At 43.9% G+C, this 72,089-nt stretch overlaps 1 gene segment (V, D, J or C); it reads left to right on the top strand.

The window, feature by feature from the left end:
* Window positions 1-34,902: 34,902 nt before the first annotated feature.
* LOC141056286 (T-cell receptor beta chain C region-like) lies at window positions 34,903-47,179 on the top strand. The segment is given in 6 exon segments: window positions 34,903-34,942; window positions 35,039-35,156; window positions 44,522-44,854; window positions 45,448-45,465; window positions 46,614-46,720; window positions 46,936-47,179. Coding segments are annotated over 6 exon segments (600 nt in total).
* The last annotated feature ends 24,910 nt before the right edge of the window (window positions 47,180-72,089 follow it).

Raw genomic sequence — 72,089 nt, 5'->3', positions numbered from 1 at the left:
AGTGGAGTATGAGCGGTATGTGTCCAGTATATAAGTGGAGTGTGAGCGGCATGTGTCCAATATATAAGTGGAGTATGAGCGGTATGTGTCCAGTATATAAATGGAGTGTGAGCGGCATGTGCCCAGTATATAAGTGGAGTATAAGCGGTATGTGTCCAATATATAAGTGTAGTATGAGCGGTAAGTGCCCAATATATAAGTGGAGTGTGAGCGGCATGTGTCCAATATATAAGTGGAGTGTGAGCGGCATGTGCCCAGTATATAAGTGGAGTGTGAGCGGCATGTGTCCAATATGTAAGTGGAGTATGAGCGGTATGTGTCAAGTATATAAGTGGAGTGTGAGCCTCATGTGTCCAATATGTAAGTGGAGTATGAGCGGCATGTGTCCAATTTTTAAGTGGAGTATGAGCGGTATGTGCCCAATATATAAGTGGAGTGTGAGCGGCATGTGTCCAAAATATAAGTGGAGTATGAGCGGCATGTGTCCAGCATATAAGTGGAGTGTGAGCGGCATGTGTCCAACATATAAGTGTAGTGTGAGCGGCATGTGCCCAATATATAAGTGGAGTATGAGCGGTATGTGTCCAATATATAAGTGGAGTGTGAGCAGTTTGTTTCCAGTATATAAGTGGAGTGTGAGCTGTATGTGTCCAATATGTAAGTGGAGTATGAGCGGTATGTGTCCAGTACATAAGTGAAGTGTGAGCGGCATGTGTCCAATATATAAGTGGAGTGTGAGTGGCATGTGTCCAGCATATAAGTGGAGTGTGAGCGGCATGTGTCCAGTATATAAGTGGAGTATGAGCGGTATGTGTCCAATATATAAGTGGAGTATGAGCGGTATGTGTCCAGTACATAAGTGGAGCGTGAGCAGTTTGTGTCCAGTATATAAGTGGAGTGTGAGCGGTATGTGTCCAATATATAAGTGGAGTATGAGCGGTATGTGTCCAGTACCTAAGTGGATTGTGAGCGGCATGTGTCCAATATGTAAGTGGAGTATGAGCTGTATGTGCCCAATATATGAGCGGAGTATGAGCGGCATGTGTCCAGCATATAAGTGGAGTGTGAGCGGCATGTGTCCAATATGTACGTGGAGTGTGAGCGGCATGTGTCCAGCATATAAGTGGAGTATGAGCGGCATGTGCCCAATATATAAGTGGAGTATGAGCGGTATGTGCCTAATATATAAGTGGAGTATGAGCGGTATGTGTCCAGTATGTAAGTGGAATATGAGCGGCATGTGCCCAATATATAAGTGGAGCATGAGCGGTATGTGTTCAATATATAAGTGGAGCATGAGCAGTTTGTGTCCAGTATATAAGTGGTGTGAGCGGCATGTGTCCAGTATATAAGTGGAGTATGAGCGGTATGTGCCCAATATTGAAGTGGAGCATGAGCGGTATGTGTCCAATATATAAGTGGAGCATGAGCAGTTTGTGTCCAGTATATAAGTGGAGTATGAGTGGCATGTGTCCAGTATATAAGTGGAGTATGAGCGGTATGTGTCCAATATATAAGTGAAGTATGAGCGGTATGTGTCCAATATATAAGTGGAGTATGAGCAGTTTGTGTCCAGTATATAAGTGGAGTATGAGTGGCATGTGTCCAGCATATAAGTGGAGTGTGAGCGGCATGTGTCCAGTATATAAGTGGAGTATGAGCGGCATGTGCCCAATATATAAGTGGAGTATGAGCGGTGTGTGCCTAATATATAAGTGGAGTATGAGCGGTATGTGTCCAGTATGTAAGTGGAGTATGAGCGTTATGTGCCCAATATATAAGTGGAGCATGAGCGGTATGTGTCCTGTTATGTTTGAGTCACCGTAGGAGGCAAAAACAGAAATGCTAGCTAAGTCCAGAAAACCAGAGAAGTTGGCAGCTATCGGATTGCAGACCCCTGAACCTATCAACACAACTAGCAGTAGCCGTGAGGGGTTCCTACGATGCCCTAGACCCCTCGATCACAGCCGAAGAATTAAATAGGCCTAAAGAAAGAAAGGGGAAATCTAAACTGCCCCAGAGCAGACCCCAAAGCAATTGGCAGCCCCCAACATATAATGACGGTGAAGCAAGAGGAAAACACTAACACAGGCAGAAAGATAGACTGAGCAAAGACGGGGCCCAAGCTAGCTAGATAGAAAAGGACAGGAAGGCTGCTGTCTGCAATCCGTAAAAAACCCTATGAAAATAAGAGCCAACAGACTGACAGTGAAAAAGGCCCTGAAGACGCTAGGCATCAAAAAAGCTATGTCAGTACTCAGGAATATTCTGAAGACAGAGCTACAGGCAAAAGGAGATTCAGCTCACCCCAGCAGGGAATGGCAGAATCCAGAAAAGCAAGGAAAACACAAACAAAACACAAATGCTAACAGGCAAAGCAGAAAACTTAGCCTTAGAGGAGCAGGAATCAGACTGGTGTCCTAGAAGTCCACAGAGAAATCACCCGCAGGGCAGAAGGGCGTCGGCAGCCTTATATCCAGTCCGTGGCTCCACTCAGCCAGTCATCCTCATTAGGCTCAGGTGCCTGATAATCAGGCTCACCTTCCTTTACCAGAATAGGGAGTTCACCAGACCTCAGTGACGAAGGGGAAAATGAACCCACAACAGTACCTCCCCCTTGCGGAGGGGTCACCGAACCCTCAGGGCGATCAGGGTGAGCCCGATGAAAGGCACGCACCAATCTTTTGGCATGAATAACAGAGGCAGAGACCCAGGAATTATCCTCCTGACCATAACCCTTCCACTTAACCAAATACTGGAGTCTTCGTCTAGCCAGACGGGAATCCAGTATTTTCTCTACCTCATATTCCATATTACCTTCAACCAATACAGGGTCTGGAGGTGCCACCCCAGGAACAACTGGTTCAACAAACCTCTTCAACAAGGACTTATGGAACACATTATGGATTTTAAATGTGACAGGAAGAGCCAAACGAAAAGAGACCGGATTAATAATCTCCAAAATCTTGTAAGGTCCAATAAATCTAGGCTTAAACTTAGGAGAAGCCACCTTCATAGCAATATTTTTTGATGATTACCACACCATATCACCAATCTTAAACTGGGGACCAATGGTCCTATGTCGATTGGAAAACCGCTGGGCCTTTTCCTGGGAGAGAGATAACTTATCCACCACTTGGTCCCAGATCTGGTGCATTCTCTCCACCACAGTGTCAACACCTGGGCAGGCAGAAGGCTCCACCTGCCCTGAAGAAAATCGAGGATGAAACCCAAAGTTACAAAAAAAAGGTGACATCAAAGTGGCAGAACTAGCTCTATTATTTAAAGCAAATTCGGCCAAGGGCAAAAATGAAACCCAATCATCCTGATCAGCGGAAATAAAACATCTCAAATACGACTCCAAGGTCTGGTTTGTTCTCTCTGTTCATTGGTCTGAGGGTGAACAGCAGAGGAGAAGGACAACTGAATTCCCAGCTTGGAACAGAAAGTCATCCAAAATCTAGACACAAACTGAACTCCTCTGTCAGATACAATGCTCTCAAGAATCCCGTGTAAGCGAACCACCTGTTGCAAAAACAGGGGAACCAACTCAGAGGAAGATGGCAACTTAGGGAGTGGTACAAGATGAACCATCTTAGAGAACCTATCACAAATCACCCAAATAACAGTCATTCTTTGAGAGACCGGCATATCAGAGATGAAATCCATTGAAATATGGGTCCATGGCCTCCTGGGGACCGGCAAAGGCATCAACAACCCACTAGAGCGAGAACAAGATTTAGACCGGGAGCAAGACCCACAGGACTGCACAAAATTCCTGACATCATGAGACAAGGTGGGCCACCAAAAAAAGCGACTCACCAGATCTCTAGTACCAAAAATACCTGAATGACCAGCCAATGCAGAGCAATGAACTTCAGACATCACTCTCTTCTTCCACTGGTCAGGAACATACAACTTTCCACTGGGACAACGCTCAGGTTTGTCCTCTTGGAACTCTTGCAGAGCAAGTCTCAAATTGGGCGAGATGGCAGAAAGAACTACCCCTTCGCCTAAGATGGTAGCAGGCTTGGTCACCACAGGAGAATCAGCAAAGAAACTCCTAGAGAGGGCATCTGCCTTGACATTCTTAGTTCCAGGAATAAAAGAGAGCACAAAATCAAAACGTGTAAAAAACAAGGCCCACCTAGCCTGTCTAGGGTTCAAGCGTTTAGCCGACTCTAGATAAATCAAATTCTTGTGGTCAGTGAGGACCACAACTTGATGTTTAGCTCCCTCCAACCAATGTCTCCACTCCTCAAATGCCCATTTCATGGCCAACAGTTCCCGATTCCCCACATCATAGTTACGTTCAGATGGAGAGAACTTTCGGGAAAAGAAAGCACAGGGATTCATTTTAGATGTTACAGGACCCTTTTGGGACAAAACAGCTCCTGCACCAATCTCAGAAGCATCCACCTCTACCTGGAACGGGAGTGAGACTTCAGGTTGCCGCAAAACCGGGGCGGAGGTAAATCTTTGCTTCAGCTCCTGAAAGGAAGCAACAGCCTCCGGAGACCAATTCAACACATCAGCACCCTTCTTAGTCAGATCGGTCAATGGCTTGGCAATACTAGAAAATTTTGCTATAAATTTCCGATAAAAATTAGCAAAACCCAAAAACTTCTGGAGGGCCTTCAAAGAAGTGGGCTGAACCCAATCATAAATGGCCTGTACTTTGGCCGGGTCCATTTCAATAGTTGACGGAGACAAAATAAATCCCAAAAATGAAATCCTCTGTACTCCAAAAAGGCATTTCGATCCTTTGACATACAGGGAATTCTCCCTCAAGATCCGGAACACAGTCTGAATATGTTCCACATGAGAATCCCAATCCTTGGAGAAGATCAAAATATCATCCAGATAGATAATCAAAAATTTATCCACAAAGTCTCAGAAAATGTCGTTCATGAAGCACTGGAAGACAGAAAGGGCATTAGTGAGCCCAAAAGGCATCACCAGGTACTCAAAATGTCCCTCCGGAGTATTAAACGCCGTCTTCCATTCATCCCCCTGCTTAATGCGGATAAGATTATACACCCCACTGAGGTCAAGCTTGGTAAACCAGCAAGCACCTCTAACTCTAGAGAATAGATCCGAAATCAGGGGTAACGGATACTGATATTTAATAGTAATTTTATTGAGGGCACGATAATCAATACAAGGCCTTAAAGAACCATCCTTTTTGGCCACAAAAAAAAACCGGCACCTAAGGGTGAAGAGGATGGTCTAATATGACCCTTCTCCAACGCCTCCTTAATATAGGACCGCATAGCCTCATGCTCGGGTACAGATAAATTGAAGAGCCGACCGTTGAGAAATTTACACCCCGGGCTTAGTTCAATTGCACAGTCATAACTCCTATGAGGAGGCAAGGACGCAGACTCATTCTCACTAAATACATCATAAAAGTCCGCCAAATAGTCAGGAACATCATGCGACTGAGGAGAGGTGGAAAAAACCGGAGCCTCACTAAAGGCACACCGACAACTCCAACTCACCACAGACACAGATTTCCAATCCAAAACTGGATTATGAATTTGCAACCAGGGAAACCCCAGAACAACAGTATCATGCAAATTATGCAACACCAAAAATCTGCAATTTTCTTGATGGTCTGGGGCGACCCGCATGACCACCTGGGTCCAAAACTGAGGTTTATTTTTAGCCAAAGGAGTAGCATCAATCCCCTCAAAGGGATAGGCGTCTGCAGAAGTGTCATCGGAAATCCACAACGTTTAGCAAAATCCAAGTCCATTAGGTTTAGCGCTGCTCCCGAATCCACAAAAGCCTTGGCGGAAAATGTGGACAGGGAGCAGATCAGAGTAATTGCCAGAAGAAACTTAGGTTGAACACCACCAACAGAAAACGTGTGTGCAAAGCGTTTCTCTCGTTTAGGACAAACAGAAATAATATGCGAGGCATCTCCACAGAGAAAACACAGCTTATTGCGCCTTTTGAACTTCTGACGTTGCGCCTTAGACAAAACTCTATCACATTGCACAGGTTCAGACGTCTGTTCAACCGGTGGCAACACCTCTCGTGCAATCCTGCGTTCACGTAAACGCCGATCAACCTGAATGGCTAATGACATAGAATCGTCCAGACCAGAGGGAACAGGAAATCCCACCATAGTATCTTTTACGGCTACTGACAAACCCTTCCGAAAGAGAGCAGCCAAGGCATTATCATTCCAGGTAGTAAGGACCGCCCACTTTCGGAACTTTTGACAGTACAACTCTGCAGAATCTCGACCCTGATTCAATGCCAACAGGGTCTTTTCAGCCTGATCAATAGCATTAGGTTCGTCATACAACAACCCCAAAGCTTGAAAGAATGCGTTCACATTAGTCAGAATAGGATCATCTGGTTTCAAAGAAAACGCCCAATCCTGGGGATCGCCACGCAGCAAAGAGATGACAATTTTAACCTGCTGCGCGGAGCTCCCTGACGAGTTAGGCTTCAAGGCAAAAAATACTTTACAATTATTTTTGAAACTCAAAAATTTAGATCGAGTGTGAGCGGCATGTGCCCAGTATATAAGTGGAGTATGAGCGGTATGTGTCCAATATATAAGTGGAGTATGAGCGGTATGTGTCCAATATGTAAGTGGAGTATGAGCGGTATGTGCCAAATATATAAGTGGAGTGTGAGCGGCATGTGTCCAATATATAAGTGGAGTATGAGCGGTATGTGTCCAATATATAAGTGGAGTATGAGCGGTATGTGTTTAGTATATTAGTGGAGTATGAGCGGTATATGTCCAGTATATAAGTGGAGTGTGAGCGGCATGTGCCCAGTATATAAGTGGAGTATGAGCGGTATGTGTCCAATATATAAGTGGAGTATGAGCGGTAAGTGTCCAATATATAAGTGGAGTGTTAACGGCATGTGTCCAATATATAAGTGGAGAGTGAGCAGCATGTGCCCAGTATATAAGTGGAGTGTGAGCGGTATGTGTCCAATATGTAAGTGGAGTATGAGCTGTATGTGTCCAGTATATAAGTGGAGTGTGAGCGGCATGTGTCCAATGTGTAAGTGGGGTATGAGCGGTAGGTGCCCAATATATAAGTGGAGTGTGAGCGGCATGTGTCCAATATATAAGAGGAGTATGAGCGGCATGTGTCCAGCATATATGTGGAGTGTGAGCGGCATGTGTCCAGTATATAAGTGGAGTATGAGCGGTATGTGTCCAATATATAAGTGGAGTGTGAGCAGTTTGTGTCCAGTATATAAGTGGAGTATGAGCGGTATGTGTCCAGTACATAAGTGGAGTGTGAGCGGCATGTGTCCAATATGTAAGTGGAGTATGAGCGGTATTTGCCCAATATATAAGTGGAGTGTGAGCGGCTTGTGTCCAATATATAAGTGGAGTATGAGCGGTATGTGTCCAATATATAAGTGGAGTATGAGCGGTAAGTGCCCAATATATAAGTGGAGTGTGAGCGGCATGTGTCCAATATATAAGTGGAGTGTGAGCGGCATGTGCCCAGTATATAAGTGGAGTATGAGCGGTATGTGTCCAGTATATAAGTGGAGTGTGAGCGGCATGTGTCCAATATGTAAGTGGGGTATGAGCGGTATGTGCCCAATATATAAGTGGAGTGTGAGCGGCATGTGTCCAATATATAAATGGAGTATGAGCGGCATGTGTCCAGCATATAAGTGGAGTGTGAGCGGCATGTGTCCAACATATAAGTGGAGTGTGAGCGGCATGTGTCCAGTATATAAGTGGAGAATGAGCGGTATGTGTCCAATATATAAGTGGAGTGTGAGCGGTATGTGTCCAATATGTAAGTGGAGTATGAGCAGTATGTGTCCAGTACATAAGTGGAGTGTGAGCGGCATGTGTCCAATATGTAAGTGGAGTATGAGCGGTATGTGCCCAATATATAAGTGGAGTGTGAGCGGCATGTGTCCAATATATAAGTGGAGTATGAGCGGCATGTGTCCAGCATATAAGTGGAGTGTGAGCGACATGTGTCCAATATGTAAGTGGAGTGTGAGCAGCATGTGTCCAGCATATAAGTGGAGTGTGAGCGGTATGCGTCCAATATATAAGTGGAGTATGAGCGGTATGTGCCCAATATATAAGTGGAGTGTCAGCGGCATGTGTCCAGTATATAAGTGGAATATGAGCGGTATGTGTCCAATATATAAGTAGAGTATGAGCGGTATGTGCCTAATATATAAGTGGAGTATGAGCGGTGTGTATCCAGTATAAAAGTGGAGTATGAGCGGTATGTGTCCAATTTATGAGTGGAGTATGAGCGCTATGTGTCCAATATATAAGTGGAGTATGAGCAGTTTGTGTCCAGTATATAAGTGGAGTATGAGTGGCATGTATCCAGCATATAAGTGGAGTGTGAAAGGCATGTGTCCAGTATATAAGTGGATTATGAGCGGCATGTGCCCATATATAAGTGGAGTATGAGTGGTATGTGTCCAATATATAAGTGGAGTATGAGTGGTAAGTGTCCAATATATAAGTGGAGTGTTAGCGGCATGTGTCCAACATATAAGTGGAATGTGAGCGGCATGTGCCCAGTATATAAGTGGAGTGTGAGCGGTATGTGTCCAGTATGTAAGTGGAGTGTGAGCGGCATGTGTCCAATATGTAAGTGGAATATGAGCGGTATGTGTCCAGTATATAAGTGGAGTGTGAGCGGCATGTGTCCAATATGTAAGTGGGGTATGAGCGGTATGTGTCCAATATATAAGTGGGGTGTGAGCGTCATGTGTCCAATATATAAGTGGAGTATGAGCGGCATGTGTCCAGCATATATGTGGAGTGTGAGCGGCATGTGTCCAGTATATAAGTGGAGTATGAGCGGTATGTGTCCAATATATAAGTGGAGTGTGAGAAGTTTGTGTCCAGTATATGAGTGGAGTGTGAGCGGTATGTGTCCAATATGTAAGTGGAGTATGAGCGGTATGTGTCCAGTACATAAGTGGAGTGTGAGCGGCATGTGTCCAATATGTAAGTGGAGTATGAGCGGTATGTGCCCAATATATAAGTGGAGTGTGAGCGGCTTGTGTCCAATATATAAGTGGAGTATGAGCGGTATGTGTCCAATATATAAGTGGAGTATGAGAGGTAAGTGCCCAATATATAAGTGGAGTGTGAGCGGCATGTGTCCAATATATAAGTGGAGTGTGAGCGGCATGTGCCCAGTATATAAGTGGAGTATGAGCGGTATGTGTCCAGTATACAAGTGGAGTGTGAGCGGCATGTGTCCAATATGTAAGTGGGGTATGAGCGGTATGTGCCCAATATATAAGTGGAGTGTGAGCGGCATGTGTCCAATATATAAGTGGAGTATGAGCGGCATGTGTCCATCATATAAGTGGAGTGTGAGCGGCATGTGTCCAACATATAAGTGGAGTGTGAGCGGCATGTGTCCAGTATATAAGTGGAGTATGATCGGTATGTGTCCAATATATAAGTGGAGTGTGAGCATTTTGTGTCCAGTATATAAGTGGAGTGTGAGCGGTATGTGTCCAATATGTAAGTGGAGTATGAGCGGTATGTGTCCAGTACATAAGTGGAGTGTGAGCGGCATGTGTCCAATATGTAAGTGGAGTATGAGCGGTATGTGCCCAATATATAAGTGGAGTGTGAGCGGCATGTGTCCAATATATAAGTGCAGTATGAGCGGCATGTGTCCAGCATATAAGTGGAGTGTGAGCGGCATGTGTCCAATATGTAAGTGGAGTGTGAGCAGCATGTGTCCAGCATATAAGTGGAGTGTGAGCGGTATGCGTCCAATATATAAGTGGAGTATGAGCGGTATGTGCCCAATATATAAGTGGAGTGTCAGCGGCATGTGTCCAGTATATAAGTGGAGTATGAGCGGTATGTGTCCAATATATAAGTGGATTATGAGCGGTATGTGCCTAATATATAAGTGGAGTATGAGCGGTGTGTGTCCAGTATATAAGTGGAGTATGAGCGGTATGTGTCCAATATATGAGTGGAGTATGAGCGCTATGTGTCCAATATATAAGTGGAGTATGAGCAGTTTGTGTCCAGTATATAAGTGGAGTATGAGTGGCATGTATCCAGCATATAAGTGGAGTGTGAACGGCATGTGTCCAGTATATAAGTGGAGTATGAGCGGCATGTGCCCAATATATAAGTGGAGTATGAGCGGTATGTGCCCAATATGTAAGTGGAGTATGAGCGGTATGTGTCCAATATATAAGTGGAGTATGAGCGGTAAGTGCCCAATATATAAGTGGAGTGTGAGCGGCATGTGTCCAATATATAAGTGAAGTGTGAGCGGCATGTGCCCAGTATATAAGTGGAGTATGAGCGGTATGTGTCCAGTATATAAGTGGAGTGTGAGCGGCATGTGTCCAATATGTAAGTGGGGTATGAGCGGTATGTGCCCAATATATAAGTGGAGTGTGAGCGGCATGTGTCCAACATATAAGTGGAGTGTGAGCGGCATGTGTCCAGTATATAAGTGGAGTATGAGCGGTATGTGTCCAATATATAAGTGGAGTGTGAGCATTTTGTGTCCAGTATATAAGTGGAGTGTGAGCGGTATGTGTCCAATATGTAAGTGGAGTATGAGCGGTATGTGTCCAGTACATAAGTGGAGTGTGAGCGGCATGTGTCCAATATGTAAGTGGAGTATGAGCGGTATGTGCCCAATATATAAGTGGAGTGTGAGCGGCATGTGTCCAATATATAAGTGAAGTATGAGCGGCATGTGTCCAGCATATAAGTGGAGTGTGAGCGGCATGTGTCCAATATGTAAGTGGAGTGTGAGCAGCATGTGTCCAGCACATAAGTGGATTGTGAGCGGTATGCGTTCAATATATAAGTGGATTATGAGCGGTATGTGCCCAATATATAAGTGGAGTGTCAGCGGCATGTGTCCAGTATATAAGCGGAGTATGAGCGGTATGTGTCCAATATATAAGTGGAGTATGAGCGGTATGTGCCTAATATATAAGTGGAGTATGAGCGGTGTGTGTCCAGTATATAAGTGGAGTATGAGCGGTATGTGTCCAATATATGAGTGGAGTATGAGCGCTATGTGTCCAATATATAAGTGGAGTATGAGCGGTATGTGTCCAGTATATAAGTGGAGTATGAGTGGCATATATCCAGCATATAAGTGGAGTGTGAACGGCATGTGTCCAGTATATAAGTGGAGTATGAGCGGCATGTGCCCAATATATAAGTGGAGTATGAGCGGCATGTGCCCAATATGTAAGTGGAGTATGAGCGGTATGTGCCCAATATATAAGTGGAGCATGAGCGTTATGTGTCCAATATATAAGTGGAGCATGAGCAGTTTGTGTCCAGTAAATAAGTGGAGTATGAGCGGTAAGTGTCCAATATATAAGTGGCGTATGAGCGGTAAGTGTCCAATATATAAGTGGAGTGTTAGCGGCATGTTTCCAATATATAAGTGGAGTGTGAGCGGCATGTGCCCAGTATATTAGTGGAGTGTGAGCGGTATGTGTCCAGTATATAAGTGGAGTGTGAGCGGCATGTGTCCAATATGTAAGTGGAATATGAGCGGTATGTGTCCAGTATATAAGTGGAGTGTGAGCGGCATGTGTCCAATATGTAAGTGGGGTATGAGCGGTATGTGCCCAATATATAAGTGGAGTGTGAGCAGCATGCGTCCAATATATAAGTGGAGTATGAGCGGCATGTGTCCAGCATATATGTGGAGTATGAGCGGCATGTGTCCAGTATATAAGTGGAGTATGAGCGGTATGTGTCCAATATATAAGTGGAGTGTGAGAAGTTTGTGTCCAGTATATAAGTGGAGTGTGAGCGGTATGTGTCCAATATGTAAGTGGAGTATGAGCGGTATGTGTCCAGTACATAAGTGGAGTGTGAGCGGCATGTGTCCAATATGTAAGTGGAGTATGAGCGGTATGTGCCCAATATATAAGTGGAGTGTGAGCGGCTTGTGTCCAATATATAAGTGGAGTATGAGCGGTATGTGTCCAATATATAAGTGGAGTATGAGCGGTAAGTGCCCAATATATAAGTGGAATGTGAGAGGCATGTGTCCAATATATAAGTGGAGTGTGAGCGGCATGTGCCCAGTATATAAGTGGAGTATGAGCGGTATGTGTCCAGTATATAAGTGGAGTGTGAGCGGCATGTGTCCAATATGTAAGTGGGGTATGAGCGGTATGTGCCCAATATATAAGTGGAGTATGAGCGGCATGTGTCCAGCATATAAGTGGAGTGTGAGCGGCATGTGTCCAACATATAAGTGGAGTGTGAGCGGCATGTGTCCAGTATATAAGTGGAGTATGAGCGGTATGTTTCCAATATATAAGTGGAGTGTGAGCATTTTGTGTCCAGTATATAAGTGGAGTGTGAGCGGTATGTGTCCAATATGTAAGTGGAGTATGAGCGGTATGTGTCCAGTACATAAGTGGAGTGTGAGCGGCATGTGTCCAATATGTAAGTGGAGTATGAGCGGTATGTGCCCAATATATAAGTGGAGTGTGAGCGGCATGTGTCCAATATATAAGTGGAGTATGAGCGGCATGTGTCCAGCATATAAGTGGAGTGTGAGCGGCATGTGTCCAATATGTAAGTGGAGTGTGAGCAGCATGTGTCCAGCATATAAGTGGAGTGTGAGCGGTATGCGTCCAATATATAAGTGGAGTATGAGCGGTATGTGCCCAATATATAAGTGGAGTGTCAGCGGCATGTGTCCAGTATATAAGTGGAGTATGAGCGGTATGTGTCCAATATATAATTGGAGTATGAGCGGTATGTGCCTAATATATAAGTGGAGTATGAGCGGTGTGTGTCCAGTATATAAGTGGAGTATGAGCGGTATGTGTCCAATATATGAGTGGAGTATGAGCGCTATGTGTCCAATATATAAGTGGAGTATGAGCAGTTTGTGTCCAGTATATAAGTGGAGTATGAGTGGCATGTATCCAGCATATAAGTGGAGTGTGAACGGCATGTGTCCAGTATATAAGTGGAGTATGAGCGGCATGTGCCCAATATATAAGTGGAGTATGAGCGGTATGTGCCCAATATATAAGTGGAGTGTCAGCGGCATGTGTCCAGTATATAAGCGGAGTATGAGCGGTATGTGTCCAATATATAAGTGGAGTATGAGCGGTATGTGCCTAATATATAAGTGGAGTATGAGCGGTGTGTGTCCAGTATATAAGTGGAGTATGAGCGGTATGTGTCCAATATATGAGTGGAGTATGAGCGCTATGTGTCCAATATATAAGTGGAGTATGAGCGGTATGTGTCCAGTATATAAGTGGAGTATGAGTGGCATGTATCCAGCATATAAGTGGAGTGTGAACGGCATGTGTCCAGTATATAAGTGGAGTATGAGCGGCATGTGCCCAATATATAAGTGGAGTATGAGCGGCATGTGCCCAATATGTAAGTGGAGTATGAGCGGTATGTGCCCAATATATAAGTGGAGCATGAGCGTTATGTGTCCAATATATAAGTGGAGCATGAGCAGTTTGTGTCCAGTAAATAAGTGGAGTATGAGCGGTAAGTGTCCAATATATAAGTGGCGTATGAGCGGTAAGTGTCCAATATATAAGTGGAGTGTTAGCGGCATGTTTCCAATATATAAGTGGAGTGTGAGCGGCATGTGCCCAGTATATTAGTGGAGTGTGAGCGGTATGTGTCCAGTATATAAGTGGAGTGTGAGCGGCATGTGTCCAATATGTAAGTGGAATATGAGCAGTATGTGTCCAGTATATAAGTGGAGTGTGAGCGGCATGTGTCCAATATGTAAGTGGGGTATGAGCGGTATGTGCCCAATATATAAGTGGAGTGTGAGCAGCATGCGTCCAATATATAAGTGGAGTATGAGCGGCATGTGTCCAGCATATATGTGGAGTATGAGCGGCATGTGTCCAGTATATAAGTGGAGTATGAGCGGTATGTGTCCAATATATAAGTGGAGTGTGAGAAGTTTGTGTCCAGTATATAAGTGGAGTGTGAGCGGTATGTGTCCAATATGTAAGTGGAGTATGAGCGGTATGTGTCCAGTACATAAGTGGAGTGTGAGCGGCATGTGTCCAATATGTAAGTGGAGTATGAGCGGTATGTGCCCAATATATAAGTGGAGTGTGAGCGGCTTGTGTCCAATATATAAGTGGAGTATGAGCGGTATGTGTCCAATATATAAGTGGAGTATGAGCGGTAAGTGCCCAATATATAAGTGGAATGTGAGAGGCATGTGTCCAATATATAAGTGGAGTGTGAGCGGCATGTGCCCAGTATATAAGTGGAGTATGAGCGGTATGTGTCCAGTATATAAGTGGAGTGTGAGCGGCATGTGTCCAATATGTAAGTGGGGTATGAGCGGTATGTGCCCAATATATAAGTGGAGTATGAGCGGCATGTGTCCAGCATATAAGTGGAGTGTGAGCGGCATGTGTCCAACATATAAGTGGAGTGTGAGCGGCATGTGTCCAGTATATAAGTGGAGTATGAGCGGTATGTTTCCAATATATAAGTGGAGTGTGAGCATTTTGTGTCCAGTATATAAGTGGAGTGTGAGCGGTATGTGTCCAATATGTAAGTGGAGTATGAGCGGTATGTGTCCAGTACATAAGTGGAGTGTGAGCGGCATGTGTCCAATATGTAAGTGGAGTATGAGCGGTATGTGCCCAATATATAAGTGGAGTGTGAGCGGCATGTGTCCAATATATAAGTGGAGTATGAGCGGCATGTGTCCAGCATATAAGTGGAGTGTGAGCGGCATGTGTCCAATATGTAAGTGGAGTGTGAGCAGCATGTGTCCAGCATATAAGTGGAGTGTGAGCGGTATGCGTCCAATATATAAGTGGAGTATGAGCGGTATGTGCCCAATATATAAGTGGAGTGTCAGCGGCATGTGTCCAGTATATAAGTGGAGTATGAGCGGTATGTGTCCAATATATAATTGGAGTATGAGCGGTATGTGCCTAATATATAAGTGGAGTATGAGCGGTGTGTGTCCAGTATATAAGTGGAGTATGAGCGGTATGTGTCCAATATATGAGTGGAGTATGAGCGCTATGTGTCCAATATATAAGTGGAGTATGAGCAGTTTGTGTCCAGTAAATAAGTGGAGTATGAGTGGCATGTATCCAGCATATAAGTGGAGTGTGAACGGCATGTGTCCAGTATATAAGTGGAGTATGAGCGGCATGTGCCCAATATATAAGTGGAGTATGAGCGGTATGTGCCCAATATATAAGTGGAGTGTCAGCGGCATGTGTCCAGTATATAAGCGGAGTATGAGCGGTATGTGTCCAATATATAAGTGGAGTATGAGCGGTATGTGCCTAATATATAAGTGGAGTATGAGCGGTGTGTGTCCAGTATATAAGTGGAGTATGAGCGGTATGTGCCCAATATATAAGTGGAGTGTCAGCGGCATGTGTCCAGTATATAAGTGGAGTATGAGCGGTATGTGTCCAATATATAAGTGGAGTATGAGCGGTATGTGCCTAATATATAAGTGGAGTATGAGCGGTGTGTGTCCAGTATATAAGTGGAGTATGAGCGGTATGTGTCCAATATATGAGTGGAGTATGAGCGCTATGTGTCCACTATATAGGTGGAGTATGAGCAGTTTGTGCCCAGTATATAAGTGGAGTATGAGCGGTATGTGTCCAGTATATAAGTGGAGTATGAGCAGTTTGTGTCCAGTATATAAGTGGAGTAAGAGCGGTGTGTGTCCAGTATATAAGTGGAGTATGAGCGGTATGTGTCCAATATATGAGTGGAGTATGAGCGCTATGTGTCCACTATATAGGTGGAGTATGAGCAGTTTGTGCCCAGTATATAAGTGGAGTATGAGCGGTATGTGTCCAGTATATAAGTGGAGTATGAGCAGTTTGTGTCCAGTATATAAGTGGAGTATGAGTGGCATGTATCCAGCATATAAGTGGAGTGTGAACGACATGTGTCCAGTATATAAGTGGAGTATGAGCGGCATGTGCCCAATATATAAGTGGAGTATGAGCGGTATGTGCCCAATATATAAGTGGAGTATGAGCGGTATGTGTCCAATATATAAGTGGAGTATGAGCGGTAAGTGCCCAATATATAAGTGGAGTGTGAGCGGCATGTGTCCAATATATAAGTGGAGTGTGAGCGGCATGTGCCCAGTATATAAGTGGAGTATGAGCGGTATGTGTCCAGTATATAAGTGGAGTGTGAGCGGCATGTGTCCAATATGTAAGTGGGGTATGAGCGGTATGTGCCCAATATATAAGTGGAGTGTGAGCGGCATGTGTCCAATATGTAAGTGGGGTATGAGCGGTATGTGCCCAATATATAAGTGGAGTGTGAGCGGCATGTGTCCAATATGTAAGTGGGGTATGAGCGGTATGTGTCCAATATATAAGTGGAGTGTGAGCGGCATATGTCCAGTATATAAGTGGAGTATGAGCGATATGTGTCCAATATATAAGTGGAGTGTGAGCATTTTGTGTCCAGTATATAAGTGGAGTGTGAGCGGTATGTGTCCAGTACATAAGTGGAATGTGAGCGGCATGTGTCCAATATGTAAGTGGAGTATGAGCGGTATGTGCCCAATATATAAGTGGAGTGTGAGCGGCATGTGTCCAATATATAAGTGGAGTATGAGCGGCATGTGTCCAGCATATAAGTGGAGTGTGAGCGGCATGTGTCCAATATGTAAGTGGAGTGTGAGCAGCATGTGTCCAGCATATAAGTGGAGTGTGAGCGGTATGCGTCCAATATATAAGTGGAGTATGAGCGGTATGTGCCCAATATATAAGTGGAGTGTCAGCGGCATGTGTCCAGTATATAAGTGGAGTATGAGTGGTTTGTGTCCAATATATAAGTGGAGTATGAGCGGTATGTGCCTAATATATAAGTGGAGTATGAGCGGTGTGTGTCCAGTATATAAGTGGAGTATGAGCGGTATGTGTCCAATATATGAGTGGAGTATGAGCGCTATGTGTCCAATATATAAGTGGAGTATGAGCTGTATGTGTCCAGTATATAAGTGGAGTATGAGTGGCATGTATCCAGCATATAAGTGGAGTGTGAACGGCATGTGTCCAGTATATAAGTGGAGTATGAGCGGCATGTGCCCAATATATAAGTGGAGTATGAGCGGCATGTGTCCAACATATACTGTAAGTGGAGTATGAGCGGCATGTGCCCAATATATAAGTGGAGTATGAGCGGCATGTGCCCAATATGTAAGTGGAGTATGAGCGGCATGTGCTCAATATGTAAGTGGAGTATGAGCGGTATGTGCCCAATATATAAGTGGAGCATGAGCGTTATGTGTCCAATATATAAGTGGAGCATGAGCAGTTTGTGTCCAGTAAATAAGTGGAGTATGAGTGGCATGTGTCCAGTATATAAGTGGCGTATGAGCGGTATGTGTCCAATATATAAGTGGAGTATGAGCGGTATGTGTCCAATATATAATTGGAGTATAAGCGGCATGTGTCCAACATATAAGTGGAGTATGAGCGGTATGTGCCCAATATATAAGTGGAGTATGAGCGGTATGTGTCCAATATATAATTGGAGTATAAGCGGCATGTGTCCAACATATAAGTGGAGTATGAGCGGTATGTGTCCAATATATAAGTGGAGTATGAGCGGTATGTGTCCAATATATAATTGGAGTATAAGCGGCATGTGTCCAACATATAAGTGGAGTATGAGCGGCATGTGTCCAATATATAAGTGGAGTGTGAGCGGCATGTACGCAGTATATAAGTTGAGTATGAGCGGTATGTGTCCAGTATATAAGTGGAGTGTGAGCGGCATGTGTCCAATATATAAGTGGAGTATGAGCGGTATGTGTCCAGTATATAAGTGGAGTGTGAGCAGCATGTGCCCAGTATATAAGTGGAGTATGAGCGGTATGTGTCCAATATATAAGTGGAGTATGAGCGGTAAGTGCCCAATATATAAGTGGAGTATGAGCGGCATGTGTCCAATATATAAGTGGAGTGTGAGCGTCATGTGCCCAGTATATAAGTGGAGTGTGAGCGGCATGTGTCCAATATAGGTAAGTGGAGTGTGAGCGGCATGTGTCCAATATGTAAGTGGAGTATGAGCGGTATGTGCCCAATATATAAGTGGAGTGTGAGCGGCATGTGTCCAATATGTAAGTGGAGTGTGAGCGGCATGTGTCCAGCATATAAGTGGAGTGTGAGCAGCATGTGTCCAATATGTAAGTGGAGTGTGAGCGGCATGTGTCCAGCATATAAATGGAGTGTGAGCGGCATGTGTCCAATATGTAAGTGGAGTGTGAGCAGTTTGTGTCCAGTATATAAGTGGACTGTGAGTGACATTAATATCCTAGTAGCACATCTATGTCATGTGCCCTGCGTGTGATTGGCAGGCATGTGGTATGTGGCATCATTTATAGATTGCCGTCACTGATCAATGTGTCCCACCTCTAAGTGTTGTGTGTGACATGTAATCTGCATATAATTAGCGCAATCTGATGGATCCAGTGTGATCTGCCCGAGTCCTGGTCAGATCAGTGATTTGAGGTCAGAATAAAGAATAAGCAGATACTGAGCCCCCTCTAGTGGTGGGTATTTTTCTAGCACCGGTACAGTTAGAGTGACACCTGGTCCTGTCCGTCACCGCTGCCTTCTTATCACATTTTTACACTTTCCTGGTACTCGCTATTATCGGGGTCGCTGCGGCGCGGCTTTCTTCCTATGTCTGTTTAGTTCAGGAAACTGCTGTGTCGGTTTTGAGGCTGTAAAGCTAAATGTGTGAGAAAGTCGCATTAAAAACCGAGGCGCCGTCCGTGGTCAGAGCAACCGAAATCCCGAGTGGTTCTCAGACGCTGACTTCCTCCAGGATATCGCCGGCTTCCTCCTGTACATTAAATATGTAGTTTAAAAAAGAAAAAAGTTACTGCGAAAGTGCGCACACATCCACAGGGTGCAAAATCCTTCTCATAAACCTTATTATACAGGTCTCGTGACTCAGAGTCCCAAATCCCCGGCATAGAAAGAAGGACGACCTGTTACCAAATGTTTTATGATGAAATGGCCACACAATGTAATAGTGGTCGTGGAGAAAAAGAAACCTTTTATTTTTAGTTTTTTTTAATATTATTTCGCCGTTCCGTTGCAGAGATATTAGCAATCAAATATTTGGCATCTACTGAGTTAACTTTAGTTAAAGGGGTTGTCCTGGTTCAGCACAAAAGTCTATGTGACTGCAGACAGGTGAGTCCTCACTGTGCGCAAACTGCACACTATCAGAATACTCGCTGGTGGCGAGACCGTTTGGTCATGTGACTGCAAGTAGGCCATAAATATACTCCCGGGCACATTCCTACTAGACGTGTGCCACCTCGCTTACTACAAATGTATTGTTATGGTTGCATATCGCCGCACTAAATATAAAATATAAGGAAGTGCGATCGCAACCCGGGGTCCACCGTGCAGAGATGGAAAACTGCTGCTCAGTAATGGTGGAGCGCTCACTGAACCCCGGCAGGTTAACCACTGACCCGGTGTACACAGGGACGGACTCTGTTACTTCACAGAGCCGCTGGAGAAAATGCCGGAGCCTGTTAACTTCACAGGACTCGGCAGGGAGAGCGCTACTAAAAAGTCACAGGACCCTGCCCCAGAGAAAAGGGATAGGGTCCTTCTAGACCACCAGCACTCGGCGCCGCGGCTGCGGTGCCAGCAAGAAAGTAATATACAAGTAGCGTGCAAGTGTGCACGGCACCACTCTGGCATGCGCCACTAATAGCCCAGGCATGGGCTAACCAGCGCACAAAGTGCGCACGGCTCTGCACTAGCAGGTGCTGCGACTTGGCGCGTTACGGTAGTGCCTCGTACAGGACGACACCACCGGACTCTAGTGTGTGCTGACACTTAGGAGCACAGTGGCGAGAGCATAGCCACCCGTTGGCGCTGACTCTAGCTCTAAACCCTATAACGAGCACAACCAGAGGGAGGGAGTCATAATGAGTCAGTCACCAGTCTCATGCATCCATCATCACACATTCAACTGACATTCAACTATGGCATGGCCAAGTGGCCATGTGAGTCTTTTATAGCGGCGACCTTCCATGTGGTCCAATTGGAACAGGCACGGTACCTGAGCATGTGACCCCTGAACTCCAATGAGAGGTTGAGCCACGGGCATGCTCAGTGGAGCGAAAGAGGGACTTAGTCCCAGGAGCTGCTAGCCACTGGCTAGTGCAGGCTGCTATAGCTGAACCAGGAATGGCAACAGCAACCAACCCGACAGCACTAGCTTGAGCAAGACGCCGCGAATGACGTCTTTGCTGAGCAGGCTCCTCTGTGGCCAGGACTGAATGGGAGGTCGCAGAAGGCAAGACTGGGGATTCCTCCTGTGCAGAGGGAGAAACCCGACGCCTAACATGTATCATATGAGGCTGGGAATGTCTAGTGAGAATGTGGTGCATCAATGTGAAGATTCATAAGTCTGAAGACACATAGACCTGGGAAACCACAATAAGTTGAAGTGAGTTTTACTAGATTTAGGTTCCAGGGGGCGGTATCTACTTCTACTTCCTGTATGGCCCTGACCAATAATGAGTTTTGCAGAAGGATCTGTGATGATGTCATTAGGGTCACTTGACCACAGGCCCTGCCAGCAGTAGTGAGAAGCCGAAATAAGCACTAAGGATATATTAGACCTGTGGTCATGTGGCCCAGATGACGACATCACAGGTCCTTATGATTGGTCTGCTTATGATTGGTCAGTGTCATACAGGAAGCAGAAGTACACGCCCCCAGTGAACACTATGAACTAGCTAACACCCACTTGGACTTAACAAAAGTTAACCCATAAGTTCTCCAGCTCTGCAGAGTTGTGTACATTCATGTAATTCCAAATCTGTAGGTAAAATCTTCCGATTCATTGATCGTACACAGAGAAAAATGTGTAAAAACTGAAATATAATATACACGATAAAGTAGCAGAACAAGTAATCATACATATGACCGAAGTCTTCATCTCATTTCAAAATCTTGTGAAATGTCACAGTAACTGGTGTTCACTAGTAAGGTCGCATTTAAATGAACGGGCAGAATTGACAAACTGCGTCCTGTGCACTTTTGGCTCTGTACATTTCTGCCTGGAGACAGAATATAAACTCTTATATTTCCTATATTCACCACTAACCCTCCTTTCTAGAGAATAATGTAGTAGAGGCACACACAGCACTCTGTGCTGACATTATGTAATTAGTGGGGTCTCTTTTTCTGCCAACACCATCCTCAGCAGTCAGCTATTTTATTTGCCTGTTAGGTTCTGACAATGGAAAGAGCAACTATTGTTCCTGACAACTTAAAAACAAAGTTGGGAGGGAACGAGTCATCATCAAGGGACAGAGGCTAGGTCACTGCTGCAGCCTCTGTCCCCACCCTGAAATGAGGCGTCAGTGACATCCATTTCATGGGCTGGGCTAGGGCCTGTGTCAGTTGTCAATTCTGACGTATGTTCATTTGGATCTCGTCACTGTGCAATATTCTTTTTAATGCATAGTGACAGCGGGCTCCCTCACGGGCTATGATGAAAAGTAATAAGCTGATAACAGAGCGCACTGTCAGTGCACATTGTAGGGAGAGAAGCTGATGAGCAGGAAAAGCAGGGACCATCCCTGCCCCCCAAACCGATGTCACTTTCAGGGGCGGGGCTGGTCTTTGCTTTTCTTTCTTGACGGGTTTTCTCCTTACAATGTGAACTGACAGTGTTATCTCTTATCGGCTTGTCACTTCTTATCAGAGTCGGTGTGTAAGAGTAGGAAGCAGTTCGGTTGATGCAGTGAGTAACCGGAGACAGAGAAGAGTTAACAGTTTTTACTAAACAATCGATCACAGCAATACTCGCAGGGAGGCAATGATAAAAGGTAACAAGAACATGCAAAACACAACAGTGCACTTATCGGTTGGAGTTCTGGCAGGGGGAAGGCTAGAATATCTCTAGGCGACATCGCAAGTTATACACAAAGTCTCTGGCTCTGTTCCGCAGGAAGAAATAGCACTGCCGCCCGACAGTGCTGAAGGATTCAGTCCTCTATGTCTTTAGTGCTCTGTAACGTGGAAACAATTCTTTGGATGAATGTCCCAGGAATGGCGCTGGGCATGGGTCGCAAGCACGTGCACTATCCACAGCAGTCTGTGGTCTCTCACAGAAGTCTCTAGGCTGTGACAACGGTATCCCAGGCGAAACAACAGTATCCACGGGTTTGCTAACAGACGGTAATTCAATAATTTTCAAGTCGGTACATGGAGGTCTAGAAGTAGGGGAGTCATCAGTGGGAGCTGTGGAGAGGGAGTCAATCGCCTCCTGTCGCCTTCCTGCCAAGTCTGCTCTGTTCCCACACTCAGGCCCCCTTAAGTACCTCGCACCCCTGCTGTCTGACCAGATGGTTTCTCCCTCCCAGGGGAAATCTCCCCACTAGCACTAGTGACAGCCCCGATAGTTCCAGCCATAAATGGCACCGCACACCGCTGATTCTGTCTTGTCTCATCTTCTTACAGGCGAGGGAGTGCACTGTCACAGTGTATTAAAGAGAATATTGCACAGTGAACAGATTCAAGTGAGTAAACATCTGAATTGACAACTGACACATGCCCTGGCCCAGCCCTTGAAATGGATGTCACTGACGACTTATTTCAGGGTAGGGACAGAGGCTGCAACAGTAACACAGCCTAGTGAGCATACATCAGAATTCACATGCTCAACAACAGGGACTAGCTCAGCGCCTGAAACGGACGTCACTGGTGATGCCTTGTTTCAAAGTGGAGGCAGAGGCTGCGACAGAGATGGTAGCCTCTGCCCAACTGATGATGTATCATTTAAGTATCCCAGCAAGTAAAGGGACAGATCAAACAAAGCTGGTAAAAAAAGTAGTTAAAGAGAGTAGTGAGGGAACAATAGGGAATGTTTAATAAAAAAAATGTAAAAACATGCAAAACACAAGCCACGGAGACACCATCACATGTTTCTCAACGCAAGCAATGACTGGCCAGGTCTTTCCCCGGGAAGGAACAACCACGGGAAGGGCAGTCTCCAATGAAGGAAACCACCTATGCCAAAACATGGTATCCATCCACAGACAGCTGTTTCGGGGTATTGTCCCTCATCAGTGTGGAGTGGGAAACTGGCCAGTAGGAGCAATGCCTAGTAGAAGACTGTGAAAAATGAGGATGAATGAACTCATGGAGATCAACATCCAACACTGCGGAGACACCATCACATGTTTCTCAACGCAGTGAGTGAGTGCTCCTACTGGCCAGTTTCCTACTCCACACTGATGAAGACTGATGAAGACCTGGCCAGTCATTGCTTGCGTTGAGAAACATGTGATGGTGTCTCCGCGGCTTGTGTTTTGCATGTTTTTACATATTTCCCATAAGGGATGGGGGCATTGCTCTAGAATCACTGCGTTGAGAAACATGTGATGGTGTCTCCGCAGTGTTGGATGTTGATCTCCATGAGTTCATTCATCCTCATTTTTCATAATAAAAAAAATATCAGAAAAAATTAGATTAATCAGTGTTAGTTTCAGACTACCCCTTTAAATGATCCAAAATGCTCAACAGTGCCACCCCACCTGATGACGTCACAATGTCAAAATGTCAAGACAAGTTGTTACACGCTCATAGGAGCAGTATAAATTGTGGAGGATCAGCAATGGCAGAGCTAGGGAAAAGTCAAAGATCAATTATATATAAATATCATGTAGATTTGATGCTGTTTCCATGTTTTCCATACACAGGAAACAGAATTAAATTTGCTGCTGGAATAAAACTAAAATTTTTATAATAACTAAAAAAAAATTCAGCACTGTCCAAAAAATATTCAAAAGCAACAGGAATTGAAATTTACCAAATGATTCCATTTTCTGGGTATCAAAGGTAAATCTACAGTAATTAGCAAAAATCCATATTTTACCAGAAAAAAAATCAGCCGGTTCTCCGTGAGCCCTGATTGGCTGATTATCAATCTGACGCTGGGTGTTTTCCGCATTTGACCTGGTTTAAGGTGCTATAAAATAAAGTGGGTCAGAAAACTTCATAGCAGTGCGCATAATCGCTACGATTGAGACGGTGGTGTGCTCGTAAAATCCCAGGCAAAGTTTAGTCCTCAGATAACTTTTACATTTTTTTTTGTATTATTATTATTTTTATTTTTTTTATATTTGTATTTGTCCGAAATGTTGTAAATGCTTGATTGGTATCAGTGAGCTCCTTTCTTCTTAGATAAGATACATAATTAGTAATTTTTTTCCCTTTTCATCTCTCTACAAATGGAGATCAAAGATTTATTTATAGATAGGCCATGGGAACTTGTAAAAGTCGTTACTTGTTAAACCACAATCATCAGCTCCTCCGATGACTCCCAAGATGAGAGGAACCATCATCTATGGTCTAGCTCTGCAGCTGGGAGCAGATTTTGCTCTTTTTGTATGAGGGTGTAACATTGTGGGGACAGGGGGCACTGTGATAAAAACTCACGAGAAGCCTTTACAAAAACCCTTGATGGAATTTATAGAAATTTGTAGAAAGCTTGTACCATTCATCGATGCAATAAAAAGATCCATCAGCCTCTGCAGACATCAGCCCATACAACTTTGTCTTACAAGGTGCAAAAAACACGAATCCTACTCAATTAGTATTGCTTTTCTGTCAAGACAATCCCCTTATTTTCTATGATGATTCTACTTCTGGTAACTGCTCATAGTTTTCCCATATGTTGGATCATGTAGACTTGCATGACTGAGGGACTGGAGAGGTTGTCCCAATTTAGCACGTTATTGTCATGATCCCAATGCAGGTTTTGACCTGCATGTCAGTGGTTAATGTCTTGAGCTCAGTGCAGGCTTTGACCTGCACGCCTGGGGTAATCAATGTGGCCTCTCTTTGGTTCAGCGAGAGCTTCTTATAGCCCTGAGAAGCTCAAATCCCCATCAGTTATACTTTTGCCTTTGGCCGAGTGTGGTGACCCCTGTGTGCATGTTCATTGTCTTCTAGCTTGCTTATATGGTTCTGATCCGGTTCTGTCCCCCGTTGTGAGTTTGCCTGTTGATTCTGTACTGTAGATCTGCTTCTCTGGTTTCTGACTTCTTGGCTATGTCCTGACTATCCGTTCTGTCTAATTCTCTGGTATTGTCGTGCTATCTCGTGCTTTGACCCTGGCCTGATCTGTTTACGTCCCTGTCTATGCCCCTTGGTAACTTTGTCCCGTAGTTACCCTGCTAGGAGTTTTCCTGCAGCTCCTAGCTCTCTGAGGTTTCGGCCACGCCCCCAGCAGTCACGTGCTTCAGGTCCTGTGGGTCTGAAGCACGCATCTTCTCTGCTGCTGCCCGCTCCACAGGTATCTATGAGCACAGTTTGTCTTACTCAGGACACGCGCACTGGCTCAGTGAGTGAGTGCAGTGCGGTGTTCCTGATATTATAACTGACCGTGAACTTTTTTTTCCTCACTTCTGCAGCATGGACCCAATGCATGCTTTATCTGAGCAGATGAAATGCTTGACTCAGTCACTGCAGAAGCTTAGTTTGGAACACCAAGCTCTGGCCCAGTCCCAACAGCAGGTTGCAGACTCGGTTCAGGGGGTGCTTTCCGCAGGCTCCCAGCAGGTGGGGAATAGAGATGTCATTTTAGTCCCACCCGAATCCCCGGTTAAGTTACCAGATACGTTTGCTGGTGACAAAAATGAATTTAGAGCATTTAAGGAGGGCTGTAAGGTCTTTTTCTCCTTGAGACCCCACTCCTCTGGGGATGAGAAACAGAGGGTGTGGGTGGTTATGTCCCTGCTTAGGGAGGCCCCACAAGCCTGGGCATTTTCTCTTTCCTCTTCTGCCCCAGAGAGAAAGACTATGGATGCGTTTTTTTGAGGCCTTAGGGCTTAGTTACGATGAGCCCGATAGAGTGCGTTTGGCTGAGGACAAGGTGATGAGTGTCTGTCAGGGGAAGCACTCGGCCGAGTGGTTTCGTTCTGAATTTAGACGTTGGGCAGCTGATATCTTTTGGAGTGAAGCCGCCTTGCGGGGACTGTTCTGTAGAGGCCTGTGTGAACATCTGAAGGATGCCCTGGCACTCCATCCAACACCTGACTCCCTGGAGGATGCCATAACCCAAGCAGTTCGCATGGATCGCAGATTGCGGGCAAGAGGTGTTATGCAAATTGAAACCCTTTTATTCCCCAGTGGAGGGGAGACCCAGACTCCTCCTGTGGCTATGGAGGTGAGCGCTGTCACCTGTGAGGAGAAGGAAAGAAGATGCCGCCGGGAGAAGCAGTTGTGCTTCTATTGTGGGAAATCTGGACATTGGAAGAAGGACTGCCCCTCCTGTCCATCATCGTCCAAGATGGCGGGAAACGACTAGGTCTGGGTAGTAGTGGAGCAGGCTACCCAGACCTTCAGGTACAATTTTCCTCACGTGCAAAAATGGTGCTTCAGGTGGAGCTGAAACTTGGTAATGGTCCTGTTCAGACTACTGCTTTTGCTGACTGTGGTTCAGCTGTGAACCTGATTGATACCAGGATAATGACCCTTAATAAGATAGGGACAGTCAGGCTTCACGATCCTGTTAAACTTGTGGCAATTGACTCGTCCCCTCTTACCAAGGATGGTATCTGTCTCAGGTCTGAACTGTTTTCTCTAAAAGTGGGTCCCACTCATGTGGAAAAATTAAGCTGTCTTGTGTTAGATAACTTGCCTGCAGGACTGGTACTGGGGATGCCTTGACTTCAACGCCATAATCCTACCATTGATTGGGTGACAGGGGAGATCACTCAGTGGGGATGCAAGGATAAATGTTGTAACCTGGAACCTCTTGTTAACTCTGTTAAATCCGTATCTGTGTCATCTGTCGGTCTGGAAGGTATTCCGGAGTACCTGAAATATTTCGAAGACGTTTTTTCCGAAAGTGAGGCTGAGGCGCTGCCACCACATAGACCCTATGATTGTGCCATTGATTGTTCAATTTGTCCAGGCCTGAGCGCCAAGCCATGAAGGAGTACATAGCTGAGAATCTCCGCAAAGGGCATATCAGGCCTTCTGTGTCACCCGTGGCATCAGGATTCTTCTTTGTGAAGAAGAAAGATGGTGGTTTGCGGCCGTGCCTCGACTTTCGGCAACTCAAAAAGATAACGGTTAGGAACACTTACCCGCTTCCCCTCATCCCATACTTATGTAACCAGTTATCTGGGGCCCTATGATTCTCCAAGTTAGATCTCCGGGGGGCCTACAACCTGATAAGGGTTCGGGAAGGGGACGAGTGGAGAGCTGCGTTCCTCACATTAGAAGGACTCTTTGAAAACCTGGTTATGCTGTTAGGGTTAACTAATGCCCCCGCTATTTTCCAGGACTTTATCAATGTTGTGTTTTCTGACCTGATTGGCCGTTTTTTTTATCATTTATTTGGATGACATTTTGGTGTATTCCCCAGACAGTCAGTCTCACTTGCAACACCTACGGACAGTTCTCCAGAGACTCAGAGAGAACCAGTTGTTTGCTAAATTGGAAAAGTGATCGTTTTTCGTACAGGAACTGTCTTTTTTGGGGCTGATTGTGTCCTGTGAGGGGTTTCGTATGGTTCCTAAGAAGGTACTGGCGATCGCTGACTGGGTTCAGCCTCGAGATCTCAAGGGGCTCCAGCGTTTCTTAGGGTTTGCGAACTATTACCGGAGATTTATTAAAGGTTTCTCACAATTGGTTAAACCACTCACAGATCTTACCCGGAAGGGGGCTGATGTAAAAAATTGGTCTGTACCCATGAAGGAATCCTTCTCAGCTCTTAAGAAATGTTTCATGTCCGCCCCGGTGTTGGTCACACCAGACCCGTCCAAACCATTCATTGTGGAGGTGGATGCTTCTGAAGTGGGGGTGGGGGCTGTGCTGTCTCAGGGTCCGGCCACCCTTACTAATCTCAAACCCTGTGCCTTCTTCTCCAAGAAGTTCTCTTCCGCCGAGAGAAACTATGATGTCGGCAATAGAGAACTTCTTGCGGTCAAGCTGACATTTGAAGAATGGAGGCACTTTTTGGAAGGGGCGGCTCACCCTAACACTGTTATCATGGATCACAAAAATTTGGCATACCTGGAATCTGCTAAGAGGCTTACTCCTAAACAAGCCCGTTGGTCACTTTTTTTTCACAATTTCAATTCTTCATTACTTTTCGACCGGGGTCCAAAAATGTTAAAGCAGATGCCCTTTCCAGATGTTTTGATCCGATGTCTCCCCCTGAGCCGCCGTCCTCCATTCTTCCTCCAGGGGTGGTAGTGGCGGGGGTCTCATCAGAGTTGGAACAAGAAATTTTGAGCGCTCAGTTCCTAGCTCCGACGACCAGGCCAGGGGATAAATTGTTTGTTCCAGATTAATTGCAGCCTAGACTTCTGCAGGAGTTTCATGAGTCTAGGTTGAGTGCTCATTCCGGTATCACGGCCACTAGAGAGTCAGTAGCCAGGGTTTTTTGGTGGTCTTCACTGGGGTCTGATGTCAAGAAATTCATTGCTGCTTGTGGAGTTTGTGCCCGTTCCAAAAGCTCGCATAACCGGCTGGCTGGGGAACTCATACCTTTACCGGTTCTTGATAGGCCATGGACTCATCTCTCCATGGATTTTATTACTGGTCTTCCACCTTCTGGGGCAATACCGTGATCTGGGTGGTGGTGGATAGGTTTTCAAAACAGGCCCATTTCATTCCCTTGGCAGCACTACCCTCAGCAGAAACATTGTCAAGGTTGCTTGTGCAGCATGTGGTCCGATTGCATGGGGTACCCCTGAATATGGTGTCTGAGAGAGGTGTGCAGTTTGTGGCCAAATTTTGGAGGGCATTCTGTATGAAATTGGGCATCTCACTCTCCTCCTCGTCGGCATATCACCCGGAGAGTAATGGTCAGACGGAACGCACCAATCAATCCCTGGAACAAATTCTCAAGTGTCTGACCTCCGCCAGACAGGAGGATTGGTGTGATGCGTTACTGTTGGCGGAATTCGCTTTTAACAACCGGGTGAGTCAGTCCACCAACATGTCCCCATTCCTAATCAATTATGGGTTTAATCCTCATTTTGGGGAGTTTTCACGGGTGGATTCCGGTTGTCCAGGGGCAGAGGGGTCCATCCAACGGTTAAAAAACCTCTGGGCTGAAGTCCAGCGTAATATCTCTCGGGCCCAGGGGAGATACAAATATTTTGCTGACAAAAAGAGAGAGCCGGGACACATGTTTCAGGTGGGGGAGAAGGTTTGGCTTTCCACACATAACATCAACTTGAAGGTACCGTCAGCTAAATTGGGACCAAAGTTCATTGGTCCGTACGAGACTGTGGAGATAGTCAACCCGGTGGCATATAGGTTGCATCTCCCCGCCTCCTTAAAGATATCCAATGTGTTCCATAAATCTCTGTTGAAACCCGTGGGGTCTGTCAAGGAGGATTCCGAGTCTGTTGTTCCTCCAGTGTTGGTGGAGGGTCACTTGGAGTATGAGGTCGGACATATTGTGGACTCTCGGCGGGTGCGCCGCTCTTTGCAGTACCTGGTCCACTGGAAGGGATATGGACCAGAGGATCGCTCATGGGTCCCTGCTCAGTCTGTACATGCAGATCGCCTGGTTCGGGCTTTCCATGCAAAATACCCCGGGATGCCTTGGGGTCCAGAGGCCCCCCGTTGAGAGGGGGGTACTGTCATGATCCCAATGCAGGTTTTGACCTGCACGTCAGGGGTTAATGTCTTGAGCTCAGTGCAGGCTTTTACCTGCATGCCTGGGGTAATCATTGTGGCCTCTCTTTGGTTCAGCGAGAGCTTCTTATAGCCCTGAGAAACTCAAACCCCCGTCATTTATACTTTTGCTTTTGGCTGAGTGTGGTGACCCCTGTGTGCATGTTCATTGTCTTCTAGCTGGCTTATATGGTTCTGATCCGGTTCTGTCCCCCGTTGTGAGTTTGCCTGTTGATTCTGTACTGTAGATCTGTTTCTCTGGTTTCTGACTTCTTGGCTACGTCCTGACTATCCGTTCTGTCTAATCCTCTGGTATTGTCGTGCTATCTCATGCTTTGACCCCTGCCTGATCTGTTTACGTTCCTGTCTATTCCCCTTGGTAACTTTGTCCCGTAGTTACCCTGCTAGGAGTTTTCCTGCAGCTCCTAGCTCTCTGAGGTTTCGGCCACGCCCCCAGCAGTCACGTGCTTCAGGTCCTGTGGGTCTGAAGCACGCACCTTCTCTGCTGCTGTCCGCTCCATAGGTATCTCTGAGCACAGTTTGTCTTACTCAGGACACGCGCACTGGCTCAGTGAGCAAGTGCAGAGCGGTGTTCCTGACAGTTAAGGTGTTAATTTATTTACTGCTGGGTGTCCGACCATTGGGACCCTCCATGGTTCCAGGAAGATGGCTTTGAAATGCCCCATATGAATGAGGTGATGCATGCATGTTTCCACTCCATTTATCTATGGGTTATCTCAGCAGTCCCATTAACAATTAGCAGAGTAGTGGCATCTATGTAAGGTTATGCCTCTATATAAGCAGGAATCCTCAAAGCCTCATTCTTATAATAGTGGGGGTCCCATCAGTCAGACCACAGAGATAAGCAAGATATCAAGCTTTGTATAGGTGGGTGATCTATTGCTAAGTTTAAGAGGTAAAAAATGGTCAGAATGGGCAAGGTGCAGAAACATAAAGAAGAAACTCACACGTAGAGGAGTATAGAATCATAGAATCATAGAATCGTAGAGTTGGAAGGGACCTCCTGGGCCATCTGGTCCAACCCCCTGCTCAAAGCAGGATTCGCTAAATCATCCCAGTCAGATGTCTGTCCAGCCTCTGTTTGAAGACTTCCATTGAAGGAGAACTCACCACTTCTCGTGGCAGCCTGTTCCACTCATTGATCACTCTAACTGTCAAAAAGTTTTTTCTAATATCTAATCTGTGTCTCCTCCCATTCAGTTTCATCCCATTGCTTCTAGTCTTTCCTTGTGCAAATGAGAATAAAGTTGATCCTTCTACAATGTGACAGCCCTTTAGATATTTGTAGACAGCTATTAAGTCTCCTCTCAGTCTTCTCTTTTGCAAACTAAACATTCCCAAATCCTGCAACCTTTCCTCATAAGACAGGGTTTGCAGACCGGTCACCATTCTGGTCGCTCTTTTCTGAACTTGCTCCAGTTTGTTGATGTCTTTTTTAAAATGTGGTGCCCAAAACTGGACACAATATTCCAGATGAGGTCTGACCAAAGAGGAGTAGAGGGAAATAATGACTTCACGTGATCTAGACTGTATGCTTCTGTTAATACATCCTAGAATTGCATTTGCCTTTTTTGCTGCATCACACTGTTGACTCATATTCAGTCTGTGATCTATTAGTATACCCAAATCTTTTTCACATGTGCTGTCACTTAGCCCTATTCCTCCCATTCTATATATGCTTTTTACATTTTTATTGCCCAGATGTAGTACTTTGCATTTCTCCCTGTTAAAAAACATTCTGTTAGTTGCTGCCCACTTCTCCAGTTTATTTAAATCTTTTTGAATCCTCTCTCTCTCTTCTCTAGTATTAGCTATCCCTCCTAGCTTTGTGTCATCAGCAAATTTAATCAGTTTACCCTCAATTCCTTCATCTAAATCGTTGATAAAGATGTTGAACAATACAGGGCCCAGGACAGAGCCCTGTGGAACCCCACTTGAGACATTCTTCCAACTGGATGTGCAGCCATTTACGACCACTCTTTGGGTCCGATCACTAAGCCAGTTATGAATCCACCTAACAGTTGCCTTGTCCATTCCATACTTAATCATTTTTTCAATAAGGATTGTATGAGAGACTTTGTCAAATGCTTTGCTGAAGTCAATATATACTATATCTACAGCATTTCCTTGATCCACCCAATCAGTGATACCGTCATAGAAGGAAATTAAGTTAGTCTGACATGACTTATTAGTTACAAACCCATGCTGACTCTGTTTAATCACTTCATTCTTATCCAGGTATTGACATACATGTTGTTTAATAATTTGTTCAAAGATCTTTCCTGGTATAGAAGTCAGACTCACCGGCCTATAGTTACCTGGGTCCACCTTCTTCCCCTTTTTGAAGATAGGAACAACATTTGCTCTTCTCCAGTCTTCTGGCACTTCTCCTGTTCTCCAAGAATTTTCAAAGATTATAGAGAGGGGTTCAAAAATTTCTTCTGCTATCTCCTTCAGTAGTCTGGGGTGTAATTCATCTGGACCTGGAGACTTGAATTCATTTAGGCTAGCTAAGTGTTTCCTCACTATCTTTCTGTTTATAGATATCCTGGATTCTTCTATTCCCTTAATAGGACAGTGAATAACAGTTGATGTTACATTTCCTTTCTGAGAGAAAACAGATGCAAAATAGGAATTTAAAAGTTCAGCCTTCTCAACATCCTGTCTTACCATTTCATCATTTTCATCCTGTAAAAATCCTATAGCATCTTTGACTTTTCTTTTACTTTTGACATATCCCCAAAATCCTTTATTATTGCTTTTGACATCTCTTGCAAGCCTCAATTCATTTTCAGCTTTAGATAATCTGATTTGTGCCCTGCAGGTTCTGCAGACAGCATTATATTCTTCTTTAGATATGCCTCCCTCTTTCCATTTTATAAACATTTTTTTCTTCCTTTTTAGCATGTGCTTAAGTTCTGTGTTCATCCATCCTGGTTTCCTTAACTGCTTCCTATTCTTCCCTCTTTTCGGAATTGTTAACAACTGTGCTTTGAGAATTTCATTTTTCAAGATTTCCCATCCTTCCTGGACATTTTTGTCTTTAAGGATATCCAGCCATTGGATCCCTCCAATTCTCTTTCTGAATCCCTTAAAATCTGCCTTTCTGAAATCTAACCTTGACGTCTGAGTCTTCACAGGTCTTCCGCCTCTAGTTATCCAAAATTCTAAAATAGCATGGTCGCTACCTCCTAGGGTCCCAGCCACTTTTACCTCCTCAACCATTTCCTCCCTGTTTATAAGGATTAGATCCAAGGTAGCAAGGTATAAAATATTCCCTATGAAGCTGGGTCTACATGACTACATGACGGCTCTAGTGTATTGGTGGCCAAGTTACATCCAGCCCTGGGCCGACCAGAGCATACTTTGCAATACTGATGAGCCAATCTACCCCCTAGAGAAATATTCGAGAATGTAATGCAAAATAAGAAAATAAAACAGGCAAAGATCAAAGATTACATTTAGAATTAAGCGAATCTACTAAAATTCGATTTGGTCAAATTCGCTCAATTAATGGGGAAAGTTCATTTTGTATCAAATAAATTCAATGGAAACCGAATTGGACAGGAAAAAGTCATACTCACCTCTTTTTTGCCCTCCCCGTAATCTGTGCTCCAATTGGCCCTGCTGCCATCTTCTATAGATGGATCTCACCCCATGTCAGTGCATCAGACCTAGTGGACTGATGACCTGGCTGGAAGTTGCTGGGGTCCCTGAGATAAGACAGACAATGAAAGAAGAGAGAGAGAATTTAAAAGTCTGTATTTTTAACTCTCTCCCAATCCTTTATAAACCACTAAAATGGCAATTGGCAGACCGTCATTTTATGGGATTCACCCAAAGCAAATAAAATATAAGATTCTGGCCAATCCAATTTTTGTTAGCATATTTAATTTACCTTGAATTGATTCATTCATCTCTAATTTCAATATGTGATTAATGTATATATGTGACAGTATAGATGAAAATATGGAATGGAGGAGGATACCGAGTGCAACCATCTTAGGAAATCAGCATTTTGATGTATATTGTTGGGGTGACACCATCATGGATGATGTAGAGAGACACCATCAAGGAATATGTTGGAAGTTACATTCATTAAACATGTTGAGGGCACCTTAAAAACGGGAGGCACCATCATGGAAGATGCTGAGAGGCACCACCAAGGAATATGTAGGAAGAGCCTTTGATTAAACATGTTGAGGGCACCTTAATGATGGGAGGCACCAACATAGAAGATGCCGAGAGGCACCATCAAGGAATATGTAGGAAGATACTTTGATTAAACATTTTGAGGGCACCTTAATGATGGGAGGCACCAACATAGAAGATGCCGAGAGGCACCATCAAGGAATATCTAGGAAGATCCTTTGATTAAACATGTTGAGTGCACCTTAATGATGGGAGGCACCATCATGGATGATGTAGATAGACATCATCAAGGAAAGTGCCATAATGGTGGCTAAAAATGTGAGGCAGTTGTCATAGTCAATGGTAAACCAAGAATTTGAAATAGATATCAAGATAATTAATTATTAGAACTTGCACTGAACAAAAGAGATAAATTGAAGAAGTAAGGAAAATTATGAATGGTTGAAACCCAGACAGACAATAAGAGGAACTTTTGAATAAACGACAAAGGTGGGTTCTCCATTAAGGACAATTCTTCTAATAGTAAAGTTTTGTGAGTAGAAGAATCCCATTGTATGATTTAAGATGTAGTACGCCTCCATTTGTCCGGTGTCATATGAAATCAAGCAGAAACCATCTATATGTGCTTAAAACAGAAGCAGAGGCACAATGATGTACAGAACAGGTCCATAGCATTCTATGAGCACCATATGATGGATCTATACCATGTAATAAGGCTGCATGAATAGTCCAGGTACATGACATGTCAAAACATATCTTTAAGAAATCATATGTAACAAATAAGACTGGATGCAAGAAATCAATGAATAGCCAGGGCATAAAAAGTGACAAAGGGATAATAAGTTTTGTGAAAACTGATAAGTGAAAATTAACAAATATGAGATGAAATTTGTTGTTACGGTTGAGGATGGAGAAGCTGACAAGCTCAGATGCCGAAAAATAAGGGCAGTAGAAGTTGGATAGGAAATGTAGAAGGATTCATTCTGAAACTAAGATCAAAGAAGATCTTCAGAGGAAATGAGAAACAGAGGAAGAAACTCAGATACTGAGTGCAAAGTTTGAAGGAAATATGGTACCTTAACTCTTCAACCAGCTATTGGTGAAACGAAAACATTTCTTGTAAGTTCAGTCTTTTTATTATTAGACAACACATTTCTTGTTCATGTAGATGGACATTGGATTCATGGACATTCAACTTAAAGAGGTTTGTGCTCATGGAAATGTCTTTGTGAGCTCATATGGAGCTGCTCTTACTTTTGGAAGAGGAACAGCCCTTGTTGTCCTGGGTAAGTGTTGCCCCATCTTATGTTTTTCTGGTCTATTTGCATGACAGTGTAAAAGTCCACTTAGAGTCAGCCAGGGCAGAGTAAACTTCATCTACTGGCAACTATTTGGTTCTTGAATTGGTCATCAACCCTGTGTAACTATCAAGCGTATTTCGGAGAAGGGACGATCCTTTCCGTTTTAGGTCAGTATTTTTTGCATTTTCTATTACACTCATAAATTGGTTTTGAATCTGTAAATTTCAAATAAGATACTTGTAAATCTTTTTAGATATTTAAATTCAAGAGACATTGGATGGCTTAGGTCTGGCTGAATACACGGTCAAATCAGGGACAAAAAAATTAGGAAGAGCAGGTTTTAAGAGTAGGCTTTCTCTCTGTGACAAACTCTGTTGCTTACTTCGGTGCAGGAACAGTGGTTAATGTTTTGGGTAAGTTTTTATGGTCTTGGTGCTATCAATCTTCTCTGAGTTCTAGTTTTTTTGTTGCTATGCTGTACTGTGAATGCCCAGAAGCTGGAATTTGGAACTGGAACAGCCCTTTTTGTGCTAGGTAAGGACCATACTATTACTTTCAAGATATGTTTTCGAACAGAGTCAATTCTCTGTGACAAGCACTGCTGCTTACTTCGGAGAAGGAACTGTAGTCAGCATTTTAGGTAAGTTTTCATGGTCTCGAAAAGTTCTTCCACCCATAATTGAGTGAAGTTTTTATATATTCCTCATGGACACTGATTGTCCTTTCTGTGATGGGTAAGGTAAGTGAGCTAAGAAGATAATGTCACACTTTAAACATAGGTTTTCAGAAGGGGTTTTGCCTCTGTGACAACCTCTGCTGCTTACTTTGGAGAAGGAACTGTAGTCAGTGTCTTGGGTAAGTTTTTTATGGTTCATATGACCTCAAAGTAATTGAATAAGGGGGAAATGTTAACGGTCTGGAAATGGAAGTTTTTATACAATCATAGTTAGCTGTGAGCAACCAGAGACAAGATTTTGGACCAGGAACCATCCTTTCTGTGTTGGGTAAGATAATTGAGAAGAACAAGTCACTTATGTGAAAAGTCAATGGTAATCAGAAAGGTAGATTGAATTTATTGAAAGGAGACATTTTTGAGGATGATGTACATAGAAGTCTGTGAAGTTGGGGAGATAAATAGCATTAAAGAATGGGATGCAAGAAATAGCTGAAGATATTCTGAGGTCTTCCAAGCCTTGTCATCTTAGATGATGCCAAAATTTCACCTGAAAAATTGTCTTGATCAAACAGAAAACCTGAGATTTGGTGCATTGTGTAATTTGATTTGGCAAAAAAAATGTTTCAAACAGAATTTGTAATGATCAGAGCTTTATTGCTTTTGCAAGAGCAATGTACAGTATTTTGGGTCCCCGTGAGCCATGTAATTGGACCAGGTAAGTGTGAATGATGGACTTATGTCTATAAAATATTCCTTACATTTATCAGTAGGTCATTTGTCAGGGCCATTATCACTTTATTAGCAAATGAATATGTTTAAGGTCGTCTTTCTTGTTGAGAATGGTAAAACCCGCTAAAACTTCTTGACTGTGTTTGTGTATTTAAACTCTGGTACAAAGTCCCCATTAATGAACGTCAATGGGTGCAAGCAGAATTCTGTAGTTTTCATATTAAATTATGAAAAATTTGATAAAGAAAGCTTTCATTGCAAATGATGGTTACAAGCAATATAATTTCAGTTTACATGATGGGTCAGTCACCAAAAATGAATTGGGTGTTGGTATGGCATAGAAATCTATTCATTAACCCTATGTAAACTCTAAAACTAACTTTTACCATATCGTGACCAAGTCCAATGTCTTTGGATCTGCAGGATGAGTTGTAGTAGCACTTCTAAGAGTATATTAAGTCATTAGTCCTTTCCCATTTTTAAGAAGAATCAACGTGTTTAACAGTAGACAGCTTCTTTCATAGGCATAAAAGAATATTTTCGCACACAGTCCCGCTCCCCACCTCTCTACAGTTATCTGTGTTGAAATTTTCCCCCAAAAATACTATAAATAGTGCCAAAATTAAAACGTAAGTGTTTGCAGAACCTAAACTTAGTGGTTTACCATCACTGGAAAGAAACCAAAGAATGTAAAGTATTTCCAATTAGCACCAATGAGCCTACTCCAGATTTGGTGCCGGTTTTTCTCAGTGTGTTCCTATGACACCCAATATTTTGGTGGAGGGACTTTACTGCATGTAATGGGTGAGTCACTACATGACTTCTAAATATTAATTAAAAGGATTTAGATGATTAAATCTTAAGGGGGTCTGACTCCAAAATTGTGTGTTTAAGCAAACGTGAGCTTAATGTAATGTAATGTAGGCTATGGATTTTTGTTTTATCTGAGGTTCTAGAAAAGTTTCTATAAACATTTGCTTTAAAATTGTTGACTTGTCATGTCAACTTCTAGTCTACACATTATTGGTAGATGTTAGAACTAAGGTTTACCATAGAGGCATACAAGAAGCAGAATTGTTAACCAGCGTGGGGTCAGTATCATCATTTCAAAGCCTTCAAGTCTGAGCACCTGGGAGGAAGCTGTGGATTTTATACAGAGGTACGTTGTTGTGAATACTGGCTCTAACAGACAGTTTTTTGGAGATGGAACTGTTTTATTTGTGCTGGGTGAGTAGATTATTCAAAGCCATATTTTTTTAATTGGGCCTATTAATTACTTTTTTTAGAATTGCAGTAATTGTTTTATGTTTCATGGTATCTTGTATGAATAGAATAGAATCATTTCAATGAAAGATATGTCTTAAGACGCAATATTGTATTGGCTCAGTCAGTGCTCCATAAGGTTCCTCAAGCCTCTTTACAGAAGAGTCAATTAACTCAAACCTGAACCAGATTTTACTTTATAAATTTTCTGGACTTCAACTGAAGGACTGTGTTGTGCTGTACATGTCCATAAAGCATACTCTGCACAAGTCCTAGAGTTTGATACACAAAGAGTATCCAAAGACATTGTCAGACCAGTCCTCCAGAGAGTCAAGGTTTTTGCCAAATGACCAGAAGGAATCTAAACACGGCCAACGACGTTTCACAGAAGAAAACCTTGGGTCACTTGATGTTAGACTTTACCTTTCTTGAAAGTAGTCAAAGGTAGGCCTACTCTGGTCGGCCTATTGTACCACAATCAGATGCTTCCAATAGAGAAAATAGCCATAAAGAGCTCAGCATAGGGCATGTTGTCAAGTAATTTCTCCATCTACATAACTTAAATGTCAAGAATTGAACCTTATACCAAGTGTAGAACTTTCTAAATAATGTGTAGAATATTCTTTGAAGAACTAAGAAATGATCTGGTCAAGGATTTAGTTGAGACTTTTGTGAAATTAGAAAGACTTGAGGAAGGGTCTTTTACTATGAGAGCGTTGCATGGTGAGATAGCGCCTCTGTTGTGTTCTTTGGGAGTGGGACCACTCTTAGTGTTTTAGGTGAGTACACGGGCTGCAAAAATAGTTTATCACTGATATTAGTCAATGATTTCATCTAGGGGTAAGTCAAACTGTGGGGGAGAGTGGGGACAGTTGATGGCAGCTTAACGGGTAGGATTTAGTATCGGCATTTCTGGCTGTGAGCGGAAATGAAAGACAATATTTTGGAAGTGGAACAATCCTGACAATTTTAGGTAAGTTATTCAAATTAAGAAATTATACCCTGTAAATTGGAATCAATCCTAATTTTGGTAAAGAATGACTCAGTCATTACTGTTCTATTCTAATAATGGGTTAAGGCAAAGAGTAAGACTAAGATAACTGACTCTTAGTACAAGAGTAAAACGGGTGAAATATCCAAAATGAAAAATTACATTAAAATATGTTAAAACATTTAGAAAAAAATTATCAAAAAATAAAAATGTGTAGGTAAACAACTACATAAAATATCACATTTATTAGTTATTATTAGACAAAGCCGGATAAAAAAAAAATGCAATGTCTTTTCTTATTTATTGTATGATGCTCATTGCTAATGAGAGTTTTCAGCTCTAAAATATTTTGAAGCTAATTTTGCCAAAATTTAGACTTTGTAGTGCCTTTAATACTATGAATTACAGAATGGTACATATTAATAGTAAAAAAATCAAACTTGTCAGTTAAGGATACCTGAAATATACAGATGGGAAAATAAACTCAGAGACTTTTAAAAATTAGCAAAAGATTCCAAACTTACTGGAAAAGAAAAGGGATGAAATGTGCCCATACAAGGACGAGGGAACACTTTTTTTTGTAGCAGACTATAACATTGTGGGTAGTGGGAGCACCATGATTGAAATTAATATAAGTGCTTTACAAAAACCAGCTCTTGAGGTATTGTTCAATTGTAAAAGATATGAGAAGTCCATGCTTCGAAACAGTGTATAAAGACCCAAGTTTACTGCATTCCAAGGTGATTGGGACAATGAATGACAATTTGTCCATTTAGTTCGGTCTTCAGCTCAAATTGAAGCTTTAAATTATGCTCTACAAACAACACTAATGATTGTCATAAAGAGGTGGTGAGAGAGTCCGACAAAGAAACAGGCTATAAAATTGGATGAAATTTGGCTAGAAATAGTTAATGGCCAAAAATAAAAGTGCGAAACATTCATCAAAGTCTCCGGGATCTCTTCTTTTGGATGCAAAGGAGTTTTTTTAGTGAGATTACCTACTGTGCAGGAAATTCTGTTGTTTACTTTGGAAGTGGAACAGTTGTCAGTGTTTTGGGTAAGTTTTGGGAATTCGGTAACTTTTTATACAATGTTGTGCTGCTGTGACCACTGCTGCCAAGCTTGAGTTTGGAGGGGGCACCATATTATCAGTGCTTGGTAAGTAATATTGTGTTATTTCTTCTTTTATCATACTTTACATCCATAGTGGGCTACAATTTATGCTCAGGGTATCATGATCAGTATTTTTTGCCTTAACTTAGATTAATCCCTAAGGGAGACTCTTGGAACTCAATTTCCTAAATTTTACTTATATTTTTAAGAAATTATAAAAATATTGCTTGATTTAAGTGCCTGGATCTATATAAGGGAGATTTAGTATAGTGGTTTGCAACTGTGAATAACGAGAGACAGTATTTTGGAAGTGGTACAATCCTGAGTGTGTTAGGTAAGTGTAAAAAACCTGAAAGGTAAAACATTAAAATCTTGTAGCGTCCTATTTTTAAAATGATATTTAATATCATTCTTAAATTTAATTTTAATTAACTTCTTATTCCCATCTCATTTTGGAACGTAATATTCAATAAGAATCAAGATCAAAAATACAAATGAAAAAAGATAATATATTACAATGTACTGTAAACTTCTTCTAATTTATTTATCAGTTTAATATACATTTTAAAATAAATGTATTCTAATGCAAATATCACATAAAAAAAGTTTATTTGTATACTTGAAAAAAAAAACTTAAACTGTTCATAGAAAGATAAACATATTTGGAATATCATAAAATCTCTCAACACCTCTTAGGCTATTTTTAACCATATTCACGATCTGAGTATAGTCCACAATGTCAGACCGTCCACGAGTCTCCTGACCCAACTCAACATCTTCATCTATGCCTATGAAGCCATTGAGGTCGAGTCAGGAGACTTACGGGTTATGTAGATGTTGTAATCCGCACTGGGACCGTGAATGTAGGACACGTGAAACTGGTCTTTCTGATAAAACTCTCTAGGGGTTTAATGTTTTCTAATTTGGTTCAGTGGAACAAGTTATGAAAAATGTATTTGGGTTCTTTTGGCTGTAACATGGGCTTTAATAAGTTGCTATAGCCGGCTACTCTATAGTATATTGGCTAGTCTATGAGCCAAAAAACTGTGATAAGTCACTAAAATGAGACACCAAGAAACTGAACTCTACTAAATCTGTAAAAAATCAAATTTAAAAAAGTAAATTCATAAATTGCAAGCTGGAAAAATAATGTTTTTGTAACATGACATTTTATTGTGGGGACTGGGGCAGCACCATAATAGAAATTATATCCCGCTCTTTACAAAAATCTGCCCTTATGATTGTACAATTTATCTTCATCTGCCAGCTGAAAAGAATGATGGAAAACATCAATGTGAACAGTAAAAAAACGAATCTATGAATGTAGTAAAAGTCCCCGATATACAGTGAAGTCCAGGTGTTGTTCAGTATTGGACCTCTTGGGTCATAATGTCCAAGGGCATCCATGAGGTTTCCTGTTCACCCTGAGCCACTGTGACAACCTCCACCGTCTACTTTGGAAGTGGCACAGTTGTCAAAGTGCTCGGTAAGTTTATAAGATTTTATGCAAAAAAAAAATTAAAGTTTTTAAAAAAGTTAAAAGGGTTTTTAGACGTAAGAATTTGGCTGTGAACACTGGAAACAAGCAAGAGTTTGGGCAGGGGACAGTAGTTGCAGTGATTGGTAAGTTAATTAAAATTTATTACATGAGAGGTTATTAAATAGTTCTTTTTTACATATTGTGCACATTTATATACAATTAGATTCTTCTATTTTTTTCAGTTTTTTTTAATTATGCTCTTTAAATGTATGTATGTATTGTATGTGAAATGGAAACTAAAAAAAAGAGAAATAAATATAGAAATTACTACTGCAAAATTGCAGTTTTAGAAAATACTCAAAAATTCTAGATTCTTGAATTTTGGAATTTTGAATATTGTCCTGGACAATTGAAAATATACATTTAATTGTAATTTAGAAAAGTAAAAATGTGAAAAATGTGATATTTGTAGAGAAAAAACAGTTCTGATAGTTTCACAAGTTAGAATATTATATTTATGTAGAATGCTTATTCTTAATTTTTTCACAGCGTGGTCAGTAGGAAAGGCAATACGTTTAATGAATTAAAAAAAGTTTGATTTACAATATGTTTTTTATTCTATTTTTGTCTTTTCAAAGGTCTCAGTATTTTATAATTTTTTTCATATAAATATATATTCTAGCTTTTATAATTTATGATGAATTATGTGTTTTATTTAGCTCTATGCACAGACATTTATTTTTCTATTCTCATTACATTAATTATGTTTTTTCTGATTAATTGTAAAAAAATACTTTTCGGACACGTCATATTTTTTTTTCTTAGATTATCCTATTTTTATATAATTTCTTATATCTGTTTTTGTACTAAAAAGTGGTGAAAGAGCCAGAAATAGGATTAATATTACATATATCGCTGTTAGATTGTTTCATAAAACCTAAGACTTGGGTCAGGCACGTAGCCAAATTTTTGCTTCATAGTTGTAAGACGTTTTATGATATATCATCCATAGATTATATATATGTTATAGGCACAATAGACATGTAAAGTCAAAAATAATATTCAATAGGTCAAAGTTGACAGAAATGTTCAACTTTTATGATACTTACATAAGTTTTTATATATTTAGGAGTAACTCAACAGTTTCCCGATGACAGATGTCAGGGCAAAGAAACATCTGTCATGTTAGATTTCACTTGTCCAGTCATTTGTCCCAATGGAATTATGGGAAGCCACTTATCTTAATATTCTGAATAAATTAAAAATACATGTTAAGCACAATGCACATGTTCATAGGGGAGTTGGAAGGATTGACCGTTGGCCGAACGAGCACTAACCCAACAGTTATGACTATGAGTTGCCAAGTTGCGCAACTTACCGTAAATAAGTTCTGCTAGATTTAGAGTTGCTACTTAAAGATTAATGGATTATTGGTGAAAGTGTGGCTCAATATTAAAAGATAAGCTTCCTAATAAGCTAGGTTTTACATTGGTAGCTGGAGACGACAAAGGCGTCTATGACCAGACTGGTGGCCAGTTGTATAAAGAATCCCTTTATGAAAACCTAACCTGATAATTTCCCTAGTTGGTATTACAAAGAAGCCATATTGGCTGCATAAATGTTAGTTGAAGCTGATATAGGGATCCATATCTTAACACCACAGCTTCTGTTGACTTCTACGCAACAAATTTGACTCTCACAACTGCCTAACTATTTCGTCAAAAAGTCTAGTTAGATCTAAAAAAAACTAGAATGATTTCCAAATAATGATGGTCCCATAATAGCCATGATTTAGATCATTTACCCAGGCATATTAGACTTAGTACAAAATCACAAGACAGCAATTAAGGAAGTCTATGGGTTCTACAATGGCTGCCAATATATGGAGGTGTAAGAGAGCATTGCTTCCAGGACTGACACCCACTATATTACGGTGATGTACAGATGCATCCTGTGGTGGGACATAAAAGTTATAGAGACTCTGCATGGCTCCAAAGAGGCTCTTGCCTTGTGTATGAGGCTTATTCGACATATGATTAGATTTAGGATGCAAACATCTTAGTCCTTTACTATTTCTATTTCATTATTTTAGTACTTTCAAGTATGGAGTTGTCCAAATTGTCTTAAAAGTTCACTGATTCACTCACCATTGACATATTTCATATCAACCTTTACAGTCATTTTCCTAGGGTGTAATATCAACTGCGTAGATCAGGGGTGGGGAACCTCAGGCCCCAGGGCCATTTACAGCCCTCGATGACCTTTTATCAGGCCCCTGAGCAGATTCTCAGGGACCACATTCTTGGGCAGGGAGCTGTATTTTGATTGCCACAATCTCATTAATTTCTTCTTGCTCTGTGAGCACACACACGCAGTGTTCACTACTGAACATTGAAGGGCATGCAATGAAAGATTAAGTCATGAAACCAGTGCCAGAGTCAGGATGTACTTTGTGGGCGGAGTTTGTACGGCCCCCCCGAAGGATGGTATAAATATCCAAATGGCCCTTGGCAGAAAAAAGATTCCCCACCCCTGGCGTAGATAGTAAAATGGAGGTGAGCTGCAGTGCCAGCCATAGCCACAAACAAATGTATGGCGCTATGCCTGATTAAACACATGAAGTGGAAATAGGGAAGGAGCATGACAACCCAATCAATGAGGATGGCCGGAGTCGGAGTTGGATCACATATTTGTAGCCTATTCTAATATTTTAGTTGTAAAAAAACAACTTTTCAGGACTGCTTTTTTTTAGCCAAATGCCCCACCATGGGCCAAAAAAAAATACACTCACTTGCTTCTCCATCTCCACCCCTAAATTTCTCTTCTGGTGAAGACATCATGTCACTACTGTAGCTAGTCATTTGCCAATCTAATTTTTTTAAAACTTTTTACCATGCTAGTACAACTAATAACCAAAATTTGCCAAACCAATGAAAATTTCATGCATAGGCCAACGCTTTACTGCATACTTGTGATGAATGTGAATACATTGAGTGATATCAGACTATGAAAACTGCGTCGTTATAACTTTAATTCAACACAATGTGCGGAAACATTTATTTTTTAAGCTTTCATTGACTTATATTTTTTCTTCATAGAACCAAACGATGAAATAAAACACCCCAATGTCTCAATCTACCGTTCAAGCAAACGAGAAGTTGAAGATCACGATTTCATCTCCTTGGTCTGTGTCGCGAGAGATTTCTATCCAGAACATGTGAAAATCAAATGGCTGGTGAACGGTGTTGAAAGAGTTAATTTATACGAGCCGGTCCCTCAAAAAAAATCAAGCGGTTCTTCTCACTCTTACTCCACCAGCAAACGACTCACGCTGACCAGATCAGAATATTTTAATCCAGAATCCAAATTTGAATGCCAGGCTGCATTTCCAAACCTTACGATAAGCAGAGCAGAAGTGAGCGGAGAAAAAGGTAATTCAAACCGTAACAAAGCATGACTTGGAATTCCTACAGGAAATTTAGAGATCAAGTTAGAATTCAAGATGAGAAGGACTATGTATGGTGCGGTAGATTGGAGCCGAGGTAGACTAGAAGCTCAAGCCAAAATCAAATACTGAATATTTGGATGGTTTGGCCACGAAATGAATTTGGCTACTGAAATTTTTGGTAAAACCTTTATTTTAAATTACCATTATAGATATCGGAATAATGTCCCAAACAACTTTTAGCATTCCCCAATAGTAATATGTGTTGGTTGTCACCTTCCCCTTGAACGTTGGACCAGGTTTTCTTATGTATTTTTCAGGTGATGGCCACTACTCCCTTAAGGCTAGGACCTAGGGCTGAAATACCAATGGCTATCTATGCCACAAAAATCTATATTTTTGACATAACCCAATTATCCACTTCATGCCATGGCCATTTTCTTTTTCTTTTTTTTGTTTTTGCTTTTTCTTTAAAAGCAAAATACAGTCACTCAGAAAGTAAATTCAGTCCAGTAAATAACACGTTAGATGACACCAAAATAATTCTAAACTCTAACAATCCTTTTCTTTTATTCACAGATTGTAGCATCTCCAAAGGTGAGCGAAATCTGCGTCTTGCTCTGAATTACTAATTTTCAACCATTAGATGCTGGATATTATTATCCCAAGACCTCCCAAATGTCTTCCCCTTCCTGATATGTATCTTTCCTTATCTTTGCTCTTTATATTTTCAAAGCCATCCACTAAGATGATGGCTTTGAAAAAAATACTCTGGAGATGTTTATGCCACATGTGTCTTTGTGGGCACCAGGAGGTTGAGATTAGAATTGCAGCATATTGAGTAGTTTTTTAGAATGTCTACCGGTAAATGATGACCAGACTCTTTCCATGAGGTTGGGATTGGAACAACTTACAAGTTTGGTTAACAATGCCTTAAAGAAGATATGTCATTGTCTTTGAATGTAAATGCCGCCGTTCTGAATAGAACCTTGATTTTCTTCATTCCTCCTTTTCTCTGTATGCCAATCTAGCCGTTTTAAGAGTCAGTGATAAGTGGTCATAGAGGAACGCTTAGGAAGCAACCCAGGGGCAGACGAAAATGTCAGGTCTCCACCGCAGCTCCTGCCGAAAACCTCCACAGGAGGATAGGAGCAATGAGAAAATGGAAATGGTCTTAGGAGCGCAGGAAAGAGACTCAGACAAGAGATGGGGTTAAACCACAACGCGTTTCGACGGAGAATCCGTCTTCATCAGGTTGAACTGATGAAGACGGATTCTCCGTCGAAGCGCGTTGTGGTTTAACCCCATCTCTTGTCTGAGTCTCTTTCCTGCGCTCCTAAGACCGTTTCCATTTTCTTAATCTAGGCATTTTAGCCTTGTTAGCCGGTTGGGCGTGGTTCTCAGCTCTATATAGAACCACGTCCAGTTGGCTAACAAGACTTGACTTATGGAGAGAGGGAAGAAAAGGCCATATCTCAGAAATGGAGAGGCGCAAGAACAAAAAAAACCCACAAGATTCAGGTTGAAAAAGAATATATTTTGGGCAAGTGACCAATCCTCTATAAATGACGTGATAAATATTATCAGTTCACAAACAAAAGGACGGAGTTTCCAGTAATTCATCCCATTTAGTTGACGCCTGTCATTCTAACATCACATGAGCCCAGATACAATCCCCATAGATTCTCATAGATTGCGGGGATCTCAGCACTGAAGGCATCTGATAATTGTATCTCTATTTCCAGAGACCTACACCATTCACATCAATCAGGGGAAGATTTCCTACATTATGATTCTCTGCAAAAGCAGCTTGTACGCGCTGGTCGTCCTGGCTCTGTTGTGGAGGAAAAAGGTGAGACGGATAATAAATAGAGAATAAAGCCTAAGTCACTTATAAGCCAATTTTGAAGTCGCCCCAAACACAGGACAACTAATTAGTGATCATCGTGGTTATTTTGAAACTTGCACAGGAGAGATAATGAATGCAACTCTTTATATTTGGGATATTTTACCGCTCATGGAATATTTCATTGTTATATTTTTCGCCATTTCCGTTTCCAATTTTAGGCTATTGCAAGCTCCTACTAATGGCCATTGCTGATGCTTCAGAGCTATGAATGAGTTTATGTCTGAGCTTCATGGAAAGACAAAAAACCCCGGAGTCTTATAGAAAAAGGAAAACCCGGAAACTGCTGATGGCGCCACATCCCTGTAACAGAGCAGCTGTATTTATCATATATCTGTCCATTGTGCGGTGATATTTGTGTGCAATATGTGTCTATATTCCGTAATAAATGATTTCTGTATCAAATATCAAAGTGTCCAAGCTGTGATTATTATCACAGGTGAAAAAAAATATTTTTTTTTAGTAATCATCGCAGGTGACTTTGTACTTTTCTGAATCATCGTTTTGTCCTGATTTCAGAAATGTATGTAGTTTTTCTGTAGCACATATAGTTTCCATGGAGCAGCATCGTTATTATAAGGTATAGGAAATATACCGGCGACATTAAGAAAACATATCAGAAAAAAATGCTTCACTTTACAGTTTTTATTGAACCAAAATATGAACAGAAATTAAAAGTGTTTGACATAAGATTGTCGCTGATACGATTTTTCAGGGTTGTCCCTATTTAACGTTCAACAGTAATCTGCCATCATTGAGTCATTCCAAAAACCCTGGTAGCGGTGTTCCATTACTTTAATGTCCTGGTGGAACCGCTCGCCTTGTTCATCACTTACATCCCCAAGATTTTGAGAGAAGAATTCTAAATGTGAATGCAAAAAGTGCTTTTTCAGAGACCTGCAACATCCAAGACACTGGTAAGCATTTAGCAGTTTTTCAACACCTTCATGATATTCAAGATTTTTGCTTTCCTATGAAGTTTTCACAGATTCACTTGAAGCTTTCCCAAGATCTCACTTCCTTATCATCTAGAGTTCCTTCAATCACATCATCTCTCATAAGCTCTCTGATCTGAGGACCAACAAATACCTCTTCCTTCAGTTTTGCTGGTGGAATGCTGGAGAATTTCTCTGAAATGTAGTGAAAGATATACATCTTTCCTGTGTGAAATGCGCTGGAACCCTTGTGAATTCATCTTTGCCATGGCTTTCATAAAGTTTTTAGTCAATCCCTACTTTATATATAGTGGAGGAAGAAAGATTTTTGTTGGAGAAACTAATGGATTATGCTGAACATTGTCTCTACCTGAAGCATAGATGTTTCTCTGTCCCCAGTCATGACGAACATAATGCTCTACTGTATTTCTACTGTCCCATAAACACAAGAAGCTTCCCGTCCTCACTCGCTTTCCGGCCAGGCACCGCCGGGTGTTCGGGGTTGGGGGATGCCAGGGAACTGCGCATGCGCCGCCTACACACGGCGTTTGAGGAACAGATCAGCTGATGATCAGGTGACCTAATTGTGATGTTGTTAAAAGGCCCTGCACCCACGTCTAGTGCACTTCCCCTCGAGAAAGCTAAACGCTGGTTGGCGTAACGCGCATCGGGGTGTCCCAGGCTGCGGTGTCTGCGCTCCTTGATGTGAGTATTTTCTGCCGCCCCTCATGTTGTCTCTCCCACTTTTTTGTCCCATTCGTGTATCTACCTTTATATGGTGGTTGCTTATACTTTAAAGCAGGATAATCAGGCTATATGGTAAGCCTGATCCTATTATGGCACCATGAGTTACTTTCACAATGGAATTTTATTTGGTCTATTTTTGATCTTTAAGACATGGGAGATTGGCTACTGGGGTCACACTATTGTGGCTGGTATTTATGGTGAGCGCAGCATCACATTTTCCCGGCTTTGGTGTATACATTGAATTCATTGTCTATGCTTGTGTCTTGTAATTTTATCTCTTGTATATGTTAATAAAGACTACATTTTATTCTAAAAACTCCTGTGGTTCTCTGGCTCCCTAATATTTCACAGTGGAGTGGTTAAATGCACTTATAGGGTGTGTGCATACCCGGTGTTAATGTTACGATGAATCTGGTATTGGTTGTACTAAATACTTTGTGAAACCTCTTTGCATTCCTTTTAGCAGACCAATCACTTTCAAATCTCCACAGATATTCCATTGATGGTGCTTATATTGTATAGCGTCCAAAGAACTGACAATTTTTGATCACTTTCCTTTAGATGACATGAGTGAGCAATAAGGATTGAGGGTTTCATATTTCCATCGTGATGCAACACTGCTTTCAAACTTCGCTGGGATGAGTCAATAAACAATCGCCAATCTGCAACAAAATACTCCTGATTCAGTAGTTCAGAGAGGCCATTCACATTGTTACAGTACACCTTTGGTCCATCAACTGTGAAAAATTGGGTTAAAGTATTACTTCTGTTTTGGTAATAAGACACTTTGACATCATCATGAAGAAGATCTGTTTCAACCTAGATGCCAGAAGTTCAGCTGTATCTTTTGACAATGAAAGGTCTCTGATGAGATCATTTAATTCATGTTGAGTAAAGCATCCTGGCTGCTCGGCTGCTCCATCAGGTACATACTCATCTTGACTTGAGGTCTCAATGTCTTCGATAGTAGTTTGAGCTCCATAGTCTTCATATTCTACGTCATTTTCATCCAATCCAGACAACGGTGGTACAGGTTCTGGCAAGATACCATCATGCGGAACTGGCCTAATCGCAGATTCAAGTTCTGGGTAATTAATCTCATGTTTGTTCTTTGTAGAAAATCCCTTCAGTTTGAGAAAACAAAAGTAGCAGTCATCACTATGATTGTTGGGTTCTCTCCAAATCATGGAAACAGCGAATGGCATAGCCACTGTCCTCATATTCAACCAGTCATGAAGACCATTTGAACAACTTGAGCAGATCACTCGAGGGGCCCAGCGTTTGTCTTGATCACCAAGTGGACACGTAAAGTCCATCTGGTACATCTGTTTAATATCATGAGTGATTGAGCGTACTTGGCCTTTTTGGTGTAAAAGAACCACACACATAGCAGAACCTGTCCGGATGATCGATACACGGTCGGGGCATTTTTCTCCTTTAAATCAGATCAAACAGTAGAGTAAGTTCAGGTCAATGGTGGTGACAAACTAAAAAAACATGCGATGAGCCGAGCGACTATATGTAGATGTTTCCCCAGAGATGACTGAGGCAGCTTGTATTTAGAGCTGATGTTACTGGAGGTAATCTGGTAGATAACTATATACAGTTGTGAGGTAAACGGGTCAGACTATTCCTTACTGATGGACATTTGCAGACAGGCGGTTTCTCAGTGTGATATTGGCTGCTCTCAGGTTCTCTCTCTGGTGAGACCCTCACTCACTTACACCTCAGTGGCGGAGCTGTTTTCTTCCCTCTGAGGCGACTTGCCCTCCCAGAAATGCAGTGAAAATCCTCTCACATCGGCGGCTGTCCGCTGCCTTCCCTTCTATCTCCCTGTGGCCGGGCTCAGATCCCTGTAGAGGCCGGTCTCCTGTCAGAATCTCACATACCAGTCCTTGCGGCCATCACCATCCTTTTCTGACTGACTCAAGTCTTACCAGCTCATAAGATAGCTCCTCCCCATAACATGTGACTTTCCAAGAAGCCGTCACTGGTTGACTGCACTATCAATACTTCTTCCCATAGAACTCACTAAAACCTTTACTGATGTCGTCCCTGCAAGAAAACTCACAATTAAGACAAGCAAAGAAATGGGAATAACATAGGAAAAGCCACATACACTGAAAATGCGGAAATAACGTAACAAAAATACTTCTATCTCACAAACTTTATGTGATAGAGCAAAACTAAGCATATTTTTGGAATCGGCACATCAAACTCCATACAACAGATACATTACTTTGCTGATGATTTTTTTGTTTTGACCAGTGTTACATACAAACAAGGGAATGCAGAAGAACTACTATCTATCTATCTATCTATCTATCTATCTATCTTATCTATGTATCCAATATCTATCTGTTATCTATCTATCTATACATATATCTATTATCAAATTAAATTAAGACAAATGTAACAATTTGTAAATACATTAAACTGATTATCCTGTACTGATCCTGAGTAACATCCTGTATTATACCCCAGAGCTGCACTCACTATTCTGCTGGTGCAGTCACTGTGTACATACATTACATTACTGATCCTGAGTTACATCCTGTATTATACTCCAGAGCTGCACTCACTATTCTACTGGTGCAGTCACTGTGTACATACATTACATTACTGATCCTGAGTTACATCCTGTATTATACTCCAGAGCTGCACTCACTATTCTGCTGGTGCAGTCACTGTGTACATACATTACATTACTGATCCTGAGTTACCTCCTGTATTATACTCCAGAGCTGCAGTCACTATTCTGCTGGTGGAGTCACTGTGTACATACATTACATTACTGATCCTGAGTTACCTCCTGTATTATACTCCAGAGCTGCACTCACTATTCTGCTGGTGCAGTCACTGTGTATATACATTACATTACTGATCCTGAGTTACATCCTGTATTATACCCCAGAGCTGCTCTGACTATTCTGCTGGTGCAGTCACTGTGTACATACATTACATTACTGATCCTGAGTTACATCCTGTATTATACTCCAGAGCTGCACTCACTATTCTGCTGGTGCAGTCACTGTGTACATACATTGATGATCCTGAGTTACACCCAGTATTATACCCCAGAGCTGCACTCCCTATTCTGCTGGTGCAGTCACTGTGTGCATACATTACATTACTGATCCTGAGTTACATCCTGTATTATACTCCAGAGCTGCACTCACTATTCTGCTGGTGCAGTCACTGTGTACATACATTACATTGCTGATCCTGAGTTACACCCTGTATTATACTCCAGAGCTGCACTCCCTATTCTGCTGGTTCAGTCACTGTGTGCATACATTACATTACTGATCTTGAGTTACATCCTGTATTATACTCCAGAGCTGTACTCACTATTCTGCTGGTGTAGTCACTGTGTACATACATTGCTGATCCTGAGTTACACCCTTTATTATACTCCAGAGCTGCACTCACTATTCTGCTGGTGCAGTCACTGTGTACATACATTACATTACTGATCCTGAGTTACCTCCTGTGTTATACTCCAGAGCTGCACTCACTATTCTGCTGGTGCAGTCACTGTGTACATACATTACATTACTGATCCTGAGTTACATCCTGTATTATACCCCAGAGCTGCACTCACTATTCTGCTGGTGCAGTCACTGTGTACATACATTACATTACTGATCCTGAATTACATCCTGTATTATACCCCAGAACTGCACTCACTATTCTGCTGGTGCAGTCACTGTGTACATACATTACTGATCCTGAGTTACATCCTGCATTATACTCCAGAGCTGCACTCACTATTCTCCTGGTGCAGTCACTGTGTACATACATTACATTACTGATCCTGAGTTACATCCTGTATTACACTCCAGAGCTGCACTCACTATTCTGCTGGTGCAGTCACTGTGTACATACATTACATTACTGATCCTGAGTTAACTCCTGTGTTATACTCCAGAGCTGCACTCACTATTCTGCTGGTGCAGTCACTGTGTACATACATTACATTACTGATCCTGAGTTACATCCTGTATTATACCCCAGAGCTGCACTCACTATTCTGCTGGTGCAGTGACTGTGTACATACATTACATTACTGATCCTGAGTTACATCCTGTATTATACCCCAGAGCTGCACTCACTATTCTACTGGTGCAGTCACTGTGTACATACATTACTGATCCTGAGTTACCTCCTGTATTATACTCCAGAGCTGCACTCACTATTCTGCTGGTGCAGTCACTGTGTACATACATTACATTACTGATCCTGAGTTACATCCTGTATTATACTCCAGAGCTGCACTCACCATTCTGCTGGTTTTTATACAAACTTTTCCGCACATACAGTATAGCTGAGCTGGTAAAATGCAGTGGGGGAGTTATCGTTTCTGTATCTGATTCACTTGCAGACCCTGGAGGACATCATTGTACAGTCTTTATTGTTCCCTGCAGCAAAATCAGTCAGGTTAGAATGTTTTTTTTGGGGGGAAATTTCTGGGCCCCACTTCTAGAGTGGAATAATGGGGGGAGTAACTATTTTGACAGTCACCGGTATTGTAAACAAAGGGGAGATATGTTTCACTATGCCTAATGGCGTCAGTGATATAAAATCCAGAGTTTCATTTCCTCCATCACAGTGAGTGTTGCAAGGGTTAAGTTAACGTATGTTATAGGCTGTTTTTTAGGGGAACATTCATAAAGCGGGTGGGAGAGTGTCCCCCCTTATCTCCACCTACAGAGGCGGCACCACTGTGTGCTGACAGGACCTTGGTGATGTCACGGTCATGTTGATCAGTCAAGTGGTTGAGGAGTCACATGGTCTGGACTTAAATGACTGAAGGAAAGAGCTGTGTGCGACTGGAGAAGGAACACTCCATGGCTGTGTTGCACGGATTTGTGAAGCTGAACAGTATTTGTTCTGCCCCCATTTTGTATTTTCTTTACCACGCCTTGGTTTATGCTGCTACAATAAACCAAAGGAAGTTCTTGAAGCCGTAGTATACCCGATCTAGCACAGTATCTAGAACCACATGATCCATGTGCTCACTTTCAGAATCACATGTATGTGCAGGCCCCTACTTCACACCAGAGTACTACCTGAAACCCTCTGTGCTGCTATAAGACCCTGTAGACGTCAATGCCTGCACCTTCCTTTTGTTACACTCCATTTATAATGCCTTTACCTCCATCCTCATTAACAGTAATTCATGAGAGGACAAAACACTAAACCCCAAAAGAGCAGCACACTGCTCACCTGAAACACTCTGCACTGCTGTGAGACTGTTCATTTCACTTTGTTACAGTGGGGGAAATAATTATTTGATCTCTTGCTGATTTTGTAACTTTCCTCACTGACAAAGACATGAATGGTCCATAATTTTAAGGGTAGGTTAATTTTAACATTGAGAGATAAAATATAAAAAATAAAATCCAGAAAATCACATGGTATAAATTTATATAAATGTATTTGCATTTTGCAGTGAAAAATGAGCATTTGATCCCTCTGGCAAGCAAGACTTATTACTTGGTGGCAAAACCCTTGTTGGCAAGCCCAGCAGTCAGATGTGCTTTGTAGTTGCTGATGTTTGTACACATGTCAGGAGGAATTTTGGTCCACTCCTCTTTGCAGATCAGCTCTAAATTATTAAGATTTGGTCTCATCTTTACATTGGACATTGTTCCAGAAATCTAGTGCTTAGTTCTGATGTGGTTAGTTTATTTGTGCCATCAGGTACTTTTTCAGAAAGAAGAAGCTTTCTCCTGATAACCTTTCCAAACTTGTAGGAATTGTTCAGTCTATTTGTAATTGTACTGTGGAGAGCATGAACATTAAGATAAGATAATCCTTTAATCGTCCCACCATGGGGAAATTCAGAGCATTACAGCAGCAAGGCAGGAACAAGTACAGATACAGATGCATTACATTGAAACATGCTAAGACCTCTAGTGGTCTTGAGAGTTCTGTGATCTCCCACCCGCATGGTGATTACCGAAGAACCATGACAGTGTGCGCATTACCCACTGTCATAATTCATCAGTCTGTAGTCTCATAGAATAACTGCAGCCTTTTTTTTCCTGAGACTGTACAAATGCTCCAGAACAGGAAACTGCCTAAACTTCTGCTTTTATACTAGAGGTCACACTCAATGCTAAATAATCAATTAATAGCATTTGATTACCCGCACTTACCCTCTGAATCTTTATTCAAGCTGTAAGGGTGTACTTATTTTTCACACACTGCTTCTGCATTTTAGCATAGGTTTTAGTTAATAGATATTGACACCTGTAGTTGTCATGTATTGTTCATCTGGGGAGGCATTTACCTAATTTTAAGACATTCTAAGGAGCAGATTTTTTTTTTTTTTTTACTGCTTCCTGATATGTAAAACTATAAAATTACAAAGGTGGGTGTACTTATTTTTTTTTCTCATGACTGTTATATATATATATAAAGTGATTACTAATAGTTGTGCACAATTTGCAGCTTGTAGAATCGGTGCTCGGGTGTAGGTGCCTTCCTGAACCTGAGGGTTATTTACAGGAAACCGAGCTCATTTCTTCTTCTAAATGCGGCCACCTCGTTTCAGCCGCAGCCTTGCAAAGAATAACTGACACGGAAATCCCACGCTCAATATTCTCACCCACAGAACCCACTCGGCAGGAAAAAACAGCTGCAGTCACGGCCGGAAGCAGCAGGTGTGCGAGGCAGCGGCACGGACTCAGACTGCTCTTACAAGTCCCCATCTCTCGCTGCTCATGGAAAGTTTTTCCTCCATAAACATCTCACATTTACATTTTCTGCAGGTTTATTCTACAAGTGATGGAATTTTCCACCTTCGGACGAGATTTGCTCTCATTTTATAATGGTCGCCTACATTCAGAGCGTCGCCTGCTGCTGATATTTGGGGCTTTGTGTTTGAGTCAACTCTGTCTGGATCTTGCAGGCAACAATAATTTGCAAATGTTGCAGGACCATAATGAGAGGGTAATAAAAAAGCAGCTGCATGAAACAAAGTAGTCAATGTGGGACCCCAATGTCCCATCTTTGAAGCATAATAAAGAAGGGACACTCGGTATAGAGAAAGCAGCACATTTCTGCAAATCTTTTGTTTGCCAAGCAATACCCCTAGCCTTGCCCAGCTTTTTTTTGTGAGCCCATGCAGAAAAAACATCCCTAGTGATACCTCTCCGTGTTTCCACTTAATATGATACCCCATTACTGGCCTCTATATAGCATAATGCCACCCAAAGAAGTATGAATGACCCAATGAAGCCCCCACTCAAATACAGTATAATGCCCAAACAATGCTATTCCACATAGTAAGATGTCACACAGTGCCCACCATAAGATGAGATGCCCCTAAGTACATTACCACAGAAATGATGCCCTGACAGTAGCATCTATACCATATTAGGCCCCCACATTCCCATATAAAGTATGATGCCTCCATAGTGGCCCCAGTAAGATGAAACCACAAATTACAATGTCCCTTCTTTGCCATCACATAATATGAAGCCCCTCCAATGCTACCACCCTCATCATGATGCCCCAGCACAATATCATGCCCCCACATTGCCTCCTCATAATATGAAGACCTTCTAATGTCTCCACCCTCATTATAAAGCCCTAACACAGCATCACGTCCCCCATTGCACCACACAATGTGAAGCCCCTTCAATGCCTTCACCCTTATTATGATGTTCCGAACACAGTACCATGCCCCCACACATTATGAAGCCCCTCCAATGCCTCCACCCTCATTATGAAGCCCCAACACAGTTTCATGCCCCCATATTACCCCCACACAATATAAAGCCCCTCCAATACCTCCACTCTCATTATGATGCCCTCAGCACAGTATCGTGCCTTGACATGGCCCACACAATATTAAGCCCTTGTAATGCCTTCACCCTCATTGTGATGCTCCCAACACAGTATCATGCCCCCATATTACTGTGGCACCCCAGGAGTTCAGTTGCCACAATGGCCTTGCATCCCTCCAGGGGGGAGAGATGTCATGCCTGGAAGCAAGGAAGGGATCCTCTTATCAGATAGTTCCAGCATACACCACAGTTCCTGCTCCAGGCCAGCAGAGAGAGCTCTAACCTGACTTCAGGGGAGCTGCTCTCTCTGGTCAGGAGGAGGAAGTTAGTGTTAGTTAGACCCTGAACAGGGTTGAGACCGGACTTGTGGAGAGGAGCTGGGGGACAGGAGCTACAGCTGAGCTCACCCCCAGGCTTGAGTGCCAGAGACCGGGCCCCGGAGCCCGAGGCTGTGTGGGTACTAAAGTCCCAGCAGCAGAATCCGGAGAACAGAAGACCGCAGATCCTCTGTCCCCAACTGATACTCGATGACACAGCAGCACATGTGAGCCGGAGACGTCAGATAGGAGCGATCCCTGAAGCAGGCTAAAGTTGCCTGTCATGCGAATGGAGTTCTACCTAAGCATCAGACAGAAAGAGGGACTTGAATAGAGTTTACAGCAGCAAGTACCTCAGAGAATAGCACTAGAAAGGAGGCCTCACAACCCACCTGAATAAGGAGATTCCTAAATTGCTTTCAGGCTGACCGACTCCAGAATCATCTGTAACCTGAGCCCTGGACTGTACCTGCATTGCTCAGTAAAAGGTAAAGGAAAGTGCACCCAGCTGTGTCCTCTAATTATTCCTGTGTCACCTACCCAACTCTGCTACATCTACCATCACTACCTCTAACACCTACATACAAACTGCCCTGGGACAAAGCTTTGCCTGTGGAGAGCTGCACCAACTTAGCTGCATTACCATCAGTCCCAGAGGATCTGCTCTACAGCGCTGGTCACCTCTGACCAAAAACCACAGATTACAGAATACTGATGGCACATCTAGAACTAGTCTGAACAGGTGCATACCAAAAAACAGCTTACATATCAAAATGAAGAAATGGTTGCACTCATTGCATGCATGTCAATGTGAAATACAAGAAGTGTGAATAGCGTAATGGCTTTTGAAATTTAGGAAAAACACATAAGATACTTACCACAAAATTTGGCCAAAAAATGTGAGCCCATTCGCCAACGTGAAGGTGATCTCATTGAATGAGTCCCTGACCTGACTGCCTAGTGTGAACACTTACCTCTGGCTAATAACTTGGTAAAGCCAGTATTTATAGGAAGGTCAGAACCAAATGTGATTGGATGTAATTAAAATCACAGCTTGGTGAAGGGCGGAGTGCTCATTCAGAAAGCTAGCATACAAATAACAGAAAACTGGGGCTCAGCGGGCAAAACCGGAGATCGCCCATTGCCACCAGAAGTAGGACCAAGTGCTGGGTGAGGACACCAGCAGACACCACACCAACCATCGCCAGCACCCTGCTACCCATGGGACCTTCAGTGAGTGACAGGCTGCGGAGCCACGATAAGTGAAACTTTTAACCAGAGACTGTTTAATTAAACAACCGTTTATTCAATTTAGTTTTGTACCCTTTTACCTTGCTATCTCCATGCACAGAGTTCCCTACTGTTGACTAATTAAATATAGTTAACCCCTGCTCTGCAGCATTTGTGTTACTGCATCCCAGCACCTGCATATTACATTTGGCATAGTCGGCAGGATGCAGTTCAGGAAAACAGATGCTGCCGACTGGTCCGCTATGGGTACCTCCAGGTCCAGTCCACCATTGTGGGCAATGTTCAGTAATCTCCCGTAGTTCACGGGAGATAACATAATGTTGTGGTACTGGACTGAACGGTTAAGGAACATGCTGCGAATGCTCCCCATAGCCCTTGCCTTACAGGCGGAGATAGCGTGAATGGCACTAGACGGGGAGGCCCGGTGTTCCGTGATGTTCCGCCCTTCACATGAGTGGGATACATTTGAAAAAGTGGTCCAGGTTTTGGAGGAGATGCACGGTGACCCCACTAGCGTTGGAGAGTTGCCCATGCGTTTATTTGGCCACGTCCATAGAGAATGGGAGGCAGTGATGCAATATATCAACACGTTGCAGGAGGTACATGCACACATTACAAAAAGGGAAGATGTGGGAATCATGGGAGTGGGGCGTCCTGATTGGATTTGAGGGATCAATTTGTGTCGGGTGTTATGGATGCACCATTGAAACAGGCATTGTGAGAATGCTTGCGCGCTAGCCCACGTATGACCTTCTTAGAGGTGAGGGTAGAGGCGCATGTAGAAGAGCAGGAACAGGGGGTGTCCTCTTGGGTTAAGGAACACTGGCACTGATTGCAGACTGTCCATCAACTGGTGCAGACGAAGTTTCAGGAACTTAAGCACCATGAGGCACCGCCTATTCGCGGGACAGCTCTGAAACCCAAGGGCCGAGTCTTGGTCTGGAATAAGTGGCCCTGGGGCAAATTGGAAAGCCGGTGGGAGTGGACTCCACACCGAGTGATACAACGAGTTGATCCCACTGGTCCAGTGTACAAAATTCAGCCTGAACAGGAGGGGGAAGCACCTACTAGAGTAGCCTATCGAAGCATGTTGCAGCCCTGCTTCTCCGAGGAACCCAAAAGTGGGGCAGAGTTGAAAAAAAAACAGGGAGGTGCTCCCAGCTCTGGTCCCCAACTTCGATGAAGAAGAGGGAATGTTACCTCCATGCCCAAGCCTTAATGATGTGCCAACTACTCCCCCTGGGGGGATGAACACTGAGTCACCCACGATGGAAATTGCTAAAGCAACAGACCCACCAGGTAAGAGCATCCCTTTACCGCCCACAAGTCAGCCCGTACTATGCCGGTCAGAGCGAACCACAGCTGGAGTGCCTCCCGCCAGCTACGAGCAAGATCAGTTTATCTGGCAGAGAATTATCCAAGAAGTTGAGAAGTGCTAATTCTCTTGGATCTCTCTGCAGCATTCGACACTGTGAATCACCAGGTCCTCCTCACTATGCTCCGCTCCATCGGCCTCAAGGACACTGTTCTCTCCTGGTTTTCCTCCTATCTCTCTGACCGCTCCTTTACTGTATCTTTTGCCGGTTCCTCCTCCTCTCATCTTCCCCTTACTGTTGGGGTTCCTCAAGGATCAGTCATAGGCCCCCTCCTCTTCTCTTTGTATACTGCCCCTATTGGTCAAACAATCAGTCAATTTGGTTTCCAGTACCATCTCTATGCTGATGACACCTGTGGCTAGAACTTTATAAGGTAGACTATTCCTGAAACACAGGTCTGTATGTGGGGAGGGGAAGTCTCTCATGTGATCTGGCTCCAGGACTGAGCCTAAAGGACTGGACATTTGTTCTGCGTTTTGCCTGAGCTAAAGGCTATTTCTTTTGTTCTCTTTTGTTTTATGGGTTTGTGATGCAATAAACCCCATGAACTTTAAAAGGAACCTGCCTCCTGATTGACTCCGGCTACACCTGAGCGAGTAGAATCCCTACACACCCAATTATATGCTTCTTCTCCTGACATCACGCACGCCAGCCTTTTTAGAAAACACCAGTGATTGTCTAAACGCTGTGTCTAACATCATGTCCTCACTATATCTGAAATTGAACCTGTCAAAGACTGAATGTGGCGCCCCCAGGAGTATGGTCGCCACAGTGGCATCACTCTTCCATGAGTGTGATGTCATGCTTGGAAGAAATGAAGGATCTCTCTATCAGGTAAATCAACACACAGCACAGCTCCCACTCCAGGCCAGCTGAGGGAGCTCTGAACCAAAGCTGGGGGGAAGAGCTGCTCTCTGGGGGCCAGGAAGGGGAAGTTTAGTGAGTTTGTGTGAGGAGGACGAAGTGTGTGGACGAGAGGAGAAGAGCTGGAGAACTAAGCAGAGTTCAGGCTCACTTCTAGCGTGGCGCATGGTTCCGGATTCCGGTATCCGAGGTTGTATGGATACTGATGTTCCTGCAGCAGAAACTGGAGGAATAGGAAGCTGTAAATGCTCTGTTCCCACATAAGACTCAGAGGCACAACAGCAATGTGTGAGCCAGAAGAAGGAGGCTACAGCTGCCTGCCATACGAGTGGAGTTTGAGCAATATCAAGAAAGAGGAACTTCAGTGTAACTCAGTACTGCATGTACCGCAGATAAGCGCTAGAAAGGAGACCACACAACCCATCTGCATAGAGAGATTCCTGAGTTGCTTCCAGGCTGGCCGACTCCTGTTCCATCTGTAATCTGGATCCTGGACTGCATCTTCCTGCAACCCCTTCAGCACTGCTACATCTCTGTGCCTAACACTGCACCCTCTTCCTCAACACCTATTCTCACTGCCCTGGGACTACAGCTCTACCTGTGGGGAGTTATTACATCTTGCTGCCTTATACCATCTGTCCCAGAGGATCTGCCTGCAGCGTCGGCTTAACCCCTTCATTGCCGAGCACCACAGGTGGCGTCACGTATCACCCACTTATAAACTTTAACCAGCCAGGCCAAACCCCTTTTACATGGACGCCCAGGGCCACTGACCGGGTCACCACTACTGTGACACTTCCCTCTGAGATACCGGCCCAGTACCGAGTACCCCACTGCCCTGGTGGGCGATCCATTTTGGTGTCACGAACAGGATTTGCGAAGCCCGGTGTCCCCAGTTCCTGTGTGCCAGAGACTGTGTGTGTGCCGTAGGCCTATTGCGCCATTGCCGCCATTACCCCGCCACTTGGCACGTGCGGGAAGCCAAAGGGGCAGGCCATCGTGGGCGGAGTCAGCTGGAGAGTGCGAAAAGTGAAGAGACCAGCGCGCGGGAAGTGAGAAGCAGAGGCCTGCAGTCCCGGCGTCCCCCGATCATCCAGCCTGCAGAGCGGCAACCGGTAAGCCAGCGCAACCCAGGGCCTGGCCAACGTTAACTAGGGAGGGAGGAGAATGTCAGAGGCAAGAAAAGATGCAGTGGTGAACGCCACCGCACCCCCCACAGCACCCCAAGATGCAGGGGCCAGCGCAGCTGCGGCCCCAATGACACCGCAGAATCCAGCAGCCAGTGCCGCTTCCAGAGAGTAGCAGGAACAAGCACCCATCACAGCAGTCCCCATAATGCCGCTGTCCATGCCCTATATACCGGGAGCAGCCTGGTTACCGCAGTACTCAGGGGCAGAGGCGTATCTAGGCTTTCTGGCACCCGGGGCAAGAATTCGGTTCGGCGCCCCCCCGCCCGAGTACATATGCGACTTGCACACTTAGCCATGTACCTGCGAGCTGCTCTTCCTAATGCTCTCAATGTTCAGTAAAAAACTGAGAGAAGCAGGAAGAGAAGCTCGATGTCACAGGATCATACCTATGAAAATCGCATATGAGTGAAGTGTCCATGTGATGACTACTGGAACCTGCAGAGCTGAATCCTGACATTGCAGCTTCTGAATTCTCACAATGAATGCACTGCACACTTTTAGGATTCTCCCTTGCTGATGTACAGTCATGTCAGCACAAGTATGTGATTTATATACTTCTGGCCACATTCCAACTAGACGTGCCCGGCCTCGCTCTGTTCATTTTCATTGAGTGAGGCCACACATGTCTAGTCAGCTTGTGACCGCATGTATGTAAATTACTGGCATGAGAGAATCCTAACAGTGTGCAGTGAGCACTGTGAGAATTCAGAAGTCTGCAGTCACATAGAATGACTGCAGACTCAGCACAAACCTGGACAAACCCTTTAATGTTCCTAACAAATAAAAACATGAGAATAAGTCAGTATCACAAATAACATTTACATCCAGGTACCTTATAGATGACGTCGTCTCTGCAGTCAGTCACCTTTTCTTCTAGACCCCATGATGAGTTTTCTCATCCACATCTCGTCTCTGCAGACTTCCATCTTCTCCGGTCTTCTGCAGCAAATCTCCACACGACGCCCTTAAAGATAGAAGTGTCATTATAATGCTCCTAAATAAAAATATCTGCAATATACTGTCGCCTCACACTATTCCCCTCTAGCATCCCACCTGTTCACCATACTGTCTCATCATATATTTACCCCCTCACTCTCTATACTGTCTGCTCACACATATCCCTGACTCCCCATAATGTGTCCACTTACATTAACCCATTCGCTCCCCATACTGTCTGCACCAATCCCCTATACTGTTTCCTCATACATACTCTTTATTTTGTGTCCTCAAATCTCCCCACACATTAAATCCCCCCACCCCCAATCCCACCCACACATTAAATAACCCCCCATCCCCACTCCAAATCCCCCCACACATTAAATAACCCCCCATCCCCACTCCAAATCCCCCCACACATTAACCCAATCCCCACTCATTAACCCCCATCAGCACTCCAAATCCCCCCACCCCCACTCCAAATACCCCCACACATTAACCCCAACCCCACTCATTAATGCCCTCACACATTAACCCCCATCCCCATTCATTAACCCCCGCACACATTAACCCAATCCCCACTCATTAACCCCATCACCACTCCAAATCCCCCCACACATTAAATAACCATCTCCACTCCAAATACCCCCACACATTAACCCCCATCCATTAACCCCCACACACATTAACCCCCATCCCCACTCATTAACGCCCCCACACATTAACCCCCATCCCCATTCATTAACCCCCGCACACATTAACCCAATCCCCACTCATTAACCCCCATCACATTAAATAACCCCCATCTCCACTCCAAATCCCCACACACATTAACCCCATGGCATCCCCACTCATTAACCCCCACACACATTAACCCCCATCCCCACTTATTAACCCCCATCCCCACTCATTAACGCCCCCACACATTAACCCCCATCCCCATTCATTAACCCCCGCACACATTAACCCAATCCCCACTCATTAACCCCCATCACATTAAATAACCCCCATCTCCACTCCAAATCCCCCCACACATTAACCCCATGGCATCCCCACTCATTAACCCCCACACTTTAACCACCATTCCCTCTAAAAAATCCCCACCATCTCCACTCATTAACTCCCCCTCATCTCCCATCTTCGGTGGTTCTTCAGCTCCACAGAGGAGCACACTTACCACCAGCGTTTGCTTTGTGCGCCGGGGAGTGACGTCAGCAGCGTGATCACATGACCTGATCACGCTGCTGACGTCGCTCTGGCCCGGCGGTCAGAGCTTCATTTGTACTGGCGTCTGTATAGATGCCAGTACAATTGTTCCCTGGGAGCCGGCACGTGCTCCTTCTCTGCGCCGGCTGTCAGCTTGACAGCTGACACAGAGAACCGCCGACTCTCAGACCAGGGGGACGGCAGAACGCAGCTGCCAGGGAGGACACTGCGGACCGCTGCATTAGGCTGGACTGCGCCCCCCTGCTGGCTGCGCCCAGGGCAACTGACCTGGGTGCCCCCCCCCTAGATACGCCACTGCTCAGGGGAGTCACATACCCTGAGTGAATTTAAAGAGACACTGTGAAGTTTGTTTGAGGTGTATCCTCTGTCTGAAATCCAGAAAGTGAACATCCTTATTGGGCAGCTAACTGGTGCAGCGCAAAGGGAAGTAAAAGCCTGGCAGCACACTGATAAAGAGACTGTTAGAAAGATTCTGACTAAGCTAAGAAGCACCTTTGACACCTGCACTGCAGCTTAAATAAAAATGAAATTCTTTGGGTGTAAGCAGAGAGCGCAGGACAATATACGGGACTATGCTCTTAACCTGCAGGAGGCGCTGCGAGCCATAAAGCAGATTGACCCAGAAAGTGTGAAAGATGGAGACAGACTGTTAAAGGAGCAATTTATTGAGGGACTCCTATCCAGTATCTACAGAGCACAGCTGCGCATCATAGCCCTACAAAACCCTGACCTAGACTTTGCAGACTTCAAAGACAGGGCTATCCGGGTGCTGCATGAACCAAATGTCAGCCATCCAGCACCCCCTGGGCGCCCAGCGATCACATACCACCAAGAAGCAGCATCTTTCCCTCCCAGCCCTGTGGGGGCTGATGCACAGACTCTGGATAATGATCATCTACAGAACTGCGCCTTCAGGTCCAAGAGCTGGCCAAAAGTATGGCTGCACTTGCCAAACTGTGCAGTCCATGCAGGTGTCCTCAAAGGAGAAGATCCAGCTGGCCTCCAGTCAAGAGGATGTCCCGTGGCTATGGAAGAAGATGATCCCACCACTCCGAGGGAAAGACAATGATCGCTATGACCAGGACGGACATCCCATCTGTCGTCACTGCCACAAGGCAGGCCACATCGCAAGATTCTGTTACTTAAATGAGCAACCCCTGAGGCAGAGGGCCAACCCCCAGGAGTAGGACCACAAGGCCCAAAGAACTGGCAAGCCAAGTATGTTGGAGGGCGACCGGTCCTCCCAGTGGTGATTGACGGCATCCCCATGAACGCTTTGCTGGACACTGGCTCTCAGGTGACAACTATGCCATATATCTTTTACAAGCGGTATTGGGCTGACTCTGAACTTCCTCGCAGCCCAAGTGATGAACTGACAGTAGTTGCCAGCAATGGTCAGTCTTTGCCGCAAGTAGGATATAAAGAGATTACCATTAAAGTGGGGCAAGTAGAGTTAAAATCTCAAGGTCTGATAGTTGTAGACATTGATCGACGAGACTGTAACCCAGTGATGACCCTAAGTACTAATGTGATTGAAAATTGTCTTTCCGAGGTTATTATCTTGTTGCAACAGGTGGCTGAGACTGCTGGTTCCAGTGAACAACGAGTCCTGCAGAAGGAGATCAAGGCCCTGATGCAAAGACAGCAGGTGGAACTGTCTGGCGGAGAAATTGGCAGTGTCAGAGTGAGTGATTCTTTCCCTATTGCGATACCCCCCAGATGTGAAATGTTAATTTGGTGTCGGGCAGCCATAGGCCTCAGAGGAAAGGATTATCAAGCATTGGTAGAGCCAGTGTACTCTGATAGCAGGCCCATTGTCCTGACAGCCAGAAGGGTAGTTGATGACCGCAAAGGGAGAGTACCTGTACGCCTCTTGAATTGTGGGGAAGAGGAGGCCACAATACCTCTGTATGCCACAGTTGCTAAGCTGCTTACCGTCAGTAACAACGCAATATAGGCAGCAGAGCCCTTGGTCTCATCTGACCAGGCAGGGGACAATAGCTCTGTAAAGCAGCTGAAGGAGTGGTGTCAGCAGCTGCAGATGGGAACTGACTCCACCCCTTCATACCAAAAGAGTGGGGTTTACCGAGTGACTCAGGAGTATGAGCGGATATTCAGTAAACACCCCCTAGACTTTGGGAAGGCAAAAGGGGTTCAACACCATATCCCCACTGGAGATCATCCACCCATTAAAGAAAGGTAGCGGCCTATACCCCCAACACAATATCAATGTGGCAAAAGTATGTTGCGGGAAATGAAGGAGGCTGGGGTGATCAGAGACAGTTGTAGCCCCTGGGCAGCTCCAATAGTCTTTGTGAAAAAGAAAGATGGTACCATGAGAATGTGTGTTGATTACTGAAAAATTAACAGCATTACACATAAGGATGCCAACCCATTACCCAGAATTTAGGAGTCATTAGCCGCACTTAAAACTGCTAACTATTTTTCCTCCTTAGATCTCACTAGTGGGTATTGGCAGGTTCCTATGGCAGAGGCAGACAAGGAGAAAACAGCGTTTGCTACACCAATGGGTCTCTATGAGTTCAACTACATGCCGTTTGGGCTCTGCACTGCCCCAGGGACATTTCAACGGCTAATGGAATGCTGTCTTGGACACAAGAACTTCGAGACAGTCCTGTTGTACCTGGATGAGGTCATTGTTTTCTCCAAGACTTATGAAGACCATCTGGAGCACCTGGCTGAGGTGTTTGAAGCCTTGTCCAACTTTGGCCTGAAAGTGAAGACATCCAAATGCCACCTCCTCAAGCCTAAGGTACAGTACCTCGGTCATGTAGTGAGTGCAGAAGGTGTGGCACCAGATCCTGACAAAGTCACAGTCATCCGGGACTGGCAGAAGCCCAGCAACCTCCATGAGGTATGTCAATTCCTCGTGTTAGTAGGCTACTACTGAAGGTTCATCAAAGGCTTCACTGAGATAGCCACGCCTATGCAAAATCTTCTAGTGGGCCAGGCTAAGAAAACCAGGAAGAAGAGTCCTACATTTGAATGGAATGAGGAACTGGAGAGGTCCTTCACTCGACTGAAGATGGCTCTCACAGGAGATGAAGTTCTGGCCTTCCCAGATTATGACCAACCATTTGTTTTGTATACTGATGCCAGCAATGTGGGACTGGGAGCAGTACTGTCACAGGTACAGAATGGCAAAGAAAGAGTGATCTCCTACGCCAGCAGGAAGCTTCATCCCAATGAAAGGAACCCTGACAACTACAGTTCCTTCAAACTGGAGATCCTCGCCATAGTCTGGGCTGTGACTGAACGATTCAAGCATTACCTAGCTTCAGCCATGTTTACCATCTTCACGGACAACAACCCGCTGACTCACTTGGAAACTGCCAAACTAGGTGCACTGGAGCAGCGATGGATGACCCGGCTGTCTAACTATGAATTCACCATCATGTACCGAGCGGGGTACTAGAATGCCAATGCTGATGCGCTGTCCAGAATGCCTAATCTGCCAGATGCAGGAGAAGACCCTGAGGCACTCGAAGAAATAGAGTTACCTACCTTCCACCGGCCAATTGCGGCCCAACGTGCCCAAGGAGTGAGAAACAGATGATCTATCGTGAAAGAGGCAACCCTAAATCCATTGCCTCATCATGACTGGGCCGAAATGCAGGATAGCGACCCCGCAGTCCGCCTGGTCAAGGAGCTACTGTCACAAGCTGACTCACGCCCAGATCCAGATGCTCCTGAAGAAACCCAGCAGTTGTGGAAGGAAAGAGGCAGTCTGTTCCTCTATGAGGGAAAGCTGTGCCGGAGGAGTATCAATGCCCGCACTCATGAGTTGGTCTGGCAAGTGGTAGTCCCAAAGAGAGAGGCATCAATGGTCTTGGAAGCATACCACAATGGAGCTGGACACTTTGGATGGAAGAAGTTGGAGGCCTTGCTCCTGGAGAGATTCTACTGGGCTGGTATGAGGAAGGCCATTGAAAATTGGCACCGGGAGTGTGGACAATGTAACCTGCGCAGGAAGGACCATAACAGCCAGTGAGCTCCTTTGCAGCCAATAATAACTAAACAACCACTTGAGTTGGTCGCCCTGGACCATGTAAAACTGGTCCCAAGTCGTTCAGGCTACGTTTATGCTCTTACCATCGTTGACCACTACTCAAGATTCCTGGTAGTCGTGCCTGTCAAGGATCAAACAGCCAGGACAGCAGCCAGAGCATTCCAACAGCACTTTTGTCGACCACACAGATATCCCGAGCGAGTGCTTACAGATCAAGGTCCAGCCTTTGAGGCGGAAGTGTTCCAGGAATTCTGTAACTTGTATGGCTGCAAGAAGATCAGGACAACACCGTACCATCCACAGACCAATGGCATGTGTGAAAAGATGAATCAGGTGGTGATCGACCTACTGAAGACCTTGCCTTTGGAAGAAAGGAATCTGTGGCCAGAGAAATTGCCAGATCTGGTAGACCTCTACAATCACATTCCTGTGAATTTCACCAACTGCACTCCAGCCTACCTAATGAGAGCGAGGCCTGGCAAGCTGCCTATTGATTTGGATATGGGAGTCCTGACACCTGAAGTGACATCACCAGATGCTGACTGGGATACGGAGCGGCAGCAGCAATACCGAAGAGTACAAGAGTGTGTAGAAAAGAGTCTAGCTCAGGCAAGACAAAAACAAGAAAAGAACTACAATCAACATGCACCTGCAGTTCCCTTGTCACCAGGAGAACAAGTCCTAAAGAGGAAAAGAAGGTTGCATAAATTGGATGACCAATGGGAAGCTGAACCCTACACCGTCTTACCATCAAACTTCGACAACACCAAAGTGTGCCTTATCAGTAAGGATGGAGGAGAAACCTCATGAGCAGTATCGAGGGATCATCTGAAACTGTGCCCTGACCAGCTAAAGCAAACGATGGGAGAACAAAACAACCTTCAACCCATAGAAGAAGAAGAAAAGGATAACACTGTACTCGGAGAATTTCCTGCAACCTGGATAAGAGTGGATCAAGCCATCGTAGTTCCTGTCCTAATCTTTCCCCAGCCTACTGCAACTGAAGTAGCAGAGACTCAAGAGAACTCTGAAAATCAGGAAGTTCAGGCAGCAGATGCCACACGAGCAGTGGAGCCACAGAATCCTCGCCCTGCCAGTGGTGAATCTGTCATGCCCACAGTGAGTCTAAGAGTTCGTAGACGGCTACTTTCAGTTTACAAACAGCAGTAACAGGCCCAATAAACCTAAATAGGCCATTAGAAGTACCCATGCTACGCAGTTCTACCCGTAGTACAAAAGGTGAGATCCCAGTTAGATATAGAGATTAAAGTGTAAATAGAAAATATAAACTGTACATGTACATATGCCACTTTTCAAGTTTATGTGCCTACAGAGACTCTGTAAGAACCCTTTTCGAAGATCTTATTTTGTTTTGATGGACAATTGGACCACAGAACTATGTGTGGTCAAAACTCTACTTGTACATAGTTTACCAATTGCTCAGGAAATGGGCCATGGACATTGATGCATTGACTAATCGTCATCAGGACTATTTTTGAGCTTTGGTTTTTGTAATTTTTCATTTTTGAAATATATATTTACAATTGTTCATTTGTTCATATGTTCTGCATGTTTTCTTCAGTCTGGGCGTACTGAACTGCACTAGGGGGGAATGTGGCGCCCCCAGGAGTATGGTCGCCACAGTGGCATTACCTTCCTCAGAAGGAGTGTGATGTCATGCTTGGAAGCAATGAAAGATCTCTCTATCAGGTAAATCAACACACAGCACAGTTCCCACTCCAGGCCAGCAGAGGGAGCTCTGAACCAAAGCTGGGGGGACGAGCTGCTCTCTGGGGGCCAAGAAGGGGAAGTTTAGTGAGTTTGTGTGAGGAGGGCGAAGTGTGTGGACGAGAGGAGAAGAGCTGGAGGATTGAGCAGAGTTCAGGCTCACTTCTAGCGTGGCGCATGGTTCCGGATTCTGGTATCCGAGGTTGTATGGATACTGATGTTCCTGCAGCAGAAACCGGAGGAATAGGAAGCTGTAAATGCTCTGTTCCCACATAAGACTCGGAGGCACAACAGCAACGTGTGAGCCAGAAGAAGGAGGCTACAACTGTCTGCCATGCAAGTGGAATTTGAGCAATGTCAAGAAGGAGGAACTTCAGTGTAACTCAGTACTGCATGTACCTCAGATAAGCACTAGAAAGGAGACTACACAACCCATCTGCATAGAGAGATTCCTGAGTTGCTTCCAGGCTGGCCAACTCCTTTTTCATCTGTAATCTGGATCCTGGACTGCACTTGCAAAGCAAAGTAAAGGTAAAGGAAACTGCACCCTATTGTGTCATTGCCTTCTTCCTGCAACCCCTTCAGCACTGCTACATCTTTGTGTCTAACACTGCACCCTCTTCCTCAACACCTATTCTCACTGGCCTGGGACTACAGCTCTACCTGTGGGGAGCTATTACATCTTGCTGCCTTATACCATCTGTCCCAAAGGATCTGCCTGCAGCGTCGGCTTAACCCCTTCTTTGCCGAGCACCACAGGTGGCGTCACGTATCATCCACTTATAAACTTTAACCAGCCAGGCTAAACCCCTTTTACATGGACGCCCAGGGCCACAGACCGGGTCACCGCTACTGTGACACTTCCCTCTGAGATACCGGCCGGGTACCGAGTACCCCACTGCCCTGGCGGGTGATCCATGAACTCCTTGTGACATGCCCCAGGGGCCGTGGGATACTCGGTACTGGGCCAGTCATCTTAAAGGGATGTGTCACAGTGGCGGTGACCCGGTCCGTGGCCCCAGGCGGTCATGTTAAAGGGGTAGAATTGAATTGGAATAAAGTTTATGTAGTGATTCGTGACGCCAGTTGGAGTGTTCGACTGTAGTATAGCCGGCACTGCAGGTGATCCCTGGGGCAGGTGATGGCAGTGCAGATGTTAAACCCTCTCCAACCCGGGCAGAGCCCCAGAGATTGTGATGGAAGTAGAAGGCACGGAGTAATAAGGCAGGAGACATTTACTGTAGTTCAGATGCAGTTCAGAGGAGATATTACAACTCTCCCCAGGTTACAGTCTGCTCTGGAGAATGGGAGTTACCCTTCCTTTGCTGTGACTCAGTGTAAGCTTCCTGCTATTCTAATCCCTTCGGGGACCAAGGCTTCCCAGAGTTTGGAACTTCTAGTACAGCCTCTACTCACTGTGTTTTCCTCCACGGGCAACTTGCAGCTTGATTCCTATGTGAAGTTCCTTCTTGCAAAATCCTTCACTGATCCTAGTTTGCCGCAGTCTTCCAGGGGAAAACACTCTGCTGGTAGTTGTATAAACCCACACAGTCTCTCAGCTTACCACCCTGCTCTGAAAGCATGGATGGCCTAGGGGCTGACTCCCTGATTCTTATTACCTTTACTCCTGGCTCAAGCACATGTCATGGCTTCCAAGAGCATTCTTCCTCCTTCTTCTTTACTGAAACAACAACCTTTGACTCCTCTCCCTCCCAGTTAGGGTGTGTCTGCAAAGCTCTGAGCTTCAGACAAGTAAGGGAGTGAGGCAAATTGTGTGTGTGTGTTGTGGTCTCTAGCAGAGAAAGCATAACTCCCATTGCTCACAAAACACATACTAACCAGCACATATTTAACCCTTTTGTGGCGGTAAAGATGCAGGGCGCCACACTTGTGTTTCCTCCCACTACTAATGTACCTATACCCGACATTGCCAATACCGTGTGTGGTTCCACTATTACTCCCCAGCAACATGCCCCCTTTCTTGGAGTCAAACTTGATTCCGAGCTTTCATTCGCCCCCCACATCCGATCACTGGCTCGCTCTTGTTATCTGCACCTCAAAAACATTTCTAGAATTTGACCTTTTCTTACCTTTGACTCCGCAAAAACTCTTACTGTTTCTCTTACTCATACTCGTCTGGACTATTGTAACTCTCTTCTAATCGGTCTCCCTCTTACCAAACTCTCCCCCCTCCAATCTGTATTGAATGCTGCAGCCAGGATCATATTCCTCGCCAATCGTTACATTGATGCCTCTGCCTTGTGCCAGTCATTACACTGGCTACCCATCCACTCCAGAATCCAGTACAAACTTATTACCCTCAGCCACAAAGCTCTCCATGGCTCAGCACCACCCTACATCTCCTCCCTCGTCTCAGCCTACCCGTGCCCTCCATTCTGCTAATGATCTGAGGTTAACATCCTCAATAATCAGAACTTCCCACTCCTGTCTCCAAGACTATACATGTGCTGCACCAATTCTTTGGAATGCACTTCCCAGGTCAATACGATTAGTCCCCAATCCCTACAATTTTAAGCGTGCCCTGAAAACGCATTTATTCAGACTGGCCTACCGCCTCAACACATTAACCTAACTATAGCCCTGGGTGGCTGGAGCGCCCCACGGGGCCTGAGGGTTTTCGGTATCGGGCCCGTCGACTTCAATGTGGGTCGGTGTCACGGCGGCGGCGACCCGGTCCGTGGCCCAGAGGCGTCCAGTAATATAATAGAGGAAAGTTGTGTGGTATTTTTGTGGTAAAAATAAAGATAATGTTTATATATGGTGAAATACGTGACGCCACCTGTGGTATTCTAGTCAGAGGTGACCAGCGCTGCGGTGTTGCTTCTCTGGGATGGATGTTGGGTGCAGCTATGATGTTGTAGCCCTCCACAGGTAGGGCTGTAGTCCCAGGGCAA

This window comes from Dendrobates tinctorius, unplaced genomic scaffold, assembly GCF_039654945.1.
Source record: "Dendrobates tinctorius isolate UK_male_01 unplaced genomic scaffold, ASM3965494v1 ptg000196l, whole genome shotgun sequence".
In the NCBI taxonomy this organism is placed as follows: Eukaryota; Metazoa; Chordata; class Amphibia; order Anura; family Dendrobatidae; genus Dendrobates; species Dendrobates tinctorius.
Note: the sequence above shows the minus strand (reverse complement) of the source record. Positions and strands in the feature narration are given on the sequence as shown.